The sequence below is a fragment of the Caloenas nicobarica genome, chromosome 3 (assembly GCF_036013445.1).
Source record: "Caloenas nicobarica isolate bCalNic1 chromosome 3, bCalNic1.hap1, whole genome shotgun sequence".
NCBI lineage: Eukaryota > Metazoa > Chordata > Aves > Columbiformes > Columbidae > Caloenas > Caloenas nicobarica.
The window spans coordinates 111,339,998-111,412,086 of record NC_088247.1 but is presented as its reverse complement, the minus strand read 5'-3'; the positions used below and the strand labels follow the sequence as shown (position 1 = coordinate 111,412,086).

General features: G+C 44.6%; 1 protein-coding gene across 1 annotated transcript; it reads left to right on the top strand.

The window, feature by feature from the left end:
* The first annotated feature begins 49,351 nt into the window (after positions 1-49,351).
* On the top strand, positions 49,352-53,239 carry TMEM17 (transmembrane protein 17). The gene is made up of 4 exons (XM_065631717.1): positions 49,352-49,491; positions 51,716-51,819; positions 52,073-52,186; positions 52,584-53,239. Exons 1-4 carry the CDS (start codon positions 49,389-49,391, stop codon positions 52,908-52,910), a joined length of 648 nt encoding a protein of 215 aa, XP_065487789.1. The 5' UTR covers positions 49,352-49,388; the 3' UTR covers positions 52,911-53,239.
* The last annotated feature ends 18,850 nt before the right edge of the window (positions 53,240-72,089 follow it).

The following is a 72,089-nucleotide window of genomic DNA, read 5'->3' as shown; positions in this document are numbered from 1 at the left end:
ATGAAGTTCTTTTTTGTTTGTAGCTTCACTAGGTCACTGCATTTTAACTTTCAAGATTATACATAGGGAGAGGTCTCTTAAGATATACAACATTTCCCTTGCTTCTAGCTGTGTAAAGACTTTGCTTATTGTCACTGAAAAAGGCTAGGAAAGTTGAGGATATTGGAATATTTTTAATAGGAAACTTTTCTTATAGGCAACCTCCTTGTGATGCTGTTAATCTCAAAGGAAATACCAGAAAATCCAATATAGTGGAGGAACACGTCAAAGTCTTGGGATCACAGTGACTGCAAGGTCACTTGTACTTGCACGTCTTTTGCAGCAAATGAATGACAGCACTTGTTAAAAGCATTTGTAGATGGAGTGAGTACAACTAATTGGTCCCAAAAGATGGAAAAAATCTCCACCCCAATTCGCACAGGGGATGCTTTCTGCTCCGCGCTCTTTGTGAAAGCACACACACAGCATTGGCTCCTTGTCCTGAGAACAGCACCCAACACCTGACCTGCAAATGATTGAGAAGCTTGTGTCACTGGGGTCATTAGGAAGGCTTTCTTTTTTCTTTCCAAATGTAAAAGCTCTGCAGTTAGTCAATAACAGCAAATAATTTGTGCTGCTGAGGGAACTGTTGTCAGGCTTCTTAACTTCCTACACGCAGAAAGGATAGAGCCTGTCAAAGCAGGCTACGTATTTCTCAAGCAGTCCTACTGCTGGTCTCCAAAGGAGAAACATCCTGTTCAGTCCTCCTGGGCTATCAAAGAGGCGATAATAATGAAGGACCATATCCTCAGCTAGCATCCACCAGGCTACTTTCCTTTACCATTTCCTCCACCTGTGAAATGGTGACAAAAACCCTGAACCACTGCTTTTCACAGAATCACAGAATGGCTGGGGTTGGAAGGGACCTCTGGAGATCACTCAGTCCAACCCACCTGCTAAAGCAGGTTCACCCAGAGCAGATCACACAGGAATGTGTCCAGGCAGGTTTTGAATGTCTCCAGAGAAGGAGACTCCACAACCTCTCTGGGCAGCTTGCTTTATCTATTTATAGATATCAATTTAATTTCCCATTCCCACAAACAGCTACCATCCAGCAACTGTAACCAAACACCTGCCTGGGGCTACAGCAAGGCCTTATTCTATTCTAGCAGGGCTGAAAGCTCACCAAGGGACAGCAATCAATCTCCAAGAGGAGTCCCTGCACTGAGGGACAGGCTTTCACATGTCACCGTTAGAAACTTTAGCCCATGGACACACAGCAGGGTTGGCACTCAGAGTGTAGACGTGGAGCTGGGCTTCCAGAAGGATGGAGTCACAGAGCCCCATGGAAATCACTGGCTTCTAAAAATCCCAGAGCTAGCAGGGAGCATTGGGGTATGATCTCTTCACACACACAATCTGTTCTCAAACTGTTCTCCCAGGTGGCTGCTGCTGGCCTCTGTCGGGGATGAGATACTGGTCTGGATGGACTTTGACAGAAACACCAGTCCCTGCAATTCCAAGTTTCTACATCATGATGCAGGGCAGCTTGTGGCTGCTCTGATTTGCAGTTCAAGCCCAGCCTGTGCCTGAGAGGCTTTAGAGTCCATGAAACACCCCAGGGCCAGCTACACCCCGTCCCATGGAAAAAGATCAAGAGCCAGCTGTGTCCTCTTTCAAGAGCTCCAGTGCTTCAGAGCTCCAGACTAGCTGCTGCTCCTAGTACCCAGACTCACTCTCTGGCTACATTCAACATCTCCTCAGCCATGTATAAGCTCATCAACCCCCCCAAAGATGCAAGGGCTTTACCAATCCTCCTCATTAATCTGCAGCAGTTCTTGTGGCTCTCTCGTCTCCACTGTGTGGAAAGCTCAATATCAGAGCATCTGCACAGCAGCAAATTTTACAGTCAGGTCCTGCCTCCGTTACTCCCTGCTCACTGCCACGAGTTGTACTCATGCTCAACTCCACACCCGACCCCTCTCCGCACAGCAGAATTCTGCACTGGTGTTGCTGCCCAGACACTTCTGTGGGCACAGAGGCAGAGATGGTATTTGCAGTTACACCCACTGATGTCTTTGTGCTGTGTGAAAAACTAGCACTCCCTGCTCATCTAGTTTTTGGCTAAAAAGATCTTGGATTTGATTACATCCTAAGATGCATCTGGATTTAGCAGTGCAGACTAGATACTTGAGAAACCACAAAGAAAAGGTTTAAGAATGCTCTTCTGATTAAAAAAGTATTGAAAGTCCTCAAGTGTTTGTTTAGAGAAAATAATTTTCATTTAAATTCTGGCACAATTTCAACAATTTGATTTTAATTTTAAAGTGTTGAAAATGCCCTCAGATAATTTCTGTAGCATTCCAGAACCCAAAAGCAATCATAGAAAGCAAATCACTTAAGAAATCAAGTTAACTGCAGAGCTGAAATTCATTTCCTGTTTTCTAAGAAAACAAAAAAGGGCCCAGTGCTCTTAAGTCTTTCTGAGAAAGATCTCCTCACAAGTAGTTTTCAACCAGACAAGCATGGTTTGCCTTTTTTCCCAAACAAAAAAAGTTTACCCTTTGACAAAGCTTTCATGAATCTCACAAGCCATACTAATACAAATAATTTTCTGGATTTTGGTACCAAGCATTGTTTGGTTTGACCTGAAAGCAGTCAAAAAATAATCTGATTATTATCAAGACATTTAATGATAAATATTTTACACTATTTGCACCCTGAAATTAATCAAAGCAGTGATCTGACCATTTCATATTGTGATTTGATCTTGCCTTTAGGATTTAGGTGAAACTTACACACTAGCACCAGGTTTCTGCTTTACCACCACATGGTGAACATCAAGAGATATTCAAAATCAGAAAGCTCTGCTGGTTAGGGGTCAAAGTTTGACTTAGTTCTCACTAAAACCAACCTATTGGCCCAAATACTCTCAAATTCAGGTCTAGGTTTACTGAAGCTTCACTTCATTGAACTTGGCTTGAGTATGTACAGCCCATTCTTAAAAGAAATCAAGGGAAATTTGGTCTTTAGCTCGCCTCAGATGAGTTAACCACCCCCTGCTAGACAGGTCTCAGTAGGCTTCCTTTGCAGAGGTTTCGCTAGCAGCACCACTTGTAACACAATGTGTCTCCCTCTAGCAGGATGAGATGTTGCAACCAGCTGCAATCACTGCTGTTGCCTTATAGTGGTTTCAAGGGAGCAGACTGCGTTAAGCGTTTTGCTACGAAAGCTAGTTTCCATTTTAAAAGGAGAAGGAAAAAAAAAAAGACGATAAATATGCCTCTGAGCAGGCTTTTGAATGCTCTCCTTTGTTAACCAACACAGTTAACAGGCCTGAATATGACAACGAGCTTCACATCAATAGCCTGCCTCAAAGGGAAAACACAAGTAAAGAAACAGCTCGTGATACATGAGCTCAAACAACGATGTGAGTACACCCAACAGAGTGCAGGCTGCTGGCGAGTTGGTTTACAGCAAGGAAGAAAGCATTAAGAAGACAAGTATGAAGCGTTCCCCTCCACCAGGGCATCCCTTCCCTTGTGAGTGCTTAGCTTTATTTGACCTTTGTGTTCACAGAGCACTGGGACACAATGTGTGTCACCACCTCGCTTTTTGTAAAGCCTGCGGTGGTCTCAGAGGAAGGCACATCCCAGCACCGTGTGAGCACTGCTGCTGGGAATGCAAATGGTCCGTCTACAAAGAGAGGCTTCATCCCAATGTCTTTGAACTCAGAGGCTACCACTGACTCATAAAATCCCCAAATCCTGTGCAATGCTGGTAGCCGCCACTTTGACATGGCCCAAGGGTGCTGCCTGAACCAGCCAGGTACACACAGTTGAGCACAGCTGTGAGAGTGGCCAGTGGGGATTTTGCACAACTGCCACCTTGGGAGCCCTCACAGATCATGAAGCATGTCAGTCACAATTTCCACCATGGTCCTAGAGGTGATGGAGAGAGACCTCCTCCTGCCAAGGACATGGCCAAGACACCACACATCTGATACGTGTTCAATCAGCTACAAACTCTAATATGAACAGGTAAGTTCCTGCAGAATTAAAAGAAAACCAGTCATGGCTACTGTAGGTGAATCTGCTTTAGCAGGTGGGTTGGACTAGATGATCTCCAGAGGTCCCTTCCAACCCCAACCATCCTGTGATTCTGTGATGGGTATGGACTCAGGCATTTCCCAGGTGTGCCTGAGGGTACAGGAGGCGGGTGCCACAGAAACTGCATGGTACCAAATCAGTTTTTCTCTGCTGAGGTCCATCTGACTCATGGCCACAGCTCAACCTCTGCACCATTGCTTTGCATCTGAAGCAGAAAACACAGAGCAAACTTTAGTATAAATACCAATAAAAACAATTTAGCCTTCTGCTATTGTTAAGCCTGAACAATCTCCAAAAAAAGCAAACTTTAATAGAACTTTTCTATCTCAAAGAGCTCTATGAACCTCACAGTAACAGACAATTTTTAATTAATTTATTTGTTTATGCAAATGACCAGCAATTGCATCCCTCAGCTGCTTGATGCTTACCCTGAGATACCAAAAAGTGTCGTTTATTTTGTAGAAGAGAGTTTATCCTTTGACAAATAAGGCCACTTTAGGTATTGATAAAAGGCACACAAAAAATGATATCCACAAAATCCCTATTTAGAAAACGTAGTCAACAATTTTATCTCACTCTCATTCTCCACCTTTAGTGTCTATCCCAATTTTGTGCTCCGAATTTAATCAAAGCAGTGATCTGACCATTTTATATTGTGATTTGATCTTGCCTTTAGGATTTAGGTGAGACTTACACACCAGCACTGAGTTTCTGCTTTATCACCAGATGGTGAACATCAAGAGATGTTCAAAATCAGTACTCTTCCTTTGCTTTACCATAACCTTCACATTATTAACCTACGCTCATTCTTCATCAGCAGGTCTATTTGGAGGTAGCTAAGAAATTAGAGGTAAGTTAGTTCATTGTTGAATCACTTGAAATAATAGATTCAGTGTCTTAATTCTGATGTATGCAGTCTGGGGAGGGGGCAGGGAGGGCTGTTCTGTTGGTTTTAGTAGTTGTTCTCCTCTGTGCCTAGTACATGTGGTAAGGCAACAGCAATAAATCAGAACAAAGGAAATAAAGTACTAAGGCTTTAGAGAACATGTGTTTTAGACAAAAAAACCTTGGCTCACCACTAAAAGCAGTATTGCCTTACAAAGGATGTTTAAAATTCAGATGTAGAAAGAGACAGACAAAATTATATAAACACAAGCGACTTACAGGTCTGTGCAGCTTTCGAACAGTACTGCAAGCCAGCCCATCTACCCAGCTCTTCCTGGACCTGGCCAGACAGACCTCATGCTCCAAAACAGCAAGAGTAAAGCAGCAGCAGCAGCAATGGCACATCTCATTTCTAAGCGATGCTGCAACACATTAGGTTGCAGGCAAAGGATTAAAGAATTAAAACCAACCCAAGCAACTGACATATTGTTTTTCAAGATCAGGGCGGTTCTGTTGACAGCCCCATTGCAAATCAATGTCCGCTAGAAATACACTGCTAGATGAGTAATTTGTCTTCCCTGGAGTCTGTACATGCCTCACACTGTAGTGGTAATGGCAGCAGTTTCACACCACAAGAAGGGACTTTGCCGAGACTCCATTTCCAGCCTTGGGTGGGCAGAAACTGCTCAACAGAAGTAATAACTACTTTAGAGCAGATTTTCTAAGATATTTAGGAGCACAGACATGAAGAGAGGTGCCTGGTGAGGTTTTCCAGGGCCTCAAAGCTGGGTCAGACCCTTCAGACTCAAACCCCAAGATGGGAATTTTTCTCCTCTATATTTCCAGTCTCCTAAGGAAGGCCACTAAGTGCCTCTCTGCACCTTCAAACATCTGCAGAGACTTTTAGATTCATGTCACTTGCCCTCCTCTTGTGAACTGCCCACTGGATTCCCAGGCAGGCTGGTGGCCAAGGGTCAGCACTGGATTTACCAGTGCTAAGAGCAGGAAAGCAATCTCAGCTACTGGCAAGACACAAGAAATCCTAAGAGGATGAAAGGGCTCCTGTTTGTCTGTCCTGTGCCTTTTAACTTTTTAGGGTAAATTGTCTCTATTTCATCTAATACAATAGCTTTGCTGCCAGTCTTCTGCCCATAAACTTTAGGCCAAGTCATCTAACATTAAATGTAACCTAAACACACTTTGTTTGTGAGGTTGATCTGCCTTTCTGAACTTTCCCCTTTTGTCATGCTTTATCAGTCCCAAGCTTCAATAAAAACAAAGCCCAGATGCCGAGAACTGAGTAGCGACTAAGGTGGGGGCTGTGAAAAAGAACAGAGAGGGAAGACACTAAAAATGGAATCCAGGAAGTGAGGCTTGGGGGTGATGAATGAGCTTACATCTGTGATGAGTCCTTACTATAAACAGCAGGTAGGGAAGCAGAGCTGCAGCCAAAAGTGCTCAGGAGCAAAGAAGGTGGAGCTGTGCCTCCCCACACCAGCGACCTGGCTGGTTGATAGGTGCTGGCGGGATCAAGAAATCCAAGGTTAGCACTGTTCCTCCTAAGTGAGAGTTTGATTGGGGTGCACAGCAGTATGTATTAAATGAGCAGGGAACAGCATACAACCTTGCAGAAATCTGTGAGAAGAGAGGGAGAAAAAATACAATTCCCTTTACTAGCAGCAAAACAGCAAACTCCTGGCAAAAAGGTCTTAATGTGCAGCAAGAAAATACCCATGCTTTTACTCTTCTTCCCTGGGATTTTTCTCTATCAGCAGAGATACTTGGTGCCCACACTGTGGTTCACAGCCACCTGGTGCACAGGGTGGCCCCGGTGGAAGAGGCATCACAGCATGCACAGGTGGGTCACGGGCTCAGCCCATGGCAAACGGGTGCTCCTCAGGGCAGGCTGCCCCTCTCTGCAGGATGAGAAGGGAGGAAAGACATTTCAGTCACAGAACTTCTCCGCATCTGCCACCTAGAAAAGTGTACCAGGAAACACTGGGAGCATGCAGGGCCAGCTGCTCAAAAAGCTGAGAAGCGCCAGCATTGCCAGGTCGTAAAGCTAAAACAGGACGCATACCAAAAAGGGAACCTGCAGACACCAACACTCTGAAATCACACTTGCCTCCCATGGCCGTAGCTGCCTCCAGCCATGGAGTCAGGCAGTCACCCCATGGCCCTGGGGCTCTCTAGTGCCAAAGGTGCACTTGAGGGTTGCTCCCTTTGAGCCAGTCTGGTGGGCAATCAGGCAGTGGCACCAAAAGCATGAACTGCCAGGAATTCCTGCCAGCCAGGCAAGGAGGTTCACCACCACCACCAGTCCTCAAACCAGGCTGCTATTTTACCAGACATGACCATTTATCACCCAGTTTTGGAAGTCCGCATCAAGGAAATCTATTCACATCCTGCAGCGATCAGCTCCAGAAGCAGACAGGATGGACACCCACCTTGTGGAAAATGGCTGTGAAAGGCACAGTCATCAGGTACCCATCCTGCAAGCTGCAGGCTCCTCTGGGTGACACAAGCACAAGTAACACAAGCATACTCAAAGGGAACTTCCCCACATAAACAAGCTCTCCAGGCTTCAGTAAATGAAATCAAAGAGCAATTGGATTGGAGTAGACAGAGAAAGACCTTGGGCAGATTGAAGGACTAACGATCAGGAAAAACGCAGAGCAATTTGGAGCAGCTGTCCCGCAGCATTCAACATGATCCCAGCATTGCCCTTTTCTAAGGATAAATGTGTGAATGAGGCCTCAGAAATCCTGTTGCTAGTTTAAAAAATAGAAAACCCCAAACAAACAAAAAATACAATGATTCTGGGGTTTTTTATTCATTGCTTTCCAGTTCCTGAGCCTGTGGAGTATATTCAGCTCACGTTCTCAATCTTTTCTCCATCATTACAAAAGAAACAATTATGCTTTTTAATATTACATTACAACCAAACCAGAAATTTCCTCCTTGTTCTCTGTTTCAGGATCCTTGCCTCTGAGGAAAACTCAGTATACTCCATGTTTTCACAAATCAACAACAGGCAAAATTGAAATTCCAGAGGTAGAAAATCATGGGTAAACTAAATGCAGACACTTTTTCTTTTTTTAAAATAAACTAGCAGAGACTGAATTATTGTTAAAACAAGATATCAATTTTAAACAGTGAAAAAAGCTATATAAACCAATCTATTCAGCATCTTTAAACAAAAAGACTGAGTTACTCAAACACAGCATGCTCTATGAGTAGATCCAGCCCACTCCAGTTTGATTTTCTCCCTTTAATTGTAGAAAAAGTTTCCACTGCTTGTAGCAGCCAGCGGTGAGCAAGGCATCAAGGTGGCCCTCCAATACAGCAAACGCCCGTGCTTGCTGCTGAAAGGAGAACACACCCCAGGAAGCATTTACAAGAGGTCGCTTCGTGACAGAAGTGCATGTGATTGTACCCAGGCTTGGTCACCAGGAAGACTGCAGCAGGGACACCCCAGCTACTGTGCTTGCTCAGATCACTATCTAGCAACAGAACACTCTCTGAAGTTTGCATCAAGAAACGCACACATTAAAAAAAGCTGTAAAAGCTACTTTTCCTGTAACACATGCATTTCTCAGATGGCTATGACACGCATACCCAGAGAACAGTCAAAGCCATAGCTTTGGCTGCTGCCAAGCACCAGACCCCTGTTGCAAGGGCAGCTGGAGACCACGTCACCCTTGAGCTGCTAATGGGGGGATATTCACAACCCCACCCAACATGTACCCAAATATACAAGTATCACAACAAATTCTCTTCCTTCTGCCATACTCCGGCCGCAGCACCCAATCTCCTGCACCACAGCTGACAAACTGGGTCAGGGTAATCTCCAGCAATCCAGCTAAGCTAATTTTCTGCCTGCTCTGCATTTTTTTGCAACAGTGCAGGGCAGATGCAATGGGGTCAGAATCTGGCCCCCCAATTGCATAGTTCTAAAGATTTATCATTCAGCAGAAGCTGTTATGAGGAATTAAAAATGCTAAACCCAGAGCCTGAGTTATTTCTCTGACCATGAATGCTTTAAAACATAATATTTTATTTGGCCATTTATAGAAAACATGTGGCAAAGCCTTCATTTTTTGGAAGGTTTGTCCTGCAACACAAAAAGAAAAAATAACTGAACTTCTACGCCGCCTTTCTCTGCTATGCACATCCTTGCACCCACATAAGCTGCTCTCCCTTAATTTTAAGTTCTGAATATATTTGATAACTCTGGTTACTCTGCAGAAATACCAACAAGGTCCCAATGAAAGGTTAACACTATGATGTACAGGGTGGGAGCAAACAGGAAAGCGCTTCTATGAGAAGTTTATACTGCAGCCAAAATGGGAAGGTTCAAGATGATCAGTTATTAAAAAGGATGTGAAAAGTAACAAGTTCAGGACAGGCTTGAACAGCAAAATAAACCCCATTCACCCGAGTCCTACTGTATTTAGCAGCAGCAAGAAAATTTGTTTAGTGCTGGACAGTCTTAGAGCCCTTATCTGAGTACAAGGCTGAAGGACTAGCTTACAGCACCGTTTTTTGGGAAAAAGTTTTGTTCTCAAAGTTCCAGTTCCAATTCTGACCTAACATCAGCCTCCAAATTAAAAAAAAAAAAAGAGACACAACTACACATTTAACTCCTAGAAAATCTGTGCATGAGCTCAAGCAGCATTTGCAGGAGACTTGAAGGGTGAGAGATGCATCACACAGGGGGAGCACAGCAAGAGAGTTTCTTGCAAACCTGTTTACAGTTTTCCCCATCCTGTCAGCTGTTATTGCTCTATCCAACCCTCTCCTAAACCTTTCTTAAAGACATAGTACAAAATGAAGCTCTAAGCCCCACCCCAGCAGGCTGTGGATATGTGTGTAACTACTCCTACATTTACACAGTCCTAAAATTACATTCAGCCCTTGGAAGGCAACCATGAGGCTGACATGATCCCCGGCAAAAATGAGTTTGACACCTCTGCTGTAGACAAAAAGACACAGTAAACATCTCAAAGCAGGCAGACAGTTATGATGGCTGGGACAGTGACAGCTATTGCCCTACTTGCTTCATCAGGACTAAATCCCTGAGCTGTTCCCTAAGGTCTCTTCTCAACTGAGCCACAACAGGACCTAATAACTCACCTCTTTCTTTTCCCCCTATTGACTAACTAGCTAGCCCAACCTCCTTTTGCCTATAAGTAAAGGGCAACCCCACTGTTTAAGGCACCTGTACTCTGTAGTCAGCAAATCAGTTGCCATTCTGAGGGATTTTGCTAATTGGGCAATCAGTAATGCCCCCTGAGCTCAGTGCCTGTGACCCAGCTGCAGGCCTGCTGCAGCTCAGCAGCTGGCACTTGGCACAGCAGCTGTGCATGACTCAGGCTGGCAGGAGCCTTTGGAGATGCCTTCCCCTGATTTATATCTGCAAGTGACTCTTTGTGTTAGGACCGTATTGTTGGCATGCCAGCTACGCTGTAAAAATCTGGAGTTAATAAACTCCGCTTTCAGATCATGAGAGCTCTTTCCAGGGCACGGCTTTGTAGCGCTTGGCAATGCTTGCTCCTGTCTCAGCTCACACAGCTGCTGATGCATTTCATGTTGGAAAAACTCTGTGATCGCGTACACAAACAACCCTGGGGAAAGCCCAGGTTTCCAGTGTCTAATAGCCTGCCTTCCTCTTGCTCCACCTCCTTTTGGTGTGGAGTTCTGAGCCTATGGTCCTGCAGGCCTACCCCTGATCCTGAGAAAAGCATCCTGCACCTGCAAGTTGAGCTCCCCCTGCGAAAAGAGAGAATTAAAAAAAAAGAAGAAAAAAAAGAGAAAAAAAGACAAAAGACAGATGTGACCAGGTGTCACAACCCCTTGAATCCAGGGGAATCTGAAAAATGTACCTTAGCTCTAGTAACAGAAATGTTACTGTCCTGGGCAGCGTCTTCCTGCAGTGAAGCAGGTCCCTCTGGGAGGGCGGTTCAGCTGCACCAGCTCTGGTCCCTGTGAGGAAACCTGTCTTGGGGCACCTCTTTTTGCATAGGCCTAAATCTGTTTCACATCTGGCCTTTAACCTCTGTGCTTCACATCTGCAGCTGCAAGATGGAACAATTCTTCTTTTCCTTGAATTTCCTGTAAGAAAGCAAAAGGAAAAGTGAGCTTCACCCTCCAGGCAGATTTTGCAAAGCTACAGAGGACAGAAAGAGGCTATAAGGGGATGGAGCTACATTGAGGGTAGCTCCTTCCCCCTACATGGCACTTACCTGTCTCCTTTCTGATGCACTGCCATGCATTCATGACCCCACTGGTAACACCACACTCTTTCTTGCAGGGCTCGCTCCTGTGGCCCTCAGAGCAGCCAGGACTTTTCCTTGCAACGTCATCAGGCCAGCAGCAGCCCAGTCCTGCTTTGCTCTGGAGCAAGTCACATTAGAAACTACTCAAGGAAAGGCTGTTATTTTGCAAAGCACTGAGTTCATTTATGGAGCCGTATAAATAACAGGACCATGTCTGTCACCTGGGCTACACTCTGCTAAATATCTGCTGCATCTCTCTCCAGAAGCAGTGACAGTTTAGAGTGGGTAAAGTGACTCATGCACTACACTGCAGCCTTTCTTCCACTCCAGATTTGTGGCTCATTCACAGATTATCAGCCAAAAAGGGTGGAAACAACTTTCACTTCTCGGCATCCCCATGGGACAGGTACGCTTCAGAGCTGGTTACATTTCAGCAGAATGATTCATTTACTCTAAGCCATATTTTCAGCTTGTGTTAGCTGGATCAACATCAGTGGAGCTACACCAGTTTACATCATCCCAAGTATGTGGCTCCACACTTCCATGGCACAGAGTTCAGTCATGGAAGGTTTTGAGCAGCCTCTCAGTGGTGCAGGCTGGATGCCTCATGGGCATTGAGCCCTGCTTGGGAGGAGTGGGATTTGGGGAGGGTGGTTTGCTTTGCATCACTCTGGAGAAAAAATGGGGCAGTACTAGTCACTGTGAATTACACAAGTACCAGAGGCCATGTCCAGCAAACAGAAGAACCCCTCATTTTTAGACTGAAACTGGGAAAGTTGGGGCTGGAGAAGAACTGCAACAGGCCCAAGAGAGCTCCTGATGTGGGCAGTCAGGAGAGCAGGATCAGACTGTAATGATAATCACCTCCATGGGAGACACACAGGCTGTCAACAGCTTTTCATACCAAGAACTGAAAGGATTAAAGAACTTCCATTCAGACACCCAGAAGAAAATCAGCAAACACAGGATGGGCATATACAACTGTAGCTAATACTTCAACACCAGTTCTGCACACAGTGCTGAGCAGTGGGTCCTGTGCAGGGCTAGAGGTGAAGGGATGTGTGCAGCCCCCACCCTATTCATGCCACACTAATTAAGGTTAACGAGGGCTTACAGCCATCCCCTTTCCCCAGCCCTTTGTGAGGATTTACTCCTAGGCAAATCCCTCTTCCAAAAACTCACTGACAAACATCTCAGACCCAAGGTAAATGCATTAAGAAGCTTGGAAACCAATGTGTGAATTAGGCAGAGCCACAGAGTGATGCTGTGTGTTAAATATTGTGACTGTCTACAGCAACATTCACCCAGAGATGGCAGCGCTCATCGCAAAACAGGGTTGAGCATTAGTAACCCCATCTTACACAAGGAGAACACAAGCCACAGAGATTAAAGGCTGCCACCATTAAAATAAAAACACAACTCGCAAATACCATAAGCACCTTAAGGAAGATTTTGACAGAATTTGGGCACCTTGGTTGAAAACTGCAATCTGGGAGCTCTATACTCCCATTCAGTTGCTGCTTAGCTGTGGAGGTGTCTGAACTTGTCTGCTGCCTCCTGGTTCAACTCTCAGCCTTCGTAGGCAGCTGTTAACGCACTCCCAAGCATGTCCAGAGCTGCTTCAGTCCAAACACCTCCACTGCAGCTCACACCTGAGTGCCACCAGGGTCTGGCATCACTGCCCTGGGCTGGCATTGCTCTCCCCATCCCTGGCAGGGATCAGCCTGAGAGCTGCAGCAGGATGCAGGTGAAACAACGAGCACTACCACCCCCCAAGAAATGCTTTTTTCTGCAGCAGCCCAAGGTGTCAAGCTCTCTGCAGAGCACCTGACCCCACATCCTGCCCTACACAGCTCCCATCCCATCCACTATGTGCCCCATGGGGCACGGACAGCTCCCTGACAGCTTCCTCACAGCCCCAGGCTGTTCGCACGCAGCAGGGCAGCCTTGCCCTTTGCCCCAGGCACGTGGCTCTGCTCAGACACCACAGCAGCCTCGGTGCTTGGCAGGGGATGCCAGGCGTTCAGCAGCTGCAAGGCCTTTCCTGGATCGAGGCCGAAACATTCTCCAGCAAACCACACAGCATGGCAGAGCCTCCAGTTACCTTAAAGCCATCCACGGCTGTGAGTATATACAGCAAGAACCATGGTTTCCTCCTTTGCAGATGCTTCGTGGTGTTGCAGTGTCCTGGACAATGGTAGCAGCCTTTGTCCAGCCACTGTCATACCCCACGAGGATGTTAGGACAACATAGGCTGGGGTCAGCTGACTTTTGCCACTTTTTCAGCATAACTGAGGCTTGAGGCAGAGCTTTGTTTCAGAAACTGTACGCCTGTTTACCCTCCTCTCTTGTTCTGGGAACAAGGTGGTCTCAGACAATAATAAGTGCCTGTGGTAAATAAGTGCCTGTGGTAAATAACTGCTGGACTCCAGCTCCCTTCATGCTGTAATCCTCTGCAGTTTTCTCAAAAACAATCAACAGCCTGGCCTATAGCTTATTTACCCACTTCCAAAATTCTTAGTCTGACAACTAACAATGCATTAATCACTGTCAGACAGTGATCTTTTGTTTCTGTTCCTCTGCACATATCTGTCAGAATCACAAAAGATTAATTATTGCACTAGCCTGATGCAGAAATGCAGACCCTCTCTGCAGACACACTCTTTGTCAGATACTTTGTGGCCCCTTCAGCAACTGCTGCCATCTGCAGAAAAATTCACCTGTTCTTCCACTCATTCATCACTTCTATATTTCTAGCTCTGGGACTGGATACCTGCTCCCCCTTGCCCAAGCACTGGTCCTTTTACAGCCTCACAAGCAGCACTAAACAAGAAGACCACCAAAATCCCTCCCTTGAGTACTGGCCCATTTCAGGAACCCTGGTTCCCTCTTTGTTAACCATGTTGAGAAGGTGTCTCCTCTCTCCTTCAAAGACATTTCTGCATGGTTTAGTTCCAACCTTCCCGCCACACAGCACTCTAGAGCATGCAGTATTTAGAAGTATGAAACGTCCCAGACAAAACTGAGCTGCCCTCCACCCAAAGCTTGCAAGATGATGAGCAAACCCAGGAGCAATCTCTGGGAGGCATCTAAGCTCCACCATGGCAGATGAAGCAGCTGCATCGCTTCTTCAAAAGAGCCCTGACAGACCAGAATATGCTTTTTCTTCGCATCCTGGAGCCTGGACCCAGCTGTCCACAGGGAACTGACAGTGCCAGAAGATGGAGGGATACCAAGGGTTCATCTGCATGTGGTAGGTGTATTAATAAGTGTTTAGGCACACTGGTGGAGCATGAAATGCCCCTGGAGCCAATGCAGTTTGTGCCACAGTAAAGCTGTTCACCACAACCTAGGCATAGCTCTTTCCAAAGGTGAAAGGAAATAAGCTGTTATCTATCTAAAGCATCTAAAGTGAGTATAAATAACAAATAGATCATCTTTACTCAAATGCAAACTACTTCTATAACCAGAGGCACTATAACCAGGGGCACCTTCTCTGCAGCAGCAGCCAGGACAGTCTGCTCGATCACCCTTTACTGCTGAGTACTGCCTGAGGAAGCCTCTCCCTCCCATCAATGTTTCTGTGTGTGATTCAGCAGCCGTCTACAAAAAGCAATTTGGAAGATGAGTGAGTTTAGTAAGACAGAGGGGAGAAACAGAAGAGAGCATCTCTCTGGGTGTGTGAGGGACATTTCACTAGATGTTTGGATCACACAGTCCTCTCTCCCTTTCTTAAACATGTCCTAGGTGCCAGAGTTGCTTCAATTCTTGCTTCCCTTTCTACAGTAAAGGCTTGAGAAGCAGGAACAGACAAAACCAAGCAGTAAACAAAATCAAGTATTAGTGTACGGCACAGCAGTTTCATTCTAACAGCTTTTGAGCATGTAGGCTCATTTACAGAAGGAAAACGCTTATCACAGCCAACACACTATAATCATACTGCTGCTGATATAACTTACATTGAAAGTGTAACCCAATATAAGAGTATCTTTTTCTGTTGGGAAATTTAGTTTATACTTCCTTCCCAGAAACAAATCTAAAGCAGGAAGAGTTCTTGCTCCCAAAACTCAAATTCTCAAACTCAAATTCTCTGAGTGCGAGAGATTTAAATGTTCAATTTATACTAAGAAATTGCTCCTCTAAAGAAACTCCGGAAGTTCCTATAATCCCAGCATTGTGATGGATCCCCACATCTGCTGACCTTCAAACATTGCTCCAGCCAGAGCTTCCCATCCTGCTGCACTGCTCACAAACCTCTGAGAAAGTGTCTGAGTCTTCGTAGAGCTTTACATCTCATATATTTATGAATTTCAATTGACTCGACTGGTTCTAGCTGCCAGCTGACACAGCAGAAAGGACAGAGCTAGACCAACCCATACTTCTCCCTCCCCACTGGCAAGTCTATTTGTGGCCCTGTACAGTGCCAGAAATAAACTGCTTTTCTTGGAGACACCCACTGGCAAGTGTTCGGCTCTCTACGGAGGGCACAGCAGACTGAAACAGAGTCATTTTAGCTCAAAGTCCTCACCAAGGCATTTTAGAGGGCTGGAAATGCTCCTGGGAGCAGTGGTGAGGGTGGAAAAACAGAGAGGTAAAAAAATAAGATTTGTGTCACCTCCTCGTGCTTGGAAAGCAGTCCTTCAGGGTCTGCCTGCTCCCTACCATCACACTTCTTCTTGTAGCTGGGAGATACCCACTAGTGCAGCACTGGGAATATTTCAAATGACTCATTATTGTTTGCATACATATGCCAGATGCTTGCTTTCTTAATAAACAAACAAACAGAAACCTCAAATACCCTCTGTGAGATGGAACATTTTTCCTACAGTGAAGTCCAGACCAGTTGCTTGTGCAGGACAGTGGAAGAAGGTTCCCCCAGCTCCCCAAAACCCCACTGTATGAATATTTCTCCTCCCTTCCTCTGCCACACAGGTCATCCAGATGTTGGGGAGGGGTGGAGGTACCAAGAGATGTCGCAGCTGCTTATTTCCTCCTGCAGCACATAAGAGAAGGGAAACTTGGAGGACTACAGCTGAACAAAGCTGATGAGACCTTGAATGGTCTTCATTAGAACATCTGCTTGTGCAGGAAGCCCTAGCTGAAAAAGGTAGTACCTGGGTTCACCACAGAGGGGTTTTTTTCCATAATTTATGGCTGAGGCTTCCTAAGCTACTTAAGTGCTTTTGTTAATTTTGCCCTAAACCCTTTTTCTTCAAATATTTCACTTAACTCACTGGGAAATCAAGCACTGTGATTTCCCAGTTCTGGCAGTCTTCAATTTTGCTACTCAGTTCCATTGTTCTTTATATCATGAAAATGGCAGTGTTACACAAGGGATACCTGAAATAAATGGTAGGTGTGCATAAATGGGCCATAAGAGAGTCGAGAGTCAAAACATTCAGGTTCAAAATTGCAGGGAAGGTGATACCAGTGAGAAGTGGTCTCTCTGTGTTTGCTTCTCAAGCTTTACTCCTGTGTGTCACAGGCAAAGGAAATTCCCACTGCTCCATGTACACACAGCATCTTTCTCATGGGGAACTTTTCTTACATGCTGAACTGATTCCACATCAGCAATCACCACAAAATCCTAAATTACAAAAAAAAAAAAAAAAAGTGAAGTGTATATTTATTTTATGTCTTGTGCAAAGGCGTCAGCTACTGAAAACAAGAGGGATTCAGGTGAGTGCTCCATGAGATGTGACTAGAATATGTTTCTTCTGAAGTCCTCTAATCAGAAAGAGTAATGTATTCCCTCTTTTCCCCTAAGTCTTGGAAATCACATTTTATCGCCTGCCACAGGACTGTCAGAATCAGCATTTCAAGTAGCAATTCAGCCTTTATCAACATTCAACAGCATTGTAAGTCAGGAACAATTAATGTAATATTAACATAGAGTTATCAAGAAGGGTAAGACTGTAAGCGTTCAACATGAGATTCATTTAGTATTTACTGCAATAATGTGATCAGCATGAAGTCATTTAACATAAATGTCGCTTCAGTGGGATGTTTCAGGGCAGTCAAAGCAGTTCAGAGCTGTGCTCCACCCTGTACGTACCACCCAACAGCTCTCCAGAGCTCTTTAGTGCACTCCTCACAGGGTCATCTTGGAAAGTTGCTTCAGGTATCTGTGTCAAAACAAAAAAAAGAAATAAATATTTCTGTAAAATGCACACATACTTTGCCATTATAAATGTCAGACGAATATAGAGCTATAGTGTACAGACAGATCATACGTACAGTTATACAGAAATGATAGACTAGAGTCTATAGGAATGATAGATAAGAGTCTATACAGCCATATTTTTTTATTCATACACACATACATATGTGAAAGAATATATAAAATGAAATTAATACATCCATTCAGGAGAACAGGGCAATACATTGTGGCTTTTACAAAAAACATTTCTTGACTTTCAGTGGACAGATCAGACAGCGTAATGTGTACTGTGCTTATCTACAGCGATATACATATAGATATATAAAATGATATAAATTGAGTCCAAGGTTTTGCCTCATAGCAGAGGAAGGCAACTAAGCTACTTTTCATAACATCTGGAAATAATTTACTGTCTTTCAGGACAATTAGGTGTAAGTTTAGCAGCTTTGGGGCCTCATTCCTGCATTTCTGTTCCCTCTATCTCCAGAGCTATTCCAGCACAGACGAAAGGAAAAGGAACATGGCTGAGGAGTGTGGCTGAGCAGAGTTGCACTAAATGTCTAGTGGGATTTTCAAACACACCAAGGCTGTGACCTTACACTGACATTAGCAGGAGTGAGGTGCCCAGGCACGCTGGAAAATCCCTGTAGCTACTTAAGTCTCACTTGTAACAGCATGGCGCATGTGACAGGGTGCCTGGAGGCAGGATCCCACTGAATTTCAGTGGAAGTAGGACACCTGGATCCAGTAAGTTCCAGCAAAACCCTGCATCAGTGAGCACCCACAGCACTGGACCATGTGCCCTGGGTTGTATCCGTGCTGCAGCCTGGTTGCTCCCGTTGAACTCACTTCTCCCCTAGCTGCCACGGTGGCTCCGAAACTGGGGTACAAAGAACAGGGAACAATGAATGTGCACGTAGAAGAAACAAACCTTTGCTCAGCAAGATAAGCCCCAAAGGCCAGATTCTGCACCATCAATCACAGAGCTGATGTAAAGCAGCATGCAGGGGAGTGGGTAAAGTATCAAGACTGACTCAGGAGAGAAGAAACCTCTATCCTTACAGCCTGCAGCAGTGGTGAGGGCATCCACTGTGATCTCCTTGCTGTGTACGGGGCTTTAACTGTGTCAAACATGCCTTGAATGATCACCACATCTGTCTTTAAAACAAGTAAAGAGTTTTTCCTACAAGAAAAATAATGTTAACAATCTGCTGCTTGGAATTACATCTAGATACGCAGTTCCAACACACTGGCTTTTTCTGGGGCACCTGCAAAGAAGTTTTATTGCAATGGAGACACTTCTGCCTGAGAAGGTCTCCTCACTGCAGGGATGGGAGCAGGCAAGCCAGACTGCTGCGGCTTAAAACGGCACGCTGCCACTGAATCCAAGTCCCATCACTTCTCAGCAAGTGCCATGCTTGTTTGACTGTGTACGGACCAAGTGCTATAGAAGAATGTAAATATTTTTATGGTCTGGCTTGCTTAAAAGCCTGGAAGGATGGCTGGCTAAATGGAAAGGAATGCTGTGCATACACAGCGGAACAAATTTAATGAAAGACAGAACCTAGAGGCAGTCTTTAACCCAAAGACGGAGCACTTTGCACTGTTAAACAGCAGTTGTTTACTACACCACAAAGACAGCATTAAAGTCTGGATAACACAATAAATAATGAACTCCCCAACACAAAGTACTGTCACCCATCTGCATGATCTCACTCTCCTCATGCACAGAATACAGGCTGGCTTTAAAGAGCTATTCTCTCTTCTCATCTTGCTTTTGAGAAACCAGCCCAGTGCCCAGTTTGCTCCATATGTGGAGGGTTATAGTGGGGATAGAGCCAGGCTCCTCTCAGAGGCGCACAGGAAAAGGACAAGGGGCGACATGGACAAGATGGAAGATGGGAAAAATCCCTTCAGATATTAGGGAAAGTTTTTTCACCATGAGGGTGGTCAAACATTGGAGTGGGGTGCAGAGAGGTGGTGGGATCCCTGTTCTTTGAGATATTCAAACATCAAATAAACATGGCCTTGAGCAACTTGATCTGGTTGGACCTGTGTTGAGCAGCGATGGGAACAGGGACATGCAGAGACTCCTACCAGCCTCTGTTAGCCTATCATTCTTTGGTTAACCCAAAGGGGCACTTTTGAACAAGGTATTTCCCACTATATCTTTTCTTGCCTGCCTCCTGTGTCAGAATATCCACACTGACTGGCTGTCACAGATACCAGATCCACTGTACTGGCTGATCGAGCCCTCAGCTAAGTGACACCTAGGAAACACATGACTGGACCTACGAATTGGCTTGAACTGGGTTACAAGTTACTTTAAAGGCTAGCTTCATCTTGTCAAATCTAGAAGTCCACAAATAGACTGAAATTTGGTGTTCACAAAGTAGAGACCAGGAGACAGTGACAGTTCAGATGCCTGGCACAGAAACTGCAAAGGGTGGGCTACAGAAAAGGAGGCTCCTCTGTGGCCACCTTTAGGATTGCTCTTGCCAACACTGAGCCAAGGGACTCACACTGTCTCTGATGGATCACTTCTGCTTGCCCTACACACCCTTTGCAGACAAAGACCCACCACCTGCCTGCACTCCAGCCTCTGACAGCCGAGACCTGAAGGGGATGTGGGAGGAAATTCGGTGTGTTTTGTTCAAAGAAGTCAACTTCTGACTACCCTTTCAGCCTAGGCTGCTGCAGACATTGGAGAGCAGCAGTTTGATGCCAGGGTGTAAAGCAGCTCAGCAGCTCTGCCTAGAAATCACCCCTTACAGCCCAATGTGCCCAGCTGGGTTGTGCAGAGTGCTCCTGCTGACCTCCACTCACTCAGGGAACATGAAGGCTTGAATATCCATTTAACAACCAAAAAAATCCCACCCTTCATAAAACAGAGCCAATGAAAATCTTGGGCTGAGGTCCCCAAGCTCTCATGACTGAGAGTCTCCAGTAACTGTAGGTTCCACTTCTCGAAGTCACCTCTCAGCACAACTCTTAATAAAGATCCTCCTTGGAGAGAAGTGCAGCTCCCAGCAGTTAGCAACCCAGACAGCAGAAGAATCATTGCTTGCGGACAATGTGCTTCTGCAGCAAGATCATGGGTGGCCAGCATCACCAGCAACTGACCAAAAAAAACCCCAAAATCAACAGCAGCCCAGAATCTCTCTCACCCTGCTCTGTCTTTCAATATGATCTTCAAATTCGCTCTGAAAGTCATAACTTATGTTTATGTTATACCTCCTTGTCTTTTCAGATGCTACTGCCCCAGCTAGGCAGAGTCTCTGGCACAGGGGTCACCTGTTCAACTCCCACGGCTACACCTGAGATGCAGCTTTAGTGAGGCCAAGAAAGACACGTGAGGTGCAAAAGCTTTGGGAAGAGAGCCTGGATGCAACACCGAAGAAGAGGCAAGAGAGGTAAGCCCTGCAAAAAGCTCAGCAGCATGCTAACACACTTAATTTCTTTAGATATTTTTATTTAATTGTATCTTTTCATATCATCGGTGCTTATGAAGTTCAAGTTTAACCTGGGGGAAAATAAGAAAGACTCATGTGGATGGATAAAATCTCATCTAAAATATTAAAGCCAAACATTAAAACTATTTCAAGTTGTTGCTTAAAATATAAATACTATAATTATGTTAAATGTAAGATTATTTCTCCCTATTTAACAAGTCCCTGGTCTTGTCTGCATGCTTGGAAAAAAAGGCAAATAGACAAGGTTTAGCTGGGCCAGGACAAAAGCACAGATATCTTGAGGCTTGTGCCAGCTTAATTTGAATTGCAAGGTCTCCAGCAGCAGGGGGACAGCAGCCCAGCTACTTGCCTCAACACCTGCAGCCGCTGGGAAACCCATCCCCAGGCTTTAACTCCAAAACTGTGCTGCTGGAGCAACTCCTCAGGACATTTTCCCCTTGACTCTGGGGTTTGCATTGATATGTTGCTCCCTGACAAACAGCCCCCAGCCCCAGGCTGCTGTTCAGCCTGGAGAAGAGAAGGCTCTGGGGAGACCTCATTGCAGAGTTTCAGTACTTAAAAGGAGCCTATAAGAAAGATGGGGATGGACTTTTTAGAAGGGTGTGTTATGACAGAACAAGGGGTAATGGTTTTAAACTGAAAGAAGCTAGACATGAGGAAGAAATTTTTTACACTGAGGGTGGTGAAACACTGGCCCAGGTTGCCCAGAGGGGCGAGAGATGCCCCACCCCTGGAAACATTCAAGGCCAGGCTGGATGGGGCTCTGAGCGACCTGATCCGGTTGAAGATGTCGCTGCTCATAGCAGCGGGGGTGGACTAGATGAGCTTTGAAGGTTCCTTCCAACCAAACTATTCTATGATTCTATGATCCTTCAAACCTGGGAGACAGCCCATCTTATCCCTCAAGGTGCCCTGCTGCCTCTTCCCCTTGCTCCTCCAGCAGCCCCTGCTCCCCTCTGCCTGGACTCTTCTCTGCCCCCAGCACCGGGGGAAGCTGATCCTTTCCCATTTGTTACTATCAGCAGCCTCTTTGCTCACTGAGTAGGGATTTGAATTTTTCTGGATCCTAGGTAGTTTTGGGGCATCTTTACATGTGTCTGAATTAAGAGAGGCTTCTGAGAGCTGAACGCAGCTGCAGCAACCAGCCAGCAACCTGTGAAGGGGCCTACAGTCAAGTAGTTGCACGACTGGGGACTGTTTCCCTTGGACTTTTACATGACCTCGGTCACCTCCTCCTGCTCTTTCTGGCTTCAGTTATGGAGGGCAAGGTGGGAGCTAACATGCAGGATGAAGGCTCTGAGGCCACCGGCAGATCCAGCATCAACCACTGCAGCCTACGAGAAGCGGTAAGAAAATGTCACCATTCCTCCCTCAGCTGGCATTAGACCCAGAAAAGCATCCCCATTTCCAGAAGTGACATCTTCTGGGGATAAACAATGTTTAAAGTTGGTCAAAAGCAGAGGCAATCAAAAGCCACTGTAGCGTTCAAGCCAAATCTGTTTGTGACCTTTTCTTCTCCCAGAAAATTGCAAAAAATACTACTAGAAATATAGAAATAATGGAGAAAACATTTTGGTTAAATGGAATTGTAGGGAAAAACAAGATCTGATGATTTTATAACAGAAATAGGTTTTAAAAGAATCCTCATGAAAAGCGACATTCAATTTAGAAGCATCAGGGAGTCCAGTTTGTTATCATTTGAGGTCCCTAAGTGATCTTTCCAAATACTCAAGTAACTATATTAGACACAATAACCTATCCAAATTCCAATTCTTTACTCAGCTTCAATAAAATTTAAATTGGAAAACATAATATAAACTTCCTGTCCTAAAAAACTGCTACCACATACAATTAAAGCAGTAGCGGAATGAGGGAGTGCTGTACTGTGCATCTGATCAACAGATGCAGTCTTCCTCATATGCATTATGAAATGGAAGACTTGATTTTACACACATATATTACAAGATGATGTAATATCTCCTTCAAATGCTGACAAAACACAATCACATTTTGAGGATTCTCTACAGAGTTGTTGCTGCACCGTAAGCGCAGAGGAATGTTTCAGAGCTCTCTAGAAAGCCTAGCTGAGTTCGTCACAGGTTGAAGCACATAACACAAGTGCAGGAATCTGAAAGGCTCCCAGACACTACTCTGTAGAGTCATTGGGGAGAGAAGGTGTCGTAAAATAACGCTTTATCTATCAGTTGCTAAAGCAAGTCAGCACGAAGTGCTGCTTAAATGGCATTTAGGTAGCACCTGAGAGCATGGGTCTCGTGGCACCCGGTGGGATGCACCTGCTGTGTTCTCCGGCAGGACACACATGTGATCATAGCCGTGGGATCATGGTTCCTACCTGCTTCCTTGTTCCCAGCTATACTGGCACCGGAGCAACAACACGCATTGACTTTGCCAGCACTACTGGAGGGAGGGGGCAGCAGCACTGTGGGGGCCAAACCCTGCCCTGCCAGGAACAGGGGGAGCCCCCCCAGCAGGAGGCACACAGCTGAGCCCACTCACTTTCTGTGGGAGGTCTCAAACCACCTCTTGAGCCATTTCTTTCATTAGGACAGTTTAATGACTATAATCCATCTCTAAATGAAGCCTCCACCTCATTCTGCCACCTGGAAATGTTGCATTTCTCAGCCGCACCTATCTGCGGTGACTAAACCGATGGAAGGCTACTCAAGACACTTAGGAAAGAAAAAAGGTCATCTAGCTGTTACCTGAATCCTTCCAGCTCTCAGGGTAGAAAGAATTTGGAGTGAAGCTGTGGGACTGTATGATTCTAAGCTTGAAGTTGCATCAGACAGGACACTCTCAGCACTGCAAGTGTTCTTTGGCACACCAACAGCGTATGGAGAGATGCCAGAAATAGCATGGAGGTCTCAATTTGCCCTTTTTTTGCATAAAGGTTTTTGTTTAGTTCAGATAGTTCATCTATCTCTCATGTCGATTTGCTGATGCAGCATTTTTCTTGGTGGTTGGTTGGTTTGTTTGGTTTTATTTGTTTGGGGGGGGGGGGCGGGCAGTGTGGTTTTGTTTGTTTGTTTCTTTGTTTTGGTTTTTTCCTTATTTCCCAATACCAGTTCCTGGGAACCACAAAGGGTGAGGCAGCCCGCAGCTTTCAAAAGAATGACATTTCTCTTGGCATATCGATTACCAATACTGTCACCGCATTCCACATGCAAAAACAGTTTTCTGGGAATACCAGGACTCTTAAATAAAACACTACAGCTCAGTAGACTACACTTGAAAATAATTCATGCAAAAGTTCTTCCTTTTATTCCCCTCCCACTTTTCTCCAGAACCAAATGTCAACAGCAGAATTTAAAACTTCCACAGAAGATTTTGCCATGTGTTCTGCTGCTCTCTCAAATGAGTTTTTCAACCATAAACTGGCAGTAGCCTAATATTCACTGATGGCTTTAGAAAAGGATAGGGAACAACTCTCCTTTCTCTCATCTCTACATAAATATTTCTGCTTAAAACCAGCCAACAGCTTGAACGAGTGATGATGGCACATAAAATGATGTAAATAAGTGTGGCTCATATCAATTAACCATAGGAGCAGAGAGAGGAAATAAGAGAGTGTGTGTGTGCATGTGTGTATGTGCACAGGCAATAATACAGCAATTTCCTTGCAGAAGCAAAGCCTAGTAACCTAGCACCTGGAGGCATCTAAAGTGGGGTCACCTGTGCAAATATTATTTGCCCTCCCTGCACATTCACCTTATGCTAGAGCCTCATGTTTCATAATCACATGCCATTTTTTCCATCCCTGATAATTCAATGCTTAGCAGAGGTGGCACTAACTGAATAAAAAGTTATTCAACATTTAATCCTCATCACTCAGGTTGCTGGCTCATGCCTTACATACTCTGCATGGTTCCAGCGCTTCTCTGAACGTATTCATTTGTCGTATGGTCCTCAGTGAGATGCCTGTCCTATAGATCCTGACTGCTTGCAAGCTTTAAAAACTATAACCATGCAACTCCTTAGTGAAACAAAGAAATAGTACTTATTTAGGAGATGAGGAAGTGGCCACACAGAAGGTCAGAAGTGGTCTCTTATTTCAGGGCCTAATCTGGGAATTTTAGAGGCTGACTCTTCAGAGGTGACTGCACCCAGTAATGCTTCCTAGTTCCCTGCCTTGCCAGGGAGGGAAAGATCAGTGATGCCTTTGCCTGGTGATGAGATGGCCATTTCACAGAATCATGGAATAGTTTGTGTTGGAAGGGACCTTCAAAGGTCATCTAGTCCAACCCCCCTGCAACAAGCAGGGACATCTTCAACTAGATCAGGTTGCTCAGAGCCCCATCCAACCTGATTTGGAATGTTTCCAGGGTTGGGGCATCTACCACCTCTCTGGAGATGACACTATCAATGCCCATGCACGGTCGCCTCACCCAGCGCTCTGCCTCCCTGGCATCTTCCCGCCCCTGTTACCACAGCATACGGAGGAGCTGGGGGAAGAGCAGACTGCACTTGTGCTCCAGGCTCTGCCTTGATTGCCACTTCATTAATGGGTGAAATTCAAAGTGCTAATGCTAATCCCAGTCCACAAAACTACCGGTGCGCTGGGGTCAATCAGCTCTGCAGCTGCCTTGCCGTGGACACCCCACTGTGACAAGCTTGGAAAATGTTCGCCAGTTCCCGCCACAGATTTCCTGAGAGCAGGACAATAAGCTCCTTTGCCTTCGGACTTGACTTAAGCTGAACTGGATTGCCTTCAGAGAGCCCTGGAAGAGCTGGCTCATCTCCAAACCCTGCTGAAATCAGGAGCCCCATTTTTTTCCCATTAATTTTGAGTCACGCCCCAACATGGCTCTACATTTTTCCTTTGCCATAAAGTCAAATTTCTCACTAAGGCATTTTAGGTAGGAGTTCAGTTAGGATGGAGCAGGCTGCGCTGTTCCCGAGTTGGCAGGAAACAACAGTCCCTAGACATTAACATGATGGACACGTCGACATGGAGAAACGTATGGTACCAATTAAGACAGTATCAACAATTATCCAGAACACAGCTGAGTGGATTAATTTGTTGCCTGGAGTAAAGGCTGCTAGTATGAAGCTGGCTGTCAAGAGACACACTGTCATCTTGTGTGCTGCCTTGTGCCAAATGCTAGGAAGCCCATGTGTACTAAGGATGATCACTGGGTTTTCTTTTTCCAGCAGCAATCTTGAAGCAGGGAGGGACCAACGAATTACTGTCTCTCTCTCTACATGCTGCTTCCTTTCTTCACTGTTAAAACAAAACAAAACAAAAAAACACACCTTGGAAAAAAAATCCCCAAATGAACATCATTCCCAGAACACTAAAATAAGAACTACAAAGGACTAGGCAAGGATGGTTCTTTTCTTGCTCAGAAGGATTTTCTTCTGCTGAAGGGCTGACGTGATAACTCATTTGTCAAACATACTTGTTCCCAGTTCTCTAAGCAAAGAGAACAAAAATGGTTAAGTCGTGTGTGACGTTCTTTCAACTTGCTATTTTTACACTGACCAGAAGGATACTTACTCTCCATCTCTTGCTTCCCACCCCTTCTTTGCCAAGGAAGATGTGAGATTACCTCTAGCAAGTTGTGGCTAAGCTCTCCTGCCTTGCCAAGAACTTTCCAGAGGTTTGGTAAAATACCTTATTTCTCAAGGGGCTGTAAGAACAAGCATCTGATTTTCTCTAAAAACCTCATGTTTGCAAAATGCTACATAGGTCTATGACTGAGTATCAAACAGCAAAGAAGAAACCAGGACTCGTAAATCATCACTTGCTGTATTAGTAAGCAGCAGCATTTGAATTCCTGCTAAAGCTTTGTACCAGCTGTGCTTTGTCCTAAAATCCAATTTTAAAAAAGCTGCTTATGCTTGTTCCTACAATATGAAGAATATTGAAATACCCTTCATAAACTCTGCTGTTGCTTACAGAGCATATGTTCCCACATCAGGCTCTCATTTCTCCATATTTAGTCTTGTTAAACAACAGCATGCCTACCTGAGATATAAATTACCTTGAGGCTTGGAGTAATGCCATCCTGAGTAAGGAAACTATTCATAACACTGCACTCCTTAATCTAATGCAGGTAAAAGTCTCCTGCCCACTTACAATATAGGACACACCGACCACTGTCAGTGACGGAGAATCACAGAATGTTAGGGATTGGAAGGGACCTCAAAAGATCATCTAGTCCAATCCCCCTGCCAGAGCAGGAACAGCTAGATGAGGTTACACAGGAAGGCGCCCAGGCAGGTTTTGAATATCTCCAGAGAAGGAGACTCCACAACCTCCCTGGGCAGCCTGTTCCAGTGTTCCGAGAGAATCCAGTTTTAATCCAAAATTCCCAGTAAACACATTGTTCTCTGAGCAGCAGAGCCGTGAAATCTAGTTTTCTGGAGATTAGTATCCCATATGCCTTAATCCTCCCAGCCATTACATTTGTAGAATATTTTCAGTTTGGCAATATTCCCATCACAAAACATTCCAGCTCCTTCCTATTATTATCTTACTACTATCCCTTACGTAAAGGAGCTAGAAGCTGCAGGGTCCCAGGAAGGACCTCACTCCAATATTAGAGATTGGGCTGCCTTTCCTTAGGGACTGCAATCCTATGGGCCTCTCCCACTCTGACACTGATTTTCAGCAGAAAATATTTTTAAGGCCTTTCCCCTCCTCCAAATTTGGTTGGAACTGCTCCACACCAAAGCTTCTTAGGGTAAAGAGTGAGTGGACAGGATAAGAGATCAGACTAACACAACTCACATCTGCACTTTTATCTGCTACACGTAAGTGCAAAGGGCATCCAGCAAACTGCTCAGCAGGTGCAGAGTGTGAAGTCTGAGGGTATTTCTGTCTCATTAGCAGTTATTTGCTGATATTGCACAGATAACACAGGGCATTTAACAGGATACTGACCCTTTGGAGAGGCATTTCACGCTTCCAATCAGTGTCTCAATCACTGCTCCAAGGAATGGGAAAGAATCTTCAAAGCTACTTCCAACACCTGTGCCAAACTCTAATGTATTTCTGGGTGCAAGCGCTTTGCCATATTTTTCTAAATTAGGGCTCATTTTTCTTCATTTCAAGAGCCCTGTACACAGGGTTGTTTTCTTCCCTGTGCTCAGGGATTTGCATAGACCAAACATTCCCTTAAAAAAAAAAAAATTTAAAAAAAAATTAAAAAATAAAAAAATCTCAACATGCACTTCCTGAAAAGCTATTTCTACAGCCAGTAATCCTCTGCCCACCACCAGGCACACCATCCTCCTGGTAAATACTAGCCTAGATCTGTGCTGGATGGGTCACTTCCCCCTCACATGGAGAAGAGAGAGGCAGTTCTCAAAGCGCAGAGGTGCAGGCTCCCCCTTCGCTGGCTTTCTGCTGGAGAGGAGCTCCTCATGTCAGTATCATCCCCCAAAACACACAGTTGCCTCCTGTCCTGCTCCCAAGCTGCCCTGAGGCTGCTTCTTATCTGCTATTTCCAGATGCCTCTGACACAGCCTAAGGGGTGATGCCAAGGAGAACTGAGGAAGGTGAAAACAGGGCAGGGAAAAATTGTATCCAGTCAGATGTGCCCAAATATTTTTTTTTTCAATTAAACTTCTAAACTTCTATATCATTGAGGATTTTGATGAGCAAAAAAAAATGTATTCCCTCTTCTTTTTCCTCCTTTTCACAACTACAACAAAAACATTTCCTCTTAAACATCTTTGCACTACCACCTTTTTTTCTTTTCTACCATTTTCTCTGTCTTTTACTGTTTTGGGGCTTTCCCATGGGAAATGTTTTCAGAAATGGCAAGGTAATAAAACACCTGCAAAACAATAAAAAGATGAGATAGGAAAAATAACTGCAAGACTTCAGTTAGCCATTTAGAGTTATGAGCACAAGAAAAGGAGGAGAAAACCAGCAAACTTAAAATTCTGAAATATCTGCATATCACCTCCCTTAAAACAAACTCTGAAGTTTTTCTTTGAAAAAGTACTTCTGAATACATGGAGATGGGCACCTTCTGAAAGATAATTCAGGTTTCGGTGAAGTCTAATTTTTTCTGCAGGAAACATTTCCGCAGAGGAGAAAAAAAAAAAAAAGCCAGCTCATTGTAATAAAAGTTTAGTCATCACCATAGTATGATTGGTGATTAAGAAGAGCATGAGATGCCACGCAGGCTGCTTTCCTACCAATTTAGGGTAGAGAGAACCTTCAGGAGGCCGTGGGTGATAGGAGAAGATACAAGACAGCACGTGGTATAAGAGCAAGGACAGCTATTCTCCAACACTGCTGGAATGGGCATGAGCTTCCCACTCTCCCATGAGGAAGAGGAAGGTAGAGCCCACATGGAGCCTCTGCCATTTGGGAGAGTGGGAATAAGAGATGGCAAAACCAGCCGACTCCAGCCTGCTCTTAAAGTAATGACTCAGCCGTTCAAATATACTAAAATATTAAACATTGTTTAGGTACTGAAGTACTTGAAAATTAAATGTTTTCTTCACAAGGACTGGAAAGTGTGAGCTCAAAAGCAATGGCAATCCTCCTGCGAAGCTGCCTCAAGGGCATGGTCTGGGACATTTTAGCCTAGTCTGCTTGGAGAATTTCCTTAAAAAGGGAGATTGCTGGACAGGCCCCTCCTGGTGCCCCCTCTTGGTTGCTGCGTTCAAGGCTATGTGACAGAAGGTTTGCACAGAGGCTGGGATGTCTGCATCTCCTCTACTAGGAAAGAGACTAAGGGGATTTCCTCCGGACAGCAGAACTGCCTTTTCTCCCCCAAAGACACAGAGGTCACTGGAGGAAGTGCAAAACCACACTGCATCCACAGCTACATATACCTAGAGGGAAACCACTTTCCTACACACAAGCCTTCCCGAGCAGCACAAGAGCAGCAAGGCTGGGTCCTGAGAACAGTCCTCTCCCATGTCCTCCCCTCAGGGAGCTCTCAGGTCCTCATACCGCACTTCCCAAGTCAAAATCCGCAAATATATGGCGCTCTCTAGTGTCTTTGCTCTGCTCGGGATAAACACAAGTATCCCAAGGCACTGACATCATTCCAGATGGCCTGGTACAAACATCCAGGCAGAGGGATGCCCAAGGCCTGCTATTAATTAGGGAGAGCTTGCCAGTGCATCTGTTTGACTGAACCTTCTGGTGGAAGCCACTCCAACTATCTCGCTGTGGCCCCCACCAGCAGCGCAATGCCTCCCAGAGCAGTCATTTAAACAAAAACACTCCTGATGCAGAGAACTATTCCAGGAAAGTTTCTGATCCTGGATTAGGTCCCTGAAGAGCCTGAGTGTGCCCCCACCAGCTCTCAAATTGCCTGTCAGTGCTGCGTAACACAGGTTGTAATTTCACGGTGCAAGAGCAGAGGAGAAATCCTCACGGAAGAGCTGGCTCCGAGATGGCACCAGGGAGGGCTTGGCAAGCCATAGGCACAAGCAGTACAAAGGCAGGCACAGGGCAGGCTGTGGGCTCCTTCAGGACCGTAGGTACCATCAGTCATGCAGAACAGTTTAACTCTCGCCAAGCAGCCCTGATAGAAACACCAGTCCTTCCCTTAGGTCTTGTCTCTTCCCATCACCGCTTCACTGGGGGAGGGGGCGAGGGCAGAGCACATTTCTAGCTGTTGAAAGCAAGCACAATCCAAAATGGCAACTCCTTTGATTTGCTCTTAAATGGCTTGCTGGTCTCTTTATTAGAACATTTTCTACTCTGTTACGGTGCTTCTCTTTCTCCTGTGCTTCTCTGAGGCTTACAATTTATGACAGAAATAAAGCACATCCCACAGACTCATAGCCCCAGGTCCAACTGTGTTTGCCTAAATGACAAGATCGATGTGGTAATCTGCTGCAAAACATACGAGATTGCCCCTCTCCCTCTCTCTCCCCTTTAATATACATTTCACATTAAATCAGCATCTAAAGGGAGGAGGCTCCTCTAGTGTCTTGGAGAACATATCTTCTTTGAACTTGCAATGCTGGCTGGTGATGGGGGGAAATATGCCTGCACCGTGTAATTGATTTGATGTATGCCATGTTTCAGCGGGATAAACACCACCTCCTGGACTCCCTGCAGCCAGTGACTCCAGTCTAAGCTCCTTGTTAAAGTGCGTTGGTAGTCCATCAAAGACACTGAGTAGTTCTGACACGAAGATAAATGCTCTATCTTCAGCTTCCAAAGTTGCTTCTCTGAATAAGCACTCTTGACAGTTTTCACTGTTTAAACTGCTCTTCAGCTGGGAACAGGAATAGGGGTAAATAATTTTAACCAACTTCATTTCAGCACAATTCTCTGCTGGGAGGAATAAGCCAGGCTTGTCACCAAACCAGATGACTTCCACTGGGACAGATCACCAAAATTCACAGGGAATAAATTAAGACCCCATGCAGGAAACACACTTAAGCACCTGAATAAACCCTGCAGCGTAAGCTTATCTGTTGCTTTAAGGAGGGCTTAGCATGTCCCAGATGGACATGCACCTCCAGAACCTCAAACACAATTGCAATACACCGGCAAAACTATGCATCCAAATAGTTCTGTGCTGCTGAGGACCTTTTACAGCCAGGCAAATGCTAAAACATAAATAAATATCTTTTAAGAGGACAATGCAAGACTCAGGAAGAAAACTGGGTCCTCTAGGTCCTCCATCTCTTGCTGTAGCAAGCTGTCCCAAACTGTAAATCAGCCTCTCATCCCAGAATACAGGAGTGAAAATCCTGCTTTGTGCTTTCCATCTTCCCTTGCTGGAAGGCCAACTACAGACCACAAACTTTACCACTAAGGGATGGCTCAGCTGGAGTTGAGGAAAAACTCCATTGATTTGCCTGGATCTAGGATTTCATTCTCCGCTTCTCTGTACAGGGATTAAATAAATATTCTTCTGCTAGAAAAACATCACGCATGCATGCCTGAGTTCAATAGGATCTTTAAAGTAAAATACAGAAGAGTTGCAATATTTCCAGTGGTATGGCAGGGGGTGAGTTTTAGGACCAAAACAGTAATTCAGGCACTGTAAATCCAGTTTATGTGTCTTCAATACAATGGAACAGACTTCAACAGGAAAAATGAAAAGGAGATATTAAAGAAAAAATCCAGATGAATAAATTGCCAGAAGAAATAATATAAAATGCCTTCGGTATTTCAGGAGGGAGATGCCTAGAGAAACAGTAGGTCTCTGACAGACCCAGTAAGCAGAGGGAGCAATCAAATAGGGAGGTTGCAGCTAAGCCAAACAATGACTTTGCAACCAGTATTCACACTGGAAAATGACTGGGGTTAGAAAAAGGCAGAAGAAATAGCTATTCTGGAGGTAACTGTCTATGCTGAGACACTACTTGATGTGCAGGAATGAAATCATAGAATCATTTCAGTTGGAAGAGACCCTCAGGATCATCGAGTCCAACCATAACCTAACTCTAGCACTAAACCATGTCCCTAAGAACCTCATCTAAATGCCTTTTAAACACCTCCAGGGATGGTGACTCCACCACTTCCCTGGGCAGCCTGGTCCAATGCCTGACAACCCTTTCCATTAAGAATTTTTTCCTAATATCCAATCTGAACCTCCCCTGGCGCAACTTGAGGCCATTTCCTCTTGTCCTGTCACTTGCTGCTTGGGAGAAGAGACCAACACCCTCCATGCTACAACCTCCTTTCAGGTAGTTGTAGACAATGATAAGGTCTCCCCTCAGTCTCCTTTTCTCCAGGCTAAACAGTCTCAAGTACAATGAAGTACATCAGAATTAGAAGTTACAGATATACCCACCACCATGTTGGTCTAACATGGCATCATTACTTTACAATCCAGGAAGCTGTGCCAATCTGCATAGCTGACTATCTGGAAAACACTGTTTTTCTATGGCACTAAAAATTTTGCTGTCCTCTGTTTTGAGAGATTATCATGGTTGATCTGTAAGATCAAATGGGAAAACAACTTGAACTTCCTATGTGACTTTTGCATATGATTGTGTCTAGCTGCTGAAAAGGGCAATGCTCCAAACAACCATGTATGCAAGAGTTTGGGAATCACAAGCAATGGACACACGCGCCTTAGCAGAGGTTGGTAACCTGCCAAATTTACTAGCTGTCTCTCAAGATTGTAGACATTTCACCCTGTTTATAGATATGCTGGAAACACTGTTCAGAACACTGTTTTTCTGGTTTCAAGCTTAGAGAAACAAGTGTTGAGTAATTCCCGCATTAAACTGTTTAATAGTCAACTTTTATTTCCTTCTCTCCTCTTACAAGTTACACAATCAGAGAGAAGAATTTACCAACTTTCTCATGGAGCAAAATTTTGAGCAACTGCTTTGTCTCTTGTCTTTTAAACCCTACATTCCCCAGATTTCATGTTTCAGGCCACTAACATGTAATATTTACCAGGAAATTTTGCTGGGGCTACAAAGAATTATCCAGTGAGAACAAACTCCATTCAAAAAGCAAAAATAAACCCACTGATTTTGATACTTAGTTTCTCACCATGAGGTCAAGGAAGTCCTCACCACTTCCACAAAGAACAGAGAAAGTATCCTTTGAAAGTGGTTTGGCAATGTTGGTATGGACACACTGCTATGGGGTGGGTTTTTGGAAATCCACACCAGGACAAAACAGTCCGATTAAAATGAGCAGGATAGCTTCAGTTACCCATGCACTTTTTTTGCTGGCATCTGGTCTAAATTATTTCTATGTGTATGTCTCAGTGTACTCTCTACTACCAGCATCCATAAGTAGCACAGCTGGATCGGGACTGTGTTTTTCGGATGAATCTACAACACCCGGTGGCATGGCATAAAGAGGGGAAGCTTGGGAGTTGATTTTACATCATCTGCTGCAGTCCTAGGACTTTTTATCTACATAACATTTACCAATGATGTAGCTTGTATCAGTTCCAGGTCACCAGCATGCCCAAGCAGTGCACTAACTGCTGGAGGACCTTGTGCTCACAACACAAGCTGGTTACCATTGGGAGCACTCCTACACAACTTCAACCTTGCTCCATCAGGAAGGAAACCACTCTGAGCTCACTGGTGGTGTGCATATGGAATTACTGCAAAAGCACAAAGTTTGACACCTTGTAAGAAACCTCTCCAGCGTGTGTTAATGTAGAGGCATACCAGTTACAGCACTGCAAGCTGAGCACCATGTACTTATGCTGCCTCATGTACCTTCTGCAAGCAAGTATTGAGCTGCACCTGCATGGTGTGTTAGTCCCTTTATTCCAGCACTACTTGATTATAAACCATCGGCATAACAAAGTTGAATAACAGTGGGAGGACAAACCAGAACCACATTTGCGATCCATGAGTATTCTAAAGTCAGCAATTATTTTAAAGGTCACAGTGCCTTGGCAAAACCCCAAAATAACTTCCATTTCAGAAGGTGGAGGCACTCTGAAAACCAGGTCTTTTTAATGAGTCATTGGGAGCTCGAAAGCAGTTGGATTACTAGCCATTTTCCATATGCTTGGCCAATATTTGCCTATGCGATGGAGTATTGCAGTTCCCAGAAAGCAGTATGTAAAATAAATCAGCCCAAAAGCCTAAATATCAGCCAACACTTATGAACTGAATAGCAACTAAATTCGATGAAAGTTTTTACTGAAAATTCACGTGTAGTTAGTAAAGGATTTTTAAATGACAATTTATTTGAAGCATAATGGGCTAGAAAAGTGCTTACACTTTGGCAAAAAGGAAAAGGTGGCAAGGGGCAAAAAACAAGTAAACAAATCTGCTGGATTAAAAATTCTACTTCAACGAAAGTCAATATCTTGACATCCTGCTAATGTCAAAATGAAACAAGTTGGGGCACTAAGGGAGCAGGATAAAGCCTTTGCTGTTACCCAGACTCTTGCAGTCATTATCCTTCCTGCAGCATTCCTATGTGAAAGGTATTTCTCAGTCTAGACTCAGCAAAGCTCCTAAGCACATGCTGAACCCAGTTAAATCACGACTGGAAAAAACCGAGCTCTCATTGCATCAGGAGTTGCAAAGATCACTGCAGAAGTGCCTAGTGAAGTTGTACTGCTCATTTCATATGAAAGGTTAAAGCTCTTCCTTACCTAAAAAAACCAAAATAATAAACCACATCTTTAACCCACTTCAGCAGAGTGCCTAGTGCTGTCAGGACCCTGATCATACACAGGACTGAAAACATGGCTACACTAGTAGCTTTTTACCCATTGCACTGGAAACTCTAGTTGATGAGTTTTCTACCCCAAATAATGTGACACTCCAAAGTTTAGTTTAACTTGGCACTTCTCTCTCCTTTGAAAGGTGTACAGCAAAAAGCTGCTCTAAAATGTTTGGCCAGCAGAAGTGCGCTCTCACAGATAACAAAGCATCAAGAACAGAATGGAAATAACAGTAGGATAAATTATTCAGTTGATTGACTCCACCCTTCACTAGGATGAGATTTTGGGACTTAATGGCTAGAATAAAGTGCTGTCAGTCCAGGCTCTGAGGCTGAAATTCTCCTTCCTAGCAGTGCAGAAAACACCTTTGGCATTAGGCAGCTTTAAGGCAGCTTTGTGTATGTCTAATCTACGGCTGCCAGATCCCAGGCCCAGTCCCTTGTGCAAGATGGGCCAATCTGTAAGCTCTTCTATACCATGCCTGCTGCCAACAGACATTCCCGCATGTGCTGGGTCAGCTGAGATAGGGTTAATTTCCACAGGTAGCTGGCAGGATGACACAGCCAGGACAGCTGATCCAAGACTAGCCAAAGGGGTATTTGATACCATATGAGGTTATGCTCGGTTATAAAAAGAGGGCTGCCCCGGGCGGGGATCTCTCTCTCTCTGCCAGGAACATGGTGGTCTGGGACACTCATGGTTCTCTCTGGACTGCACAGTTTGGGGTTGTTGTGTTTCAGGCATGAGCTGCTGTGCGGGACAGGGGGAGGTTTTGGCACAGGCTGCAGTTGGGAATCCACTTGCTGCTGCGGAGGAGGTGAACTGCAGCGTTGGGATTGCCACGTGGTGAGAGATTGCACCGTGTATCCATAGCTTTCTATATTCTTTCAGAATTGGTGTTATTGTTTATTTGTTTAGGTTCTGGTTTGGTTTTTGTTTGTTTGTTTTCCATTAAACTGTTGTTATCCCAACCCACAAGTTTTGCCTTGTTTCCTGATTCTTCCCCCCCATCCTACCAGGGGCGGGCGAGGAGTGAGTGAGTGTGTCCTGGTTTTGTTAAACCAGGACAGAGTGGCATGTGGTTTTAGTTGCCAGCTGGGTGGGGGGAGCTGGAGCTAAACTTTGACACCACAAGCAAGGGTCAGCAGGATTCAAGAATAATCTTAACACATCACCTTCTGCCAGGACAGAATGCTGAGAAGGGGGACTGTCTAGCAACTTTTTCTCAGCCACTCAAACTAGGACTCCTTGAGACAAGGCTGAATGGGGCTCAAGTTATCTTCTCTTCCCTCCTTCCATTTTCGGATGATGATGTGGGACGGAATAGAAAAATTGAGTCCGTAAATGATTGGCTTCGGGACTGGTGCTACAGGCAGGGCTTTGGGTTCTTTGATAACGGCTGGTTTTATAAGACACCAGTCCGGTCAGTGATATGTGGGAAAGGTTTATCCCACAGGGGTAAAAAGATGCTGGGACATGAATTAGCAGGGCTCATTTGCAGGGCTTTAAACTAGATTTGAAGGGGGATGGGGTTGTAGCTGGGCTTGCATCAGTGGGGCAGCGTGCTGGAATCCATAAAGACCGGGAGGCCCCTCAGGCCCCTAGGGTGAAATCGGTGTACTCGGCTCGCTCCCTGAAATGCCTGTACACCAATGCGCGCAGCATGGGGAATAAGCAGGAGGAGTTAGAAACCTGCGTTCGGTCAGGAGATTATGATCTGGTGGCAATTACAGAGACATGGTGGGACAGCTCACATGACTGGAATGTGGTCATGGATGGCTATGCCCTTTTCAGGAAAGACAGGCCAGCCAAGCGTGGTGGTGGAGTTGCTCTTTATGTGAGAGAGCAACTGCAATGTATAGAGTACTGTCCAGGTGCGGTTGAGGAGCGAGTTGAGAGTCTGTGGGTGAGAATTAAGGGGCAGGCTGGCAGGGGTGACACTGTTGTGGGAGTCTATTACAGGCCACCAGATCAGGGTGAGGAAGTTGATGAGGCCTTCTACGGGCAGCTGAGCGTGGCCTCACAGTCACAGGCTCTGGTTGTTATGGGGGATTTTAACTACCCTGATGTTTGCTGGAAGGACTACTCAGCCAGCCAGCCTCAGTCTAGGAGGTTCCTCCAGTGCATTGACGATAACTTTCTGATGCAAATGGTGGAGGAGCCGACTAGAAGAGGTGCGCTGCTGGATCTCGTCCTCGCTAACAAGGAGGGTCTGGTCGAAGCAGTAAAGGTGGGGGGCTGCCTTGGTTGCAGTGACCATGAGATGGTGGAGTTCAGAATCTCCTGTGGTGGGAGCAGAATACCGAGCAGAATTGCAACCCTGGACTTCAGCAGGGCCGACTTTGGCCTTTTCAAACAGTTGCTGGAGGAAATCCCGTGGGCAAAGCTGCTTGAGGGTAAAGGCGCCCAAGATAGTTGGTTAACTTTCAGGGACTGCTTCTACCAAGCTCAAGATCAGTGCATCCCGACGCGCAGGAAGTCAAGGAAGGGAGCCAGGAGACCTGCGTGGTTAAACAGGGAACTGCTGGGCAAACTCAAGTGGAAGAGGAGGGTTTACAAATCATGGAAGGAGGGGCTGGCCACTTGGGAAGAATATAAGGCTGTTGTCAGAGGATGTAGGGAGGCAACTAGGAAAGCTAAGGCCTCCTTAGAGTTAAACCTGGCGAGAGGGGTCAAGGACAACAGGAAGAGGTTCTTCAAATACATGGCAGATAAAACTAACACCAGAGGCAATGTAGGCCCACTGATGAACGGGGTGGGTGCCCTGGTGACAGAAGATACAGAGAAGGCAGAATTACTGAATGCCTTCTTTGTCTCTGTCTACTCTGCCGGAGGCTGTCCTGAGGAGCCCCGTACCCCTGAGGCCCCAGAGGAAGGCAGGGCAATGGAGGAGTCTGCCTCAGTTGATGAGGACTGGGTTAGGGAGCAATTAAGCAATCTGGACATCCATAAATCCATGGGTCCAGATGGGATGCACCCGAGGGTGCTGAGGGAGCTGGCTGAAGTCATTGCTGGACCGCTCTCCATCATCTTTGCCAAGTCTTGGGAAACGGGAGAGGTGCCTGAGGACTGGAGGAAAGCAAATATCACTCCGGTCTTCAAAAAGGGCAAGAAGGAGGACCCGGGCAACTATAGACCAGTCAGCCTCACCTCCATCCCTGGGAAAGTGATGGAACACCTTATCCTTGGTGCCATCTTAAGACATATCAAGGATAAGAGGGTCATCAGGGACAGTCAACATGGCTTCACCAAGGGGAAGTCGTGTTTGACCAACCTCATAGCCTTTTATGAAGACGTAACAAGGTGGATTGACGATGGCAGAGCAGTGGATGTGGTCTACTTTGACTTCAGCAAAGCATTTGACACCGTCTCCCACAGCATCCTCACGGCAAAACTGAGGAAGAGTGGACTGGATGATCGGGTAGTGAGGTGGACTGCAAACTGGCTGAAGGAGAGAAGCCAGAGAGTTGTGATCAATGGGGCGGAGTCTGGTTGGAGGCCTGTATCTAGTGGAGTGCCTCAAGGGTCAGTTCTGGGACCAATACTGTTCAATATATTCATCAATGACTTGGATGAGGGAATTGAGTGTACTATCAGCAAGTTTGCTGATGACACCAAGCTGGGAGGAGTGGCTGACACGCCAGAGGGCTGTGCTGCCATCCAGCGAGACCTGGACAGGCTAGAGAGTTGGGCGGGGAAAAATTTAATGAAATATAACAAGGGGAAATGTAGAGTCTTGCATCTGGGCAGGAACAACCCCAGGTTCCAGTACAGGTTGGGGAATGACCTATTAGAGAGCAGTGTAGGGGAAAGAGACCTGGGGGTCCTGGTGGACAGCAGGATGACCATGAGCCAGCACTGTGCCCTTGTGGCCAAGAAGGCCAATGGCATCCTGGGGTGTATTAGAAGGGGGGTGGTTAGTAGGTCCAGAGAGGTTCTCCTTCCCCTCTACTCTGCCCTGGTGAGACCTCATCTGGAATATTGTGTCCAGTTCTGGGCCCCTCAGTTCAAGAAGGACAGGGAACTGCTGGAGAGAGTCCAGCGCAGGGCCACAAAGATGATTAAGGGAGTGGAGCATCTCCCTTATGAGGAAAGGCTGAGGGAGCTGGGTCTCTTTAGCTTGGAGAAGAGGAGACTGAGGGGTGACCTCATTAATGTTTATAAATATATAAAGGGTGGGTGTCACGAGGATGGAGCTAGGCTCTTCTCGGTGACAACCAACAGTAAGACAAGGGGTAATGGGTCCAAGCTGGAACACAAGAGGTTCCACTTAAATGTGAGAAGAAACTTCTTCTCAGTGAGGGTGACAGAACACTGGAACAGGCTGCCCAGGGGGGTTGTGGATTCTCCTTCTCTGGAGACATTCAAAACCCGCCTGGACGCCTTCCTGTGTAACCTCACCTAAGTTTTCCTGCTCTGGCAGGGGGATTGGACTAGATGATCTTTTGAGGTCCCTTCCAATCCCTAACATTCTGTGATTCTGTGATTCTGTGAATGTCAAGTTGGAGGTACCAACAGCCTTAAGGCTAATTTGCAAACTCAAGCAGCTAACCCAGATCTGATGTTAAAGGCCCTCCATGCCTGATAACTGAGGCTTTTGTAATAAACAATCATTATGAGGATTGCTTGAATTAATCTTCAAGTTTCTTTGATCTTACAGCTTTGTACACAAATAGTCTCCTTTATACTATAACACACTCAGCACAGGAGCAAATACTGACTTGCATTCCCTCTGTCTCAAGTAGCTACTTGCCTTTTTATAAACAAATTCACCTGCAGTGACTATAAAGCAGTAACGAGTATCCCAGGGAATGTTACATTATATATGCACATGACACATGCTAGTGTGTTTTAGAAAAGTGATATGAAGTTTGGAGATTAGGGGGTAATAAAATGAAGATAAATAACTTACCTAATTCTTCAAAGGAAAGGACCACTCAAAAAAAATGTGGACAGACTCCAGCCTTATATGAATTTCTCTTCATTCTGCATTTGGCATCAAGTTCTTTCTAATTTCTTTACTCAGGCATATTTTCCTTCAGGGAAAACACGTTACAGTTAGAACACTGCCCATAGTTTCATAATATGTATTTATGAAGTTAATCATACTCCTATCTTTCAAAGTGTCTGTTAATCTGGGCTGGTAAATTCCTAATTATCCTTGCAGGACAGCAGTATCAATCCTGAGTCCGAGTACAGTGGGTTGCCACATTTAATGTTCAAGGAAAGAATATGTTCTTTAGGTGTGATCAATGAGGGCTGTCTGGTACCACAGTGAGCAATTTGCAATGTACACCAAAACTCTTCTAGTATATTAATCTCCTAATTTTTTCCCCCCTCTGCCCATTAGATTTCTTCTCAAGGAAATCAGGTGAGACGTACTGTGGTAAACATCTAGCATAAACAGACATGGATCTGTTCAGCTAGCTTTGCTTTATTTACAGAACAGCAGATGAGGTAACATACAATACAGAAATGACAAGGTAGCTGCAGAAAGCAGCAGTTAAGTAGCTGCATGTGCAGAATGGGTAGGATGAGAAGGACTAATTGAAAAAAAGCATAACTTAGGCTAGATATTAGGACTGCATTTCATTAATGATACAGACAGTTGAGCAGCAGGGTAGGTTTGCCCAGGCAGGCTGAGTAGTCTTTGTCATTGGAGAGGTGTGGTTTGGACATGGTTGTCCTGACTTTGGGATTTACTTGCTGATTTACACAGAGGATTTTAGGAAAGTCACAGATGTGCCAGGTTACATTGGACAAGACCTAGTGGATATTAATGATTTTTGAAAAGCTAAAGCAACTAGCTGAATAGAAACAGACTAGCCAAGGAGAAATAGATTTGGTTGATGTCTACCTTCTGTTTTAATCACTTCTTACTGACCATGATGGCAAAATACGTAATTGCCACACTGTAACACAAAGTCCACAGCACCTCAGCACAGGTCTTCCCTCTCAACTAAACCATTGTAACTCAGTGACATTACAGAGGCAAAAAATCTGGCCCAAACTGTGCTAATTGAAATTAAAGAAAATCACAGTGCAGTGGCACTTCACAGCAGATTGTAGTTTTCCTCACTGATAACTCTGGTTGCCCTTCAGACATGTATAAACATGGTCTGTATTTGCCTCTTGATGTGGATGCTGCAGTTTAAAACCAGTATTTTGCCTGCACAGTGAACTCTGCATTTCTAACTAGAGCTGCTGCACCAGCATTTAATGTTTTCATATACCATTGTAATAAATCCTGCTGCTGTAAATTCAATATTTCATAAAGGCAGGTGAGACTTTGTAGACAGAGTCTGAGGGAAAAAATTGCCTCTAATTGAGTCCTGTAATTAAGCATTTCAGAGAGACAGAAGACAAGCAAGCCAGCTGGATTTGATCCTTCAGTCTTGCTCCTCCACCATGAATGGGAACAATGCAGCATGTAGGAAAGGAATTCCTTGATTTTAACTAATATCTTTATACTAAAAATCCCTTTAGGCTTTCTCCAGTCTTAAGTACCACTTCATAGATTCTGGTTACATAAGAAACTCCATTTTCAAATGACAAATAGAAAATTTACATTTCAAAGACAGCAGACTGCAGAGTTCAAAAAGATCATTCATACAACAGCAACAAGTATCACAGCTGAGACTGAGGTACAATGGTGCAAGTAGCCAACACGTACCCACAAATAAGAAGCCCCTGTCTTAAATAACTGAAAATGTAATAAAGAAAGAATTAAGCACTCTTTGGAACTTAGTAGAGTCACGACACACTTTCTTCTTACTATTCGATGAGAACCTGAGTCAAGTTTGCTTTGTTTGGAAACACAGCAAAGAGCCTAAAGCTAACAGATTATGGAACAAAAATAAATATGCAGCGAAATCTGCATCCCCACAGAGAGATACTGTAGATTGCAGTGGTGCTGTACTAACATCCCCAAAAGCATAAGCCATGATGTTCAAAGCTAAAGGCTCTGAACCCAAACTCTGCTTCTGTGCCTTAATCATAGGCAGCAAGACTTGTGAGATTTCCAGTCATTCTCACAATCCTTTACTCTCACAAGGAGGAAGTGTTGGCCTGGAGATGAAAAACAGATAAAGGGAAACACATGGATGCTGACCTGACAACACAACACTTACCTTCACATTCAGCAAAACTTCAAAGCAGAGGGAGAGTTTGCTCTTGTTTGGAAATCCAAGTTTAGGCATCCAAATGCATATCAGAGAATCTAAATATCTGGCTTCAATTTAGGGTGCTACTGCAGCTCCCACTTAAGTTGCGTTGATGTTTTGACAAACTTTGACTTTTGAAATTAGGTATTTATGTAACTGTCTAAATAGGAATTTAGAAACTAAAAATTAAAAAAACACTCAACCCTGTGATTAGTTTCTTAACTAAACAACCACCCTCTTTGCAAAACAGCTATTACAGGGTACTGTCAGCATCATGCAAGAGCAAAATGAACCCTGCCTTTGCATGGGTTTATCATCACACTGACATATGCCACCCCAGAGGTAAATATTTAAATAGTGTGCCATCTTTGGAATCTGCAATAAAAAGCACTGGTACTCTCAGGGTCCGTATCCCAGGAGTACAGGTAAAGCATCTGGTGTGATGCCCAGGAATACAAACAGCCCTACCATCTGGGGGGAGCTGAGATCCACAAAACAAGCTCTGGGAGAGCTTAGATTTTTTTTTTTTAAACAGTAAATTTTCAAGATCTCTGTTCAGTTTTCAAACACCTGGGCATTTTGATTTAACAAAACAACTAGACTCTACCAGTAATCAGTAAAGGAAGACAGACACATGCAGCCAGCACATTACTCCTTCCCATAAACAGCCTGCCGGGGGAACCCACCATAGAGCTGAAGCCTCTTTAAGTAGTTTGGATTGTACAAGTAATATTTAGACACCTAAATTACCACAGGAAAGGTCACCTCACCTACCTATGCAAGCAAAGATGAGACCAAGACTGAAGCAATCAGAGCCTCTGCCATAAAGATTCTCCCACACATAACTCCCTGCAAGCTGCAAAGTGACTCTAGAGTCAAAGCAGGAGTCTCAGTGCACATTTCTGCACAAAGAACAGTGCAGCTATTCCAACCACACACCAGAAAAAACAGCATTTGCTGAGAATTACTGAGAGACCCCACCACGTCCCTGCATACGTCCTGAAAAAACAAATCTCAAGCCTAAATTACTCTCAAGTCCTGCCCAGACTCACAGGTACGACTGGGGCAGAATTTAGCCCCAACAAGGTCTGGAAGCAGAGGAAGAACATCACTTTGCTGACAAAGCTTGTCATCAGACAAATGAAAATGTACCCAGCCTGTGTGCGGTGTTATCATAGAATAGTTTGGGTTGGAATGGATCTTCAAAGGCCATCTAGTCCAGCCCCTTCCATGAGCAGGGACATCTTCAACTAGATCACGTTGCTCAGAGCCCCATCCAGCCTGGCCTGGGATGTTTCCAGGGATGAAGCATCTACCACCTCTCTGGGCAACCTGGGCCAGTGTTTCACCACCCTGTTATAACATGGTGTTCGCTGGCTGTTCCACAGCCACCTTTTGAAACTAGAGGACCTCTCTGCACTGGCCAGGTCATGCACAAAGTCCTCTAAGGGCATGTCAAGGATCTTCACAGAAATGAGAATCTGGCTCAAAAATCCATCCACTCAACAGCAACCTCCTTGTGCATCACAAAAATCTTGAATACTTTTGCAACACAAATGGTAAAACTTGTTTAATAGCCATACAAGCTTTGAGAGTTTTCGAACATGCTTGACAAAACTACAAATCAACAAAATAAAACAAGCCAGGCAGTGGTTCCAACTAAATGCCAAGTACAGCAAGAAGAAAATCAATCCACAGCAGCAAGTAATAGCTCTTTTTTGTTCTGCTGTTTTCACGCTTAAGACTAAAATAGCCAAGATATATCTAATGCATGTGTCACAGTTTTACCTGAGCTAGCAATCTAACCACAAAAGCTGCTCACTCACTCATCTCCCCCAAATAGGGGAGAGAATTGAATGGGAAGGGAGAAACTCATAGATTTAGATAAACACAGTTTAATAAAATAACAAAATAATACTAAAATACCACTGCTACTACTATATGTAAAATGAAAATATAATATAAAAGATACTCAATGCAATTCCTCATGAACTCTGTCCATGCCGAGCAGCCAGTCCCAGGAAGCAGCACCTGGTCCCAAACAGCCAATCCTGGGGAGAGAAGAGAGAAAAAGGCTGAAATGCCCAGAGGTCTCTGCAAAAGGGCAGGATGGCAAAAAGCCAAACTAAAGAAACTCCTGAACAGAACTCCACTAAGAGCAGAAACCAGAACGGGTCTCCATGTCCCTAGCCAGAAAATCCAACTCTCCGTAAATATGAAGCATGATGCTAACAGCATGGAACATTCTTATTAATCAATCTGGATGTCAGTCAAGCTCTGCCCCATCCACGCCTCCCTTCCTCACTGCCTCACACCTGTAGCCAGAGAGCTCAGAAAGACCTTGACTCCCTAAGATAACAGCAAGCTCTTACACTGTCTTTGTTCCAACTCAAAACCACTGGAAAGTTACTTGAAGAAAAACATTAATTCTGACCCAGGGCATTATCTGTTCATTCTCAAACTAAATCCAAACAACCACCATGCTAGCCACAAAAAATAAAAGCTTTTAAGTGCATGAAGAAAATTAACTTGCTTTCAGTCGAACCAGCACAGCACGGAATGACTGTAGTGATACGTAATACTTGAAACAGGGCCTTGGATAGGTCTCATCAGCAACAATAATTGTTTACCAGACACAAATATCCTGTAGGTGTTAAATGAACACCAGGAACTAGTGTACAAGTGACACAGAGAAAAGATTGTCCTGGGGTAATTGCAAGCCAGGAGCACAGCTGCGAAATTGTTCTGGCAGACACTGTCACAACTAATAACATGATCCGTTCAGACACACATGTTAGAGTCTTCATGACATTTGTAATTTGTTAAAACTCCCAATATGTCACTTCATTCTGAGGACGTGAGGAGAAACCGAGGCTATACTCTGTTTGCCTGCACATACCTCAGCTCACCAGCACTTTTTACATGTTTTACAGTGCTTCTACTAAAAAACTGGGCAGGTACTAAGGGGCAAGCAAAGAGGAGAGCAGTTTCTGTTGCTTGCACACTTACGGCTATAGAAGCATGCAGTAGCACAGGCGCGCCAGGGGAAATAGTATTTGTGAGATTCCACACCAGCACATTCAGAAACACAGCAATTGCTATTCAGGTGCAAAGATAAACCACTGGCATCATTTAAATGAACTCAGTGTTTCTGAAATGCCAACTGTAAAAAACCACTGATATTTAATTCCGTTAGATATACTGCATCTGGTGTTTATGGCTTAGTGCTGTTGCCAGAGCGCCCCAGGAGCTTTGGTCTGGGAGCCAAGCCAGTGTCTACCAACTTAGTTGGACTACTGTGGATACACAAAGATCCAATATTCCTCTGATTTAAAGCTTTCATGCGGATTTTCAGAGACTTTTGTTTTATTTAAAACTAGCATATGTGGCGAGAAATAAAACAGTGATTTAATATGCTGCGCAATTATGGGCCTATTTCTTCCACTTTGGCATTTCAGTAGCTTATTTTGAAGTGCAGAGAATTGGAAATCTGGTTATTTCTACCTTAACTATTCATATGTGGATAAGCACAAAAAAATTCAGTCATGGAATGCCTTTCCATTAAAAAAGGAAAAGGCCAAATACAGTTTCATCACAAAAGCTGGACACTTACACTATTTATACAGATGCTCATTGTAACTGTTACAGTCAAATCACAGTTAAACGTTTTTCCTTCTTATGCTCCTTATGGCACAGATTTATATCGTTCTGTTGCAGGAAGCTCTGACTTGTCAATGAAGATGGCCTGGTGTTCTGAGCCTTGAAGTTTCTCTTCTGCTTGAAACTGGAGTAGGTGTTCTCCAACCCTCCCTACAGAAAACCAGAAAAATTCTGTTCATTAAATTGACAAAAAACCTGTATGCCTCAGTCTAAAGAAAATTAAACAGAATTAGTAAAAACAAAGAGTATATATTCTGTCTTCAGGGAATACTTTAAGCATCTGTGTTACAAAAATATTAGCGTGCACAATTTTATTTCACAGGGACACGTAGGATGCTTGGCCATCTGCTGAAAATGCAATGCTGCCAAATATCACAGATTCACACCTTGAGTCTGGAAATTGACTTCACATAGCAAATCCATGCATTTCTTGTGGTGTCTGCATTCCACTGGCCTTTTCTTTACCCACTACTCAGTTTTATACTTCACCGACTGCTAAGCTGGATTGCTTCACAGTTTTTCAAAGAGCAGAGCCCAATTTTGCAAAGTCCCACTGACTGCAACAGAAGTGCTGGCAGGATACCTGACTGTATGCTTGACAGGTTTTCAGAACTGGGGAACACAAGAAAATCAGTGTTTGAGAGATCAGGGCCCCCCGCTCAAAGCCACTGGCATCAGGAAAAGGAGTAACATTGTACAGGTCAGGGAAAATTCTTCCCTCCATTCTGAAAAAGTAATCAAAAGGAAAGTCCTTAAAGGCTGAACTGCAACAGGCCACCAGCTTATACTATGAAAAAAACGCTGAGTTTCCCATGAATATCTGATTTAATCAAAACCCTGCCATACTTTTAGTTCATATAAATCTGTTCCTTGTGCCTAATTAGGGGAGAATATGAGACTAACATTCCTCCTACTTTAAGGGTTTTAGCCAGATCAGGACCACGGCAATAACAGCAAAAACAGGTTTCAGGCAATCTCATTGGAAATCTTGCACAGATTCATAATCTTGCCACTTTCTATAGAAGCAAGATCTGCTAGATAGTGCAAAAGTCACCATTATAGTTGTTGAGCCTGACAGGACCTACTGGCAACTGACAAGATAACAAATATAGACTGTACTTTTTAAAGCTCAGAAACCTACCTAACATTAATGCAGTTTTTTGTGTTTCCTCAAATTAAAAAAGTTATTTTTAAACTCTTCTGTTATTTATTAGGCTAGCAGGCATACACTCAGATGTTTATCACTGAAACTGCGATATACTGCTAGTGCCTTCACAGCTCAGACCTTTGGGGCCCATGTCTGGCTAGGACACAACACAACATGTATATCTGTGACCGCAGGCTGCATTGCTTCACCCCCAAACAGACCAGCTAGCAGCGCAGGCATCTCTGTCACTAGGCTGATTATAGGGGAAGCCTCATGGTTTAAGACAGTCAGGTCAAAAAAGCTAAAAAATAACTTTTTACCTTTGCAAAATTATTTGCTTGTAGAGCTGTCTTGCCAGCAAGCCTGAGCTACCTAATTCAAATGTAAACCAGGTAGCATTGCTGAGTTATGGTCACTTCTGTGCAGACACATGGTGTATGACAAAAGCTACATCACCTCTTTTCTTTTTGTTTTGATACTTCGTAAGGAGTATTTTTCATGTATTTTTGATGTGCTGAATTACATGGGTTTTTTTCTGTAGGTTGCAACACAAACTCCAAACAGCATTTCACAGGACTGAACTTTTCTTGTTCTGTCTTATCTGTAAAATAGGGATAACCTTCACTTGTGTTTAAAACTTTATTTTCTAGGAGCACTTAGCAAAGCTCGCTGCCCTCACTGCCTTTAAGTACACACATACAGCATCCCCTGAAATTCTGGTATGTTGTTAACTCTTTCTCCCTTTCCATCTGCTGCTATTATTTTAATATCCTTTCCTATTCATTTCTTCTGAAGGTCTTCAGGTATTTTGGTTGGTTGTTTTTTTTTTTTTTAATGCAGATTCCCAGTGGCATACCTATGTTTGGAGATGTTCATTGAAAAGTATCTGTTGTCAGTACCACATCATTCATCAGCTCAAAAGCCAAATGGATTTCTCAGAACTCATGCTTGTTTAGCCATCTTTCTCTGTAGTTCTCCCAGTGGGACAGAATGAAATTAAACCAGGCTTTAGATTATTTAGTCGGAGATAATTGAGTTTGGAAAGTCATACTAGAGAATGATCACCCAGGGAAGTAGCTAAATATGATTTTGGGAGAGGAGGAGGGCCAGGAAAAGGGAGTTGATGTGCCATATTAGGTACAGTAAAATCACAAATGTTATCAGTCCCCATAGTAAAAGGCACAAGCTGCTCTTTCATTCTGGTTGCGCAGAAAATAATTTCCTGCCCACTTAAGAATGGCATCCTTTCTCCTCTGAAGAAATCAGGCCTTAAGGGGGCTGAAAAACCTGGTGAACAGATTACCTCATTTTTAAGGGGACTACATTTACCCAATAAAAGAACAAGCAGAACTTGTTTTTACATTATTAACTCTTCATAACACCATGAGGGCCTCCTATAAGGCACAAAAGCTAACTGGAATAAAAAGGCTGTGTTGATCTCACTGCTGCTTTTAACTCAACAGTGACACAGACAGGTCTCCTTGAGGAAAAAGTATTTTCTAGTTTAGCTATATTTGAATCCATCATAAAACAAGGATCATTCATGTTTACCTTCAGTAATAAAATAGCTCTGTGAATATCTATTCTTATTTTACTCCCCTCTCCTCCAAGCCACCAAAAATCATCATTCCCCTGGATATATCCTGATGGAAGCAGAACAGTCCTGCTATTTCCACTGTACTCGGCGCTGGTGAGGCCGCACCTCGAATCCTGTGTTCAGTTTTGGGCCCCTCATCATAAGAAAGACATTGAGGTGCTGGAGAGAGCGCAGAGGAAGCGACAGAGCTGGTGAGGGGCCTGGAGCACAAGTCTGATGAGGAGCGGCTGAGGGAGCTGGGGCTGTTCAGCCTGGAGAAAAGGAGGCTGAGGGGAGACCTGATCGCTGTCTGCAACTGCCTGAAAGGAGGTTGTAGCATGGAGGGGGTTGGTCTCTTCTCCCAAGTAGCAAGTGATAGGATGAGAGGAAATGGCCTCAAGTTGCGCCAGGGGAGGTTCAGATTGGATATTAGGAAAAAATTCTTATCGGAAAGGGTTGTCAGGCACTGGAACAGGCTGCCCAGGGCAGTGGTGGAGTCACCAGCCCTGGAGGTGTTTAAAAGGCGTTTAGACGAGGTTCTTAGGGACACGGTTTAGTGCTAGAGTTAGGTTATGGCTGGACTCCACGATCCTGAGGGTCTCTTCCAAACGAAATTATTCTATGATACATTTCTGCTCTCGGTATCTCTCCCAGAAAGCTCCACTACGACACGGTCCCCGAGGTAGAAGCACCGGTCCCCTCTTCCCAGCGCTGGGACAGGCCTCGCCCCGCCCCGGACCCCCCGGGGGAGCCGAGGGCCCCGCCCGCGGCTGGCGGCGAGCGCCCGGCGCCGCCGCCTCCCCACCGCGCCTGCGCGCCACGGCACCGGCGGGTGCAGCGTAGCATGTCGCTGCCCGAGCCCCTGAGGAGGCGGCTGGGCTCCTTCAGCCGCACCGTCTTCACCGACAGCCACCGCCCCGGCCCGCAGTACCCGGCCGACCGCGCAGGTAACGCGCAGCGGCCCGCCGGGCGGTGAGCCAGCAACAAAAATGGCGGCGGGTGCGGCCGGGGCGAGGGGTGGGGGAAGCTTCCCAGGAATGAAGATGGCGTCAGGCGTCACCTGGCGGCCGTTGGGGCGGGACACGGCGCTGACGGCCGTGCCCGCCCGCCCCGGGGAAGGGCCGTGAGGGCTGCGTGGTCCCACCGGCGGGGCCTCCCCGGCTGGCTCCCTGTTCACCCCAGGCAGGGCCCTGCAATCCGCAGGGGTGGGTTTGGGTTGGAAAGGACCTTCAAAGGTCATCTAGTGCAACCCCCTGCCATGAGCAGGGACATCTTCAACCAGCTCAGGTTGCTCAGAGCCCCGTCCAGCCTGGCCTGAGGTGTTTCCAGGGATGGGGCATCCACCACCTCTCTGGGCAACGTGGGCCGGTGTCTCACCACCCTCTGTGTAAAAGATTTCTTGTTCATGTCTAGCCTGAATCTCCCCTCCTTTAGTTTAAAACTATTACCCACGGTCCTGTCACAACACACCCTTCTATTGGATGTTGTCTGGAGTGAAACTACAGCAGCTGCTCTGTCACCCTGCGCTCCCCGCACCGCCATGTTGCAGGCCTGGGACAGGCTTCCTTTGTTAAACAGGGAACAGTCTTGATATAAAATAATGTGCAGAGAACACATTACACCCACTCTTTAAAGCTTGGTAAGCTTCTTTGCTTAAAATATTGCAGATAAAATCCACTGTTACACAATGGGCACTCTGCCTGTGCCCAAATAAAAACTAAAAATTATTTATGAAGAGCACAGAACAAATAAGGGAACCAAGCTATTGTTTTAAAGCCAGTAGTCCTGCACAGTTAGGACACCAGATGCTTAAAGAATGACAAGATATACTGAGCTAGGTAACAGAAACTCAAACTTGCAATATGCCAGCTTTCTCTTTATATTTCCAAGTCTGTCATAATGACCGAGAACTCTGCCTTCATCATCAGTGAAACTTGCAGGCCAGCATGCCCCCTTGTCATACCTTTAGAGTGAAAGTAGGCATGACAATAAACAGTCTGTCTATATGGAGAGGCTACATTCATTTCAACTGATAAATCCATTCAAAGCTGATAAAATAATAAAAAAGTCATTTCAAGATAGGAGTACTCATTTTCTTTGTGTAGTTGAGAGTGGTTGAGGATATGGAAGGAAAAGGCAATGTCAGAAGAGAGATGGTTCTGAGGTTGGAAGTCAGACAATGTGACTATTCAGACTAATTTTCAATCAAATATCATCATTGTGACTGACAGGGGCACAGGACTCGAATACAAATCAGCAGGTCACAATTAATACTTTCTAAACCCGCTCAGAAAGTACCAAGTGAAGATGTACCTACAGACTTCATTTGGGGAAAACATGAGAAATCAGACTGCTGGTAATTTAAGTGGATACTGTATCAGTTAACTAGAATATGGCAATAAAACTTCACCCATTAAAAATGAATTATTCCCTCAAAACAAGGTAAAATGTAAAAGGGCATTCTAAGTCTAATCTTGAAGGCCTGTTATTAAATCCTAAGTATTTACTGTCTGCGTGTTAGAGTTCAATATTTGCTTTTCTTTACATTGTATGAATGCATTTTGTTCTCTGCAGACTTTCAAGGTTAAGTTCGTTTGACATGTTTGAAATGGTTAGCTCTTAAGAACTACATGAATTACTGGCTTCTTACAACATTGCTTCTGTTCAAATGTCTATTTAAATAAAGATTGAAAATGGAAAGTGGGCAATACAAACCTGCTCTCTAGCAGTAAGTCCTTACTCAGGAGGATCATCTGCAAAATAATGACAATCCAGTACATACTCATTTAAACTTTGGCCGTTCTCTTAGGAACAGCAATGAAATAACCACTAAATCTGCAAGGTCAGTATACAGTACTACTTGAGCTAAGCCTACCAGTCCGAGGTTGTGGAGTAAGCCATAAGCCACCAGGTAATCAGCAGATACTGAACTTAAATATATGACTGTGTTATAAAATTTATGTGTCCTGTGAACTAAAAGTTGCATTAGATTCTAGGAAATGGTGTAACTCAAGATAGGGTAAGAAGTTTTCCTCTGGATATACAGAAATATTTGTCTTAACATTTGACTGGGAAGAGTGTTAATGCCCTGCTTGAAGTCAAGATGGAGCAGGATCTTTGTGTCATATTTATGGAAGGGAGGTGGAATGATAGACTTCTCTCTGTCTACAGGTATTGAAATAATTTCCAGTTTACCGCTGCAGATGTCCCTCTATTTCAATGTTTATTTTTTCCCATTTTGGTGGCTCAGCACAGTTGTCATGCTCCATCTGAAGGTGAGTCCTGAAGGAAAATGAAGGTTTGCAAAGGTAAGATGTTTCTGATCAAACACCTAGTACTGAGATAGACCTCAGTGGAATTAGAGGTTATTAGGTTTATTTGGGAATTCCTTGAAACTGAAGGTTCAAGAGTATTTGAAAGCCAATACAACACTGTCAACTTACAGTAGCATACAGTGCCTTAATTTAATCATAAACAGCATGTTATGAAGCAGCATAGCAGAAACATTTACCCTCTTCTGCCTTCTAGTATCCAGTCTTGTCAGACTACTACAAGTTCATCCTGGTCACAATCATGATCCTCGTCTCTCTGATAGAGGTCATTCGACTCTACCTGGGGTACGTGGGCAATTTGCAGGAGAAGGTATGTTACCACATGTGCATGTCAATTTGTGCAGGAGAGCTTACTGGAATTAAATAAAATGGTCAACCAGTTCATCCAAGAGATTTAAGTTGAGGAGATGGTTATTTCTCTTAAGTTACAGTCTGCATCTTCTATTCGTTTTGCATCAGATTCCATTTAATTTTGTACATACCAAGAAATTTTCCCTCAGAAGAGAGCCCTCTTGCTCCCTGTAACTTGTCAGAAAAAATAAGTATGGCTAAAAACATAGTATGTAGGAATATTTAGCCACCTCACTTTACTGTTTCACATTATGTCCTGGCTTTTGGAAAAATTGAAAAAAAATTTCTTCACAGGATTTTGGATTTTCCTCATCTCCAACTGCCAGTTTTTAATAGGTGATGTCTCCTTATTATAGGTCCCTGAGCTGGCTGGGTTTTGGCTACTGAGTCTCCTCCTGCAGTTGCCTGTCATTCTCTTCTTGCTATTTAATGAAGGTCTGAAAATTCAGCCACTGGAGCGAGCAGTCAACATCATCTTTGCCCTCTTTCTCAGCTTCCAAGTCATTGCAGCCTTTGTCACCCTGAAAAGAACGGTGAACAAACTGGCAGCTCACTTCCGTCTTAATGAATTTGACCAGCTGGAGGAACATCCTGCACCCGAGTTTTACAGCCTGGGTATAGAAGAGAGAGCAGTTTCCATGGCTTGTGGGGGCCCCAGTGCTGGCTGGGGAATCACACACTGAGGGCCTGAGAAGCCAACAGAGTCAAGCCTCATGCTGCTACAGCTCTGGTTTTGTTTTGTTGGGTGATTCTTTACCTTCCTACATCAAAGATATTAAAACAACAGATCTTTTTTGAGAGCCAACATTAAACTTCAGAGATTGGAGCTCCACTCTGCTAGAAAGAAAATAAAACAGAAAAAAAAAAAGTGCCAGTTATGTAAGTGGCTTGAGTGGACTGTTTGTGGACTGTTACTGCATAGAATATCAACAGAACAGATTTGGTGGTTTTTACATTTTACAAAGTCATGTGACATTTAAAAAAAAAAGCCTTTTTTTCTTCACTGTTTGCACAGAGTTGTTTTGTTTACAATAAATATTTTATACACATTTTTATTTGCGTTGATGCCGATACCTGTTCTCTCTACCCTTCCAGATATATTGCACATATTTAATGTCTGGTACCTCAGTTAAGCAAAAAAAAAAAACCCCAAACTAAAGAACCCCAAGAAATCTTGAAGGGCAGCAAGAACAATGACAAGATAGCGAACAAAGACTACAGTTTCAGAGATGGTCTTGCAGATAATTCCAGCACTAGGAATTCCTTACTAATAAACCAGGAATGGAATTTTAAAAATATTTCTTCCTCAAGACACATACACTCATCTTCTTTGGCCTAGCTAGTTTTAGCTATCAAGCCATTTAAACAGGGTGGTGCCATTTTCTCACAGGACTCAATAAGTCAGCAGTAGCAAAATTATAGCCATTTAAAAAATTGGTTTACGTTACTGAAAGGCAGAGCCTGTTTCTCACAAGCCAGGACATATACCAAGGCTCTTTCATTCCTATTATTTGTATTAATGCCTAAGAATATCTGCTCCAGTTTTGGTAATGGCTAAAAGTTCACTTTTTCTGTCAAGGAGGGATGGGCAAAAGTTCAAATGAATTGTTCATCTAACCTTTTGAGTCTTCAGCAGGACAAGAGTCATCAGTTTTCAGAGCTGGCACAAACACCCTGTCTGCTCAAAGGAACATGAAGAAGATGGGTCTACCGTGAAAAACACACAGGATGCTTAAAGCTACTGCATATTTAAAGCTTATAGAACCTCTAGCAAAAAGATGACATTAGTTTTGCTTTATACCAAAACAGTTCATTTTCTTTTAATTGGTGAGTGAAAGGTACAATTAGTTCTAAATTTCCTCTTCTTTGTTACTATAAAACATATTAGCAGAGCACACACCCCTTTGTTTTTAAACAACCTACTGCCTTGAGTTGACTACTGTGCAGAAAAAGGATTTATGTAAAAGAGTCTCCAGGAGTGTCTTTAACACGTAATTTGAAACATTTAGGGTCCCATATTCGGAAACTGCAAGAGAGACAGTGAGGTTTAAGCAGAAGTTACATCAGTTCAGAATCACTTTTACAGCATTAGAAACTCCTTGTAGAAACGTTCTTAACTGATGCAATGGGAACATTGCAGATACTTTTATGTCAACCACAATTACATTACTGGAGAGTGCCAATGCCAGGGCTGATGAGCTGCAGAATCTTGGTAAGATCCAGTACAATAAGAGATAACAGCATAATGGGTCCTGACAGGCCAAACAGACATCAAATACCTCAGAGCTTATTTTCCCCAGTGATCGTGAACTGTGTCTCACATGTCTTAGTGCCTTGGTTGCCATGAAGGGCTGCCTCTTGCTGCCCAAATACAATGGGACTAACACCAAAGGCTGCTCCTCCCTGCCATGGATGTAGGGTAGACCTCCAAGGAGATCACATCCACCACTAGAAAAATCCGAGTGCTAGTGAAACACAGGCTAATGATGCAGCATGGAAGCCGAACACTGCTACTTGTCAATGCTTTCCAATAGTTTGTCTGTAAGAACACTCAGGAAAGTTCAGGGAAAGCAGTATCTTTTCCATAGACACACGGGCTCTCCGAGTCTGCCCATGACAGGAAGAACATGGGAACAGCTTGGAAGAGGCACAAGGGCAGTTGCCGTCTCTCCTGCTCTGCAGGTAGCTTGCCTGTTCCCCTTATTAAAATCCCACTATGGGAGATTAGTAGGGAAGTACACTAAAAGAGTACAGTAAGCCAACCTCTGAGGAGGTAGAGTGTTTACCTGTTATAATCCAGCTTCTTACCTTAACTAGAAAATGGTGTATTTGTTAGTTTTCTTTCCTGCACCACCTTAAAGTTTAAAACTTAAACTCTTTTGTGAGATTGAGTATAATGGGTGGGAAAGTTTTTAAAGCCAAGTACATCAAATACAACATATAGTTGACTTTTTTTTTTCAGCTTTATACTAACACTGGTGACGAGGAACTGGCCTCCAGGCTAAGGCCATGAGATACGATTCAAAAATCCTTGCTTTTAGTGATAAGGAAATCATGCACTTGGAAGATCAAATTGCCATGCAAGACAATTATCCGGAGCCAAAGATACAGGGACACACAGCTCTTTGCTGGAGAGAGAGACAGAACATCAGTGAGGCAATACAGGAAACAGAATTTGGAGAAGCACTGTTAGAAATAAGGTTGCCAGGAAATGCTTAAGTAGAAATCATTCCGTAACGTAAAGCTTCAGCAACATATCTGATAAACACAAGATCTCTTCATTCTCTCTGCTCAGGCTTCCTAACAGACCTGCTAGTCTATTTTTTTATTTCATCATTACCAATTTAAACATTTAATTATGAAGAAAGCCTGCAATCACCTAGAACTCACATTCAGTGCCTACAGCTGCAGTTTTGTCCGAGTTTCCTACCCCTGGTGTACCCAGAGAAAAGAGAAGAAAATTTCAGTAGCGCTCAGGATTTCACAAGAACTTGCGAGATGTCAAACAAGCAGAAAATATACTAGTCACTTGTAAGGGTCAAATTTCGGACACATAGCAAACCTAAGAACAGAAATTTCCCATAAGCATATTGGCAGGGCGGAGAATCAAGTAAAATATGTGAGAAGAAAAAATAGAAAAACACTACAGAAGGTACTTGTGCAGTAAGTATAAATCAGAAAATAGAGGAACTTTTAGCATCAAGAGCAAAGCAGCAATAATGGCATTAACATTTTAAAGAAAAACTTAGGAAGGTTGGTTTGTTTTTAATCAAGAAGTTTAGAACAGACTGGAAGCAATGAAAGGTATGTGAGAACTTCAAAGGGGCACAGCAGGAAAGCCAACAGTCCATAAATCCTCCAGTTCCTCCGGTAGCTGTGAGCAGGTATGTTGTCCCATAACAGGAAGGATATCCACATCTTGCAGTGCAAAGCATTCATGAATAGAACACGAGAATTTGAGGTTCAGCAAAGCAGGTGTTTGGGGAGGGAGGAGGTTTGGTGTTTTCCCTCCCTCTCTCTATACAATGGGCTGAAACAGAGGTGAAAGGATGGAACTCAAGAACACTGAAAACTAGCAGAGGTTCATTGAGCAGCATCCAAATGGTTTTGGACACAAGCTGTACAATAGGGGCTTTTTGCCACTCTAGGGTTTGTGCAGAGAAAACCACAAAACATGGTGGGGTTTTTTTATGATCCAGCTAGCTCCCAAGAGCTTCCCCTTCACAAGCAAGATCTTTGAATGGCAAAAGTCTGTGTACAGAATTCAGTTATTTCATTTCACCAAGTTTACTGTTAGCAAAGGCCAACAGCCAATTTTAAAGGAAATTTGTACCAACATATTTCCTTTAACCAAAGCAAAGAAATTAGGAATGGGCATATTATCTTAAAATGCTCTTTTTTAGGTTACTGATCAATTTGAAGTTGAGGTATATTTTGTATTCAAGGGCATATTTGCTGAGTTGTTAGTATCTGAACTCTGCATGTATTCCTTCTCTAAAATAGATTTTGTAAAAGGATTTCTATTTTTTTAATAGTAGCAGGACTTCTGAGAAGGGGAAATTAAATTTGGAAGAGGCTTAAAGCAGATCTGATAAAGCAGACACGAGATAAGGCAGATTTGGGAGAAAAAAAAAAAAAAGACAACTGATAAAAAAGAGGGTACAGCATTAACCTTTCTATACCAACAATTCACTCTTTCAGATTGATGAGAGAATTGCACCCAGAGGAATGAGATCATACATTTCACTCTTGCCTCTGTCTCTCATAAAATAGACTACACTTAGTGTTAATCTTCAGATAGTTAGTGAAGCAGGTAGAATTAGCATCATTACACAGTCTGATAAGATAGTCAATAGTCATATTTGATAGCTGGGTAAGGCTGCAGAGATCATTTCTTTTGAAAAACACATTTTGCTTCTCAAGGACAAAGATCAGATGTCAGCAGTTAAAGAGGTCTTTGTTCAGTGCTTCGCAAAAAGCAAAGATAATAAAGAGGTCATCTATAGGAGGCAGACAAAGCAGTATATGAGGGTCAGCTGGTAAGACCAAGAATAATTTAAACTATAGCAGAATAAATAGGTTCAAAAAGTGTAACACTGAGGGCAAATGAGTATGTTGATGATTGATACCACTGAAGGAGCCCCTGGGTACATGAAGCAGGGGATTTATTAAGAGGAAATCAACGTGCTAAGTTACTAGCTTGAAGTCTCATAGGGATTCAGAGGAAATGTTATTCTACCAGCTAAGAAGCAGCCTACAGGACACAGTTCCACATTCATTAAATACAAGCAACTTTTGTGGCTTGTTATGAAAAATACACTTTCTTCTTCAGACAATCCAAGGTTTGAAAATAGTAAAAATATAGTCCCTGGGAAGCACATACTGGCCAAGAGACACAAGCACAACAGAGAAACAGTAGGGAGGAGTGGAACAAAACTGGCAGGCAGCTGCAAGCACAACCATACTAAGACCTGTGGCTTCCCTGGTGAATTTGAGAAGTATTAGTGACTTCCTTGAGAGCTGCCTTGAACATCCAGTGTTAGAGAGAGAGTTCCTGCAGTCTATGAAAGAAGGTGCTGTTGTTCTTTAAGGAATAGAAAAGACCCTTCTTTATTCACACTAGTAGACCCACGTTGTTGCAGAGTCAAAAATTCAAGCAAAAATGCTTGAACCCTCTTCAGTTGCCACATTCTCAATTTATTGAAACCCTGGCATAAGCCAAATTCACTAAGGTGAGAAGGCCGTCAGATACACCTGTTCCTAATCACTTGTACTGCTAATGCCAGGGGAGATTTATTTCTTACTACTTTACACAGAGAAAGCTTATGGCAGGTTGGAGCTTTGAACAGAACCTCTCATTCTATGCAGCTACTGGTCCCCAGTTACTTAAAGAGGAACATACTGCTTGTGTCAATCCAGAACAATCAGTCAATGTGTTTGATCTCCTGTTTGAATTACAGAAGGGATTTTAGCATGGGCAGCTGTTCTCTCTTTGCTTTGTCCTTTACCCTATGGCCTTTTCCACAGGGAATATAGAATTTATCACAGGATTAAAACTTGCAAGAGCCCATCAGAAGATACCCGAGTATTCTTATGACTGCAGGATATTAATGTAAAGTCAACAATTAAAATACATAGCTAAAGGATTCCATATTTGAACTTTTGTTTGTTTTCCAAACACCTCAGTTTGAAGCAAAATCTTACCACAGCCAGAAAAGCCAAAAATCCTCCCTTTGTAAAGCAGCTGCAAGTACTTGGACAAGTCTTTGAACAATGCCTTAACTTTGAAAATCCTGGAGATACCTAAAGCTCACTTTTCCCCCCCTGCCCCCTCTGTCTCAAATGATTCAGCATGGTTAGCAGAGCATATATAAAAACACCAGGGAGGGGAAGCATTTTGCTAAGGATCTTCCAATAGTCACACAGGCTATTCCAGCAGCCTATAAAGCTTTACCAGAACTGATAAGAATAGAAAAACCTCAACACATGGCTGAGGCTTTCTGCAGGCATCCCGAATATCTCTGAGTGCCACGAATGTAGTGACAGTGCCTCAGGGTGCCCTGTCTGAACAGAAACTGTGACAATGGAAAAGATTCAAGGATATCATGCTGTTAGAAACATACCTCCAAAAGTTATTAGCATCTTTTTAGCTAAGACAAAGTTGTGCTCCTAGGAAAGAATAACCAGTTGATTGTTGCTTACTTTAGTTATCATCTGAAAGCCAGAGCCACTTAGCCAACACTACCCTGAGAAGTTATCTCCAGAAGAACATACTTGACTGCAGAAGGGAAAACTGATCAAACAGCCTCAGGCTGCACCCCAGCTGGGAACAACTTTAGGAGTATCTCGCAGCCCTGATTGAAAGAACTCAAAAATCAGAATTAATGGGTTGAATGGGGACAGCTGTTTGGGATGCCCTGGGTGTAGCTTTGGCTGATTAGCAGATGTCTCCTCATGCCCAAGAGATACAAAGGTACTTGGTGAGGAGCAGCAATGGCAGGTGATGCAGGACTGTGCTGGTGAATGGCTCAGATGTGCAACATTGAAGAGCTTGTGATGGGAGCAAGTGTGTTCAGCTGATGTGTCCCATCAAAAAGAAACACTTCTCAGTTTTGAGTAGTAGTAGTTTTGGCAAGGATTTTCTTTTTTTTCCTTGCCTTTTTTTTTTTTTTTAAAACTAATCACACCAAAAGAAATAAGACTTAGTCTCATGCTGGTAGGCACGGAAATACTGGTACCCTGTGCCTGAAAACATATATATGTATAGTCCCCAAATAGAAAACCAATCCTCTCTACCTCTACACAATATCTACAGTCCTGTTCTAAGAGTAAAGAGCAAACAAAGGAGTACTGCCCAGTACATACAAACATGAACTTTTAGCCAGTGAGAGGGATTATTAAATATCATTTATTCAGAACTGAAAGTGTTTTCATCTGCCAAAAAAAAAATCACATCCTGTCCAGTTATTTGATGGAGCTGCTTTTATTGATAGGTAGCAGAAATAACATGCTTCTCCTGCCACAGAGGCACTTGCTCCCATGTGATAGCACCTTCATAGTAGAGCATCAGCACGGTGCAGCCTGTATTTCTCTAAACAAAAAGAGAGAATGTCCTTTTATGATTGCCTTGACATTTCCCCCCCTGCTCCCCGGGGTGTATGGTGTGGCTTGAGAATTTGAAACTACTCTTTTATGCAGTTTTACTTAGGAAAAATAAGCAGCTGCAGCCTGTGGCCTAGGAAAGGTAAGCTCTTGCCACCAGGGCTTGCATGCCGTGTTGGGCAGGCATCGACAGGTAAACACCACTCATACCACAGAGATTAGCGTTCTACATATGTGCAAACGCACATGCTGATCTGTACCCCCTGCACAGGGAGATCACTCCCATCAGGAATGGAAATCCTTCCACGTTGTCAACTTTGGAGAATATTGAACTTTTCCTCTTTCCCAACTGAAGAAAATGTGATGGCAGCTGCCAAAATCATGCTCCCCATATTAACTACCTGCTTGTCTTTGTATGTGACAACTTACCAGACTAAACAATCACAGAGGGGAGCCACAAATTTCCTAGAACTGAGGGGTCAGGGAAACAAGAAAAAACCCTAAAAGCAGTGAAAATAGAATGGACAAACCATGAATTGCAAAAAAATACCGATAAGGCAGCAGCAAAAGGATTAGCCATGCTGGCTGTAGTCAATGATGGTGAAATGTAACACAATAAAAAGTCAGTCATTAAGTTAGGACAGCCCTAGGACACAAAAGGCTGAAATGAAGAAAAGCTGTGGATTGCTTTTTTCTTGAATATTGATTTTTTTTCCAGAAGCATGAAGTATTACAGTGATAACAGAGGTTGGAAAAGAAAAAAAAATTAAAAAGAAAAAAAAAAAAAAAACAGCCAGGAAAAAGTCTTTAAAGGTTTATTTAGGATGCACTGAAAGAGTAATTTGGTTCAGTCCTAAACACCATCTGCAACAAAGCAGCCCAACAGCTACGAGTGGGACAGGGCACGTTTGCCTGTGTTCACATTGCTCAGCACAGCTTTGAAGTCCATTTTGGTAAAGGTCCGGTGCTGGTCCGGGAAGCCGAGAGCTTCCCACGCTCCCTGGCCAACACATTCCCACCTGGTGTGCCAGGGCACCTTCCTACTTCAGCAAAGCTGAAAAAAAATAAAAGGCAAAAGGTGCTGGAGAGAGTGCAGAGGAGGGCGATGAAGCTGGTGAGGGGCCTGGAGCACAAGTCTGATAAGGAGCGGCTGAGGGAACTGGGGCTGTTCAGCCTGGAGAAAAGGAGGCTGAGGGGAGACCTGATCGCTGTCTGCAACTACCTGAAAGGAGGTTGTAGCATGGAGGGGGTTGGTCTCTTCTCCCACGTAGCAAGTGATAGGACAAGTGGAAATGGCCTCAAGTTGTGCCAGGGGAGGTTTAGATTGGATATTAGGAAAACTTTCATCATGGAAAGGGTTATGAAGCATTGGAACAGGCTGCCCAGGGAAGTGGTTGAGTCATCATCCCTGGAGGTGTTTAAAAGATGTGTAGATGAGGCTCTTAGGGACATGCTTTAGTGCTAGATTTAAGTTATGGTTCTATGATTCTAAAGCCATCTGAATGCAAAACCAGAGTGGGTACGTGCACTGTATAAGTGCTGCTGAGATGTACATCATCCCACTTCAGTGAGAAAGCAGTTGTGTTCCCCTTACCCCAGCACCCTGGGTACATACAACTCGTTTCTCATTACGTCTACAGAAAATCAGTGACTTCCAACAATGTCACCTGGTACCTTCTCATCCTCAAAAGGTTTCTTCGCTGTTTTAGGTTTTTTTTGTTCAGAGGACCTGGCACCCAGAAATTCATATCGCCCTGTTTCAAGCATAGAAAAAATCAAAAATTAAAGCAAAACACTTGTGGTGGGGGAAGTAAGGTGAGAGGGTATTTTCCTGCAGGGGAAAAGGCAAGGTTGTCATGTTGATGCTGCCAACTGCACTTGGCTGCACTTCCTAACCAGAGCCAAAAGGCCATCCTTCTCTGAACATCAGCTCTTTCAGCTAAGAGCTCTGCCCATACGCTCACTGAATAAATGATTTGAGCTTGTAAAAATAAATAAATAAATATTTCCGTCTTCTTCTTCTGGTTTAGAGGATCAGGACATTTAGTGAAATTGCACAGTTCTTCGAGCCATTTTACTGCTTTGTCATTAATACTTCTGAAATTGGCCAGTTAACAGGTGATATTCTGTGTCTGAAGGCTGATGGACCCTTCTGCACCCAAAGCTGGAAGACTTTAGCCAGTCCCACTTGCTATATACACAATGCAGGATTGCCCATTTTATACCATCTGATCACCGTTGCATATGAAGCATATTCAGAACACAGCTCTTCCCACACTTTCATGGGAATTGGGCACTTTTCCAGGCACAAGCAACTCAGCCCTGCAGAAAACCCAGTGCCGGTTGTGTGCAGACCGGGTATATACAGCAGGTTCAGTGCTTAGTTAGGGTGCATATGCTGATACATAGCAGCCTTGCAGTGACAGCTCTGTTATTTAGCGCCCATTTACTATACATCATTAATACCCTGTAGACTTTCTAACATGTAGTTTGTTCCTGCTTTCACTTCTGTACAGTTTTGATGCATTAGATGTGTGAAGAGTGCTTTTTGGGGCTGTGTTCAGAGCAATGCTTAGGGTCTCATTTGCTCTGCTGCTGCATCAGTGTGATTTGGAAACTAATAGAAATTGGAGGCATTGGCTTCACTTTCAGCAGCACACACTTACATGGATGCAGTTGCCTGGAACCTTTCAGGGGAAAAAAATAACTTGGCAATATCTTCTATGCTGTTTTCAGCCAGCAGAGGGGCAGGGCAGGTTTTTCTCTTGCTAGCAATGTAAGAAGTCCCCATTGTCATACCTAGTGCTTATTATCCCTGTTGATATCTTCCTGATCCCTTGCAACATATGAAGAAGCTGAGGCAGGAGAGCAAGCACAGAGTTTCATTCACTGCTGAACTTTCCCAAGTTATCTAAACCCTCTATCTCAGGCACCTTCATTCTCCTTAAAATGAGGGGAGGAGGGGGAAAGCAGCCTGAACCAGCACCTGTCAATGGGGAGATGCAGTACACACTGTGTAAGCAGCCTGGGCACAGGCAGAGGCAGTGTGGGTGGGTGTAGCGTAGCTTACTGCCAGCCAGTTACAATAGAAAAGGAATTATTTTCCTCTTCCTCTACAGTTGGGAGAAATCAATAACAAACAGGCCCGTATTTTAAAGTGGTGCTTCACGTAGGAAATTGAACTAGCAACGAAAAGCTCTTTGCAAAAGTTTCTGGTGTGCCACACCGTCAGTGGGAGGACGGCCGCTTAGGCTGAGACACAGCACATGGCTCCTTCTGCAGGATATACTGGCTTCAGCCATCTGCCTTAAGAGATTTGAATTCTAGAAGAAGCCCAGCAACTCCTTCAAAAAAAAAAAAATCCGATCACTTTAAATGTTCCCAGGTTGTAACACTGAAGCCCTGTCAGATCTTTCCTATGACTTGTCTCTCGAGTGGAGAAGAGAGTGTGACAAGGTCTATGGGACATACAGAGGAACATGGAAATCCTAGAATAAAATTGCCTATCGTCACTGTGACCGTGTAGTTCAATTGTAGAAGCTAAGACCAAAATCCTGGTACGGTTAGCATTATCAAGCACATCTTTACTGCAGTGTATCTTTCACATATACGGCCTGCCCTTAAGGGAGGCACTTCAGCTCAGTATGTTAGAAAACCTCTTAAATAAGTTTAAGCTGTTGTACTTATTAAGCCATGTGCAGATGTTTTTGTGCTGCACTCTCCTATTTCCCTTTCCACCTCTGAGCAAGCCCAGACCACTGCATGTCCCCAAAAACAACTGAAAACACCCAAGCCCACAATTACATAGTCCCATGGCCAGTTACCACAAGTCAGCCCAATAAGGACTGGAGGGAAATAATTAAAGCTCAAATGCCCAAAACAAGTCAAGCCACAGCTAAGTTGAATTATTTCAAGGGCAGGACTAAAAAGCACATACCAGCACAAATATTTTGATGATCTCAGTTAAGAGACTCCACCTCTCCCTTTTCAGAGCCATAAACAAAGTTAGATCACTGGAAAAACATTTTGAACTGAAGTACTCCAGCAGGACAATGCACTCTTCCTTGGAGTTTTAACTATTATAGCCTCATAAAGCAAGAAAATTTATAAACAAAACTGGGATAAAATCAGTAAGTTTAGTAGGATTTTGGGGTTTTGTGGTTTTTTGGGGTTTTTTTAAGCTAGCTACAGAGAGCTTAATGTTATCCTCAGGGTGCTTTTAAGCCTGATGCTGAGGCTGAAACACAGGTGATGTGCAGCTGGGCATGAGTTTTTTGCCTTCTGTTGGTTGAATCCCAGTGTTGGCTGGAAAGCTGAAAGCAAGGTTGGAGGTGGGGACAAGGTGGCTGGTGGTGCACGGTGGCACTGCCTGTGCATTGCCATGAAAAAGGCATTCATGCCACAGCTGGTGGCTGCGCAAGAATTTGGGTGGAAGAGCTATAATTACGTTCCTGCAACAGTAATTATGTTTATTTCACACAGCTTAGCAGATGTCATATGGTACAATAGGTCCTGTGAAGAATACTAATTTATTAAGTAATTTATAGCATAATAATTAACAGCTAATCACTTGCGAGTTAAGATGCTCTGGGAACAGACCCAATTCAAGGCATGTGCTGCCTCCTTCCAGGAAATCTCACTATTTAGACAGCACTCCTCACCCCCATGAAGCCGCCTTCTCTGCTGCATCGCTGCAGAGCCCCTGCTTGCACACACACATCTGCAGGTAATCACTGTGTACATGGCAGCAGCTCAAATGCAGAAATCAAACTCTCACGTGATATCCACAGGGTGGGTGGGGAGCCTCAGCTGCCGCCTCTGGAGACGTAGGAAATAGGAGAATAGGCTTTTAGACCAGGCTAGAAGAAAAATGTCATATATTTACAAAGGAGCGGGTTTCATTTCTCTGCTCTGCCTCATTAATTTGAAGCTGATGCAAATATATCTACACTTAACGCACCCACCACACCTCCCATTGCAGCACGATGGAAACCACTTCAGCTGCCTCATGTTGTCACTGTCCGTCCTCAAACCTGCATCACAGGATGGCTTAATTTAGAGCTTTCAGCCCAAAATCCAGTCAGATTCAAAGCCACATGCTTTCCAACCCGGCTCTCACCCCTTCCCTCCAGTACTCATGTGCTCACCCGCTGCTGCCTTGCTGCACACCAGCTTGCGTGGCCTGACCTCCACGTTCTCCAGCAGCCCGGCTCCAACTGAAGTTGATGGATTTGGGGTAACTAGAAGCCTCTGTCCACCTGGGATGGTCTGAGTGCTAGTGTTTCGGCTTTTGAACCAGTGATGCTGGCCCTCAAAAGGCTCCCCAAGGGAAGTTCAGTGGGAAATCACTGCTCAGAAGCAGCCTGAACTTTCCAGGAGATGGGGCTCTCCAAGAGCTCTAATACACTGCCCTGTTGCTGCCCAGCATCCCCAAGTCATTTCTTAGCCATATTTACTGCATTCTTCTGCATCACAATCACTCACGTGAGTGGGTGTCATCCAGTCAGTCCACAAAATACAGCTATACATTTCTGCAGGAGGGATAGTCCTTGGTTTGTGGCTCTATTACAGCCTCACCAGACTAGTGCCATTCAAACCACAGCATGAAGCCACATACCCTGCTTGCATCAAAGCCTCAGAAGTGTGTGGCAGTGCTCAGTGGGGAAGGACGAGCTGTTGCCACCTCAGAGCAACACATCAGCCCTCACAAAGGGGCACGTTTTGGCCAGGACACTGAGCAGAGGAGGGTCCTCGTCCACAGCTGGCATGACCCTCTGCAGCTCAGTCCCAGCTTTAGGGGCCAGAACATCAGCCCCGCGTGGCTTAGTCTCCTGTGCAAGAAACCCCTTCCCCGCTCCCACTGGTTATGGCCTGAAGTAGGAAACCTTCAAACCCTTCATCACGTATTTTCACTTAACCATGGGTTGTCCTCAATCCTTGCCCCCATACCTAACTCCCATTCGGGCACCGCAGAACTTCCTGTCAGCCGTATCTGCTGTCAGTGAACTCCGCTGCCCCATTTCACATGATTAAAAAATAATATTTGCTTTATGAGTTTAAAATTTGCCTTTGCAGATTGCTTTCAGGGAGCGTCTCCTCATTCCTCTACCATGAGAGAAGCCAGTGAGGATCTATATCACCACCACAGCCTTTTCTTTCTTTACTCTTTAAACTAAGCTGCACCAATCCCTAAGCTTTTCATCTAGGGGCCCCTCCAAACCGTAATAATTTTCATCACCCACCCAGTCCCATGACTGCCTGCATTTTTGAACAACAACAATAAGCTGCAGCCATTCTGCTGTTTCTCCTGGGCTTCAGGCTTTGGTTTTGTTTCAGTCATTTGCAATGCAAGCAGAGGCAGCTCACTGTGAGCCTTGTCTGTCTGTGGGAGGGCTTATTCCTGCCCTCCTGTGGGGTCATGGGGCTCACTGGAGCCTCCACACCCCCCTTTACTGCAAGGGATTGCTTAGGACATCCCATATGTACATTGCATGTAAAGGTCACAGCCAGGAAGGTTCGGTTTGGTGAGGAGTGCCTCCTACAACAGCAGTGCTACAACACATAGCCACCTGGGTGGCCAATTCAGAAAAACATAAAGCTTAAGGCCTGTAGTATTTTTTTATCTGCTGTCTGGTTAGAGCAAGCACGGTGATGCATTCAAATTGCTCTGAGGAGATGGAGAAAAGAGAGTTGAGCAGAGTTTCCCCATCTCTGGACATGGCTAATTTCATCCGGCCAAAGTCAGTGCATCAATGGCACTCAAAAGCATCTATCGGCAGAAGGAAGCTTTTTTCCCCCGCTGCTCCTTTTTAGGTGTGCTGCGTACAATTACACTCAGGTATTTTTCCAAAACTCTTTTTCAGTGAAAGTCTCCCTGGAGACTCCTTGGTAGCCCCTGCCCTGTGGAGCACAGGTTGCACAATCATCCAGATGCCATCAGAAATTTAGTACCTGTATTACTCAGAAACTACAAGGAGAAGCAAGCCAACATCCGTGATGATTAATATTTCCATAGACCTGTGTCTCAAGGTTGGTTACCTCCTTGCGTGGTCCTCTGCAAGGATCCTTGTTCCAGCAGGGGAGAAGCAGTGGAGCATGCCCCAGCCCTGCTGCCGCCCAGCCTGGGTCTCCTTGGGGTGTGGGGTTTGTCCTGAGGGAGCAGGGAGCTTGTGGGTGCCCCGAGTGCTGGGATGCCACCTGCCCTTTCCACTGCCACTGCCACATGGAGCAGTCACAGCAGCGGCTGAAGCGTCCTTCGTCCCCACTCCTACAAACATCTCTTTATCATCTGTCCATGAAAATCCCCTCTTTGCTAACTTACGGCCCATTTACTGCTCTACCATCTAGTACAGGGGTGTCAAACTCATTTTCACCAGAGGCCACATCAGCCTCGTGGTTGCCTTCAAAGGGCCAAATGTAATTTTAGGACTATATAAATGTAGGAGTACTTATACAGTAGTTATAAGGTCCATTTGAAGGCAACCAGGAGGCTGATGTGGCCCCTGGTGAAAATGAGTTTGACACCCCTGACCTAGTACCTTAAATGAGGCCTTAGATGAGCCTGAGGTTCCTCCTCAACATGCAGATGCAATGGAGAAGGAGAGTGAGAGGAGGAGGCTGGCAGGGAACAAGACGGGGGTGTCCTCCTAAACCTGCCGGGGCACATGGGGACATCTGAGCCCCTGGGTCTCCCTCCATACAGCAATAACATCAGCTTCTACCAACAGGCAGAAGTTCATGTGCAGCAGAAGACACGAGTGGCATCCCAGCAGGCTGTGAATGCCCATGTCCCTTTCCTGTCTCTCTCCTGGGTGTGGGAAAGGAAACCAAAATCCAGCATCTCCCTTTGCAGTGATTTTCCCCACAGGTTATTTTTTGCTTTCATTACCCAGGCATGGCCACCACATATTAAATGAGGTGTCTCCTGTTCTTCATTACTCCCATGGAGAACTGACTCCACATATTCTCCCTACTTTGTTGAGTCGTGTCCAAGGACAGTGCTCTGCAGCTAGATGAGGCTTGCCCTGCCTGCTTCAAAACCCAGTGAAAAACAATCAGATGAGCTTGAAGCATTTTGGAAGAATGAGTTCAACCAGGGCTCAGTAAAGATCTTTAAAAAAAAAAAAAATCAGCTGACATTCAAATACTGTTCCTCCTCACCAGCACCTAGGACATCTCCCAGTCTCCAAGTAAATCACAGACCCTCTTGAAACCGCCACACACACCATAGTCGCTCAGCAATAATGCATGAGAGAACAGTTCCCACTGCAAAAAAAAAATCGCAGCTGGTGGCCCATAAATCAACAGAGTGTGTCATTTCATATGGCCAAGGGCTGTGAGTGAGCAGAGTGCTGCACAGTGAAGTGACAAATTCATTTTGGATGTCAGAAACAAAAAACTTCCAGTCAACTTCAGACTGTAGTGCCTGGATTTAGATTTACAGATCCAGCAGATCTACCAATAGCCTGATCTGCAGCAGAAAGAAGAAACTCGGCCCCTCTCAATTTGACCAAGGAGAGCAAGGAAAGGAGGGGTGGGCTGTTGCTAAAACCAGCCTGGTGTTTATAAGGCAAAGCAGGGCTGCATGTAGCTTCTCTGGCCTCGGAGGAAAACAAAAAGCGACATTATTAGGGACTGAAAACAGCAGATATTTGTAACAGGGAAACTGTAACACATTGCTTATGATGGGCTTGATGTCTGGATCTAAATCCTACTGCATTTTACACATACATCATACGTGCACCTCAGATCCTTCCAAGGAAAGTCTGACATTTCTCCAAAGCACAGCCATGAGGGGCAGGTGCTGCCACTTCACACTCAATGAGGAGAGAGGCAGCATGCCAGCTCCACCTCCTGCCTTCCCACCGAGCACAGATGGACCCACTGCTGTGGTGGGTTTGGCTGCAGCAAGCCCTGCCTGGGCACACCAGCGCTTTCCTCCCTCCCCGGGGCTGTCGCATGAGCATCAGCAGGACACTGTGTCTGCATGAAGGGCTGCAGGGAAAGATGGTGCAGTGGGAGCCTCATGCCTGGGATACTGTGCAGACTGCAAGCAATAGAAATTGAAAATGATGAGTGTTTCAGCTCCCATCCTTGCCTTGGACCACAAGGTCTGCGCAACAAGGTCCTCCCCAGCAGTTGGCTGTGGCACAGTGGAAGTCACAGGATTTCCCTCAGTGGTTTACAGTGTGAATTTAAGAAATCATAGAATGGTTTGGGTTGGAAGGCATCATAAATCTCATCTAGTTTCAAGCCCATTGCCATGGACAGAGCCACCTTTGACTAGATCGGGTTGCTCAGAGCCCCACCAGACCTGGCCTTGAACACTTCCAGTGATGGGGCACCCACAACTTCTCTGGGCAATCTTAGTGCATGGGAATAGGTTGGAGTAGGTACATTAAATGCTGGGGACTTCCCCCACAGCGTTACTTATTGCCTCCTCCCAGGTTTAAGAGCAAGCCATGTGCTGGGCGAAGCAGAGGCAGGCAGATCTTTGTCCATTGTCTTCACCACCCAAGAAACCGTACCCTCCAAACCTGGAGGCTGCTTGCTCAGGGCGATCTCCTGCTGGGAATCCAGCCCGAGCCTGGCTGAACAAGCGTTTCCAAGACACTTTGAGAACCAGACACAAGATCGCCCAGCCATGCTCTTCTGGCTCTGCTGGCCCAAGAAACAACTCCAAGCACCCAAAATCTCAGAGAAACCCACTGGCCTCAAAGAATGAGCTGTAAAAGCGACTGCTTGTTTTACATCAGGAAAGGTGTTGTCTGACTTTCTCATGTAGGGGGGAATAAATGGTTTGCAGTTCTGCACCCCCTTGCATGTAAGCATGGGAATGCACTAAGGAGTAGGGTGTTCCTTTGCATTAGGCAAGGATTACATCACATTTTTACAAATAAGGGAAAACCAGCAAAGATGCAGCTGGCTGGCATCCTGCCCAGGAACAGAAACCCTTCCAGTCTGCTCCCTCCTCCCTGCTTGTGCTCCACATATCCAGCCTGAAACCTATGCTTGATAAGTGACACCTCAGCTGATGGTCTTTTTACAGGAATGACATAATCTCCCTCTCGTAGCACACAGACCAAGCATGCCATTTCCATCCTTGCATCTCATCCTTTTCTCATCAAGCGCTGATGAGGTTGTGCTGACCGTGCAGTGGTCTGGAGGGAAGCACCGGCTCCATCCTCGGGTTTATTATCTCTGTGGTACAGCATAATATTGCTGGGGATGTAACTCCCAGCCATAATGCTGGAGCAGGGATGAGCCATTAAGGGGGGATAATTCCATGGTGCTGCCAGAAGTCCCAGCTGTGTTCTACAGTAGCGTAATGCCGTGTGTGGAAGATGATCTGCTTATTAACGATACAGCTACAACAGGCAGGGCTGAGAATCAGCACAGCACGGATCAGATTTGTTAGGTACTTAAAACACTTCCTGTCCACTGTATCATAGACACTTTGTGACCAAAAAAAAAAGCCAAGGGGAAATTTTTTCACTCAATCGCTTCTCTGAGGCATCAGTTAAAAAAAAAAAAAAAAGACGACAATCACCATGAAGAACAGGAGACCTCCAGCCCATCACCTTCTCGTGTAAGTGCCCGTGCATGTACGAGACAGTATATATCTATATCTCCAAGTTTTGATGCCTTAACCAAAAGCTGCCAAACAATCATCCCACCTGCCCTTGCAGAGAAGGTGATGCTGTGGGGTGTCTCCCTGCTTTGCAGCTAGAGGACACCCCCAGACACAGGTCTCTTTCCACCACCATAGGGCTCCTCTGCTTTGGGAATCGCTGCGATTGCTCATCCCAGAGCAGTCATGAGGCTGGGAGGAGATTCCTTGCCTTGGTCTGGCCCACAGTGCAGAACAAACCTTGATCCCTCAAGGCCAAGCACAAGGCTCATCTCTAAGTCTGCATTTTCTCCCAGTGCCTCTCCCTGATCTCTACAGTGTCTTCTCCAAAATCACAGAGGAAACCGTGGTACAAACTAGAACTGAAAACCCTGAGAGCCTGGGGCCTGCAGCAACCCCTCTCCACCTCAGGTCACCTTGCTGCCTCCCTCAAGAGCTGCACACATGAAGAGAGAAAGGAAGACCCCTAAAGACATAAAACATCACCTTTTGCAGGCTTGAAGACCAGAACTTCTCCCAGCCCACAATTTGCTGGGGCAGCCCATCAAGCACCAATGTAGCTCCTGGATGGGTAATGGGGCTCAAGTGCTGACTGGCCTGGCTCAGCCCTAAATCATCTCCATATTTGAAACAAGCCAAGCTGGGGAATGGCACATTATTGCCAGCATGCCAAAACAGGCAGAGTCACTCCCAAGCCCCTTGTGCCACAGTAGCCGGGTCGGCCTGAGAGATGATTTTCAGATCAAGCTGCTGGGAATGACCTGAAGAAGAATCACTTCACTTGTGATGTGGGTAGCACTCATAGCACATGGCTGTGGTACAGATGTAGAAATGTATTTATTTTATATATATAAGCAGTCCTTTGGGTTTGAAGCACCATGACTTACACAAACAGCAATGCAGTGGAGCTGCCATGAGCTCTTGAAAGCATCAGCTGCATTCTCAGTGTATGTCAGCCCCTCCTCTGGTACTTCTTGAGCAATGTTATGAACATCCAGCTTCTGATGCTTTCCAGCAGCTACACTAGTGGTGATAATCAAATTTGAGCAAACCTCTTAAAATGGGACAAAACACACTATGGCTGTGGGAAAGAGTGGGATGCACTGGTTTCATAACTGGCCAGGGGATGGTGGCTCAAAAGGTTTGTGGAAGGTAAGTTGGTACCTTTGACTCACTCCTGGATGGCACCACAGACTTGGGGAGATACAACAGCTTTCACTAACCTGCCAAGTATTACAGGAGCTAGCTTCCCACACAGAAGCACAGCTAGGGGCTCAGCCTGCTCCTGGAAAAGCTGGCAAGCTAGCAGAAGCATTGATCTGCTCACTAGTTGCTTGGCTTTAGGATCCAAATATTACTTTATTGGGAGAGAGCCAAGTTTGCAGCCTGAAGAGCCCCTGGGGCTCCTTCATGGAACCAAGGAGGTTAAAGGGGAGGAGGTGGCTGGCCAAGGCCAAGACAAGGACAGTATTATTTTAGCCCCTGCTGCTTTTCTTTGACCTCAGCGAGGAAACAAGCACACTCTGCACAAACCCATTAATGGTTTCCTTCTCTTGATGATGGAAAATTACACACACTTATCCACCTCCTGGGGGACATTTTGTTGTCTGCTATTTGCAAATACTCTGAA

Bases quoted from the DNA above. Each gene is read 5' to 3' on its own strand.
- TMEM17 (XM_065631717.1), top strand. From the start codon at position 49,389: ATGTCGCTGCCCGAGCCCCTGAGGAGGCGGCTGGGCTCCTTCAGCCGC. The intron at 49,492-51,715 runs GTAACGCGCAGC...CTCTGTCTACAG, and splicing joins GTACCCGGCCGACCGCGCAG to GTATTGAAATAATTTCCAGT. The intron at 52,187-52,583 runs GTATGTTACCAC...TCCTTATTATAG, and splicing joins TGGGCAATTTGCAGGAGAAG to GTCCCTGAGCTGGCTGGGTT.